Genomic DNA, 71,033 nt, shown 5'->3' on the forward strand with positions numbered 1-71,033 from the left:
ATGTAATAATTATTTACATTTAGGCTTTTTTAGTGGCTTGTCATAAATATCAGGTGGGTGTGGTTGTACTGGATAATCTGAACTTAGAATTGCATTATTTTTCTCTTTTAAAAACATCTGTTAATGAGCAACACAAGTGTTAACACACAGAATACACATAAAGACAGAGAGAAGACTAGATCCCTCCTTACAGGTTATAAGTGCTATACGTTCACACTATAGGGATTCCTTATATTTAACTGATGGAAACGTGTGTGACTGGGCTGTGGGAAAGACACTGATGCTGAATAGTGACAGTGAACATTTTAAATTGGTTTTGAATTGAGTGAGAATCAGTAATATTTAGAGTCCAGCCATGAGCAGCTCCTTAAACGGCCACTCAGCGATATTCTGACACACTGGATCCTACATTTGCCATAATTCAGTGTGTTAGTATCTTTCAACAGCAGTGGTGAAATTTAACTAAGTACATTTATTGTACTTAAGTACAAATTTGAGTTACTTGTGGTTTTCTTTTCATACTACTTTCTACTTCTACTCCCGGCATTTTAGGGATAGGGAAATATTGTACTTTTTATTTCACTACAATTAAGTGACAGCTGTACTATTTTGTTTTTTTGCATACAAAACACATCATCAAGAGCTTATAAAATATTATGCTTTCGTATAGATGAAACTATTGGTTGAAAAAAAAAAAACAAGCATTGTGGAGGTTTCACTTTGGGCTCTGGGTAAATGTGACCACATTTTTTATCTAACCAATCAATCGATCAGTCCATAATGGAAATAATCATTAGTTGCACATAAAATAGTTAAAAATTAGTGTCACCTCAATTACAATAGTAAAATGCATATATGAGTAATAATATTCAAATTACATAATAGTGAAAATGCACAGGCTCATTTTTCTGCATTGAGTGCTTTTACTTTTAATACTTTAAGTACATTTTCATGATTATACTTACCTACTTACATAGCTTTTTCAATTCAGGCCTTCTACTTGTAAAGAATCGAATACCATGGCAAATATCAAGATATAGAGCGAATAATGACACAGCAAGGAATGTAAGGTGTGGGTTGGCAAACCACCTCTACAGTTGCTGCTATGAAGATACAACTCAGCTAACAGACCACGAGGAAGACATTTGCAGAATTTGACAAAAAGACATGTATTGGATTAGAATCACATACATATACTGTTCAATAGAACCTAGCTGCCACAAAGTCCCTGTCTTTGAACTTATGTGAAGTCTTCAAACCCAACCAGATAACCCTGATGACATCACTGGGTCATCATGGGGGGGTTATTGGTTTCAGACATGACAAAACTCTTCCAGATCCACAGAGGACAACAACTGTTTTCATGGGCTGAGTAGCACTGACAGTGACTAGTAGGTACTTTGACCTGAGTGCACCTTCAAATAGTGTTTCTTTAAAGACAATAATAAAATTCACATTATTTCATCAAACAGCCATGCATCTCCACCTACAGGTAGAACCAGGAACTGCAAGCACAGGAACAAATCGGCACAGATTTCCACAGCCATGAATCAGTCCCTCAGTAAATTATGTGGCAGCCTTCAGTGATGAAAAATAACCCTCGTCAACGAGTCGTGATGAGGTGAACCGGCGGCTGGAGCTCCAGCAAAGAGAGAGAGGGAAAGAGAGAGAGAGACCACCAACATCAACACCACCGCCGTGCAGGAAAAGCGGTTGCCTCCTGAGAGACCATCCCCGACGCCCACACTTCCGGACTGGAGCCTCTGGAGGAAGCTGGGTCGGGAATCATCCGTCTCCCGGTGCTGTTTGAGATGAGGATAAGACGACGACGTCTTCCCGGTGAAGCTGCGATGGCGTTACATTAGACCTGCCCGTTACAATCTGATCAGAACTGACCAAATCGCTGCTGTTATTCGCTCATCACTCAGAGGGGATTCAGGCTTTAGCCATTCTGTCTGTCTGCTGTCAACTGTTGCTTATTTCCACTGTAAATGAATCTTGTAAGGTAGGTGAAATCATTTCATGTCGTTTTATCACACAGATAAATTAGATATAGGTATTTATCATATTACTGCCGGACAGTGATTTAACTGATGAGGAGGAGGAGGATGGAAGGGTGGATGTAATAGTCCAGGGTTTATTTGCTTGACATGCATTAGCCTATTATTGTTAAAACACACACACACACACACACACACACACACACACACACACACACACACACACACACACACAGCAACCACATCCCACCTCCTCTTCATCATCATCTTGCTGCCTCTTCTGTCTTTTTCTCTTTCTGTCTTGAAACACACAGTATAGGCCACACAAACACATAGGCCTATTCTCTCCGGCTTATATTTGGACTTAAACATGAAATCCAGCTGGGTCTGGGTCCAGGCTGTCATGGGCGTTTTGAATGGGTTTCACATTATTAACAGGTCGGGCTGCAAGTGGCAATTCTTTTTATTACCATTTAATGTGCTGAGTGCTTTCTCGATGTATCACTTGTTTGGTCCGGAAAGTGTCAGAAAATAGTACATAATGGCCATCACAAGTCCACCATGAGCCCAGAACCCAAAGAGATTCAATTTACATTGTTATAAAACAGTGTATCCTTATATGGGAGAAGCTGGGACCTGCATATCTTTGCTTGAAAAAGACTGAAACGATTAATCAATTATGAAAATAGTTTCAACTCTAGAGCAGACCATACTGACCTTTTAAACAGAAAGTTTCCTGTTCACCAGTTAGGCTTATAGGCCTGTGGAGAATTACAGCATATAGAAAACCATTTTATGTGCATAAAGTCTGGGTTCAGTTTGTTGTCATAGATGAGGCTGAATTATCACATTGAAGTTTTATTTATTGGTTTATATAATATGAGTTGTCTTGCATGTGTAAACCTTTAAATTAGCCATTTTAACTGCTTTAAGAATAACATAGCATTCAGGAAGCTGGGAGGTGATTATGTTTATTATTTTGCTGAAAACTATGAAAATTCTTGCTTTGTTTGTCCTTTATTTCATCTATCTTTACATTAGCAATGACTGACGATTCCTTGGTTCAAGCTTTTCAAGGTTTGCTGCTTTTCTGTTGTATATACATTTTTTTTTATATATATTGGTGTTTTGAAATGTTGGTCGCACCAAACATGGCATTTGAAAAACTTGTGCCAGGTGTGTTTCACTATTTTATATTTACATTTTATACACGTAACAATCAATTGAAAATATTATTCACAGATTATTAAATAATGCAAAATGTAAAAATCATTTTTGCATAGGCTACCTGTTGGCCTGATCACTTCACACTCAAACATGCAATAAAGTCCACCAGACTATGTGCATATTTTTCACTATCGATTTTTTGTCAATAGACTAATCTGTTATTTAACTGTATTGTTTCAGCTCCACTGGAATGTTTTGTGTTTTCTTTTTAATTTTCCTTCCTTTTATTACTGTATGTTCTTGATGCTGTAGGCTATATGTAGATTAATTCATGTTCACCATTAACTGGACAGTCTTCAAGGTTCAATAAGACAACCGAAGCAGAGAGCGTTCCTTCTGTCCATCCTGCTGTCGTATGAGAAGAGTTATCATGATGTGTACGCAGCTCTGATCCTCTCTGTCCTGTTAGCGTGTCTCTCTGCCTGGCCTCTGGCCGGGTAATTATCAGCCAGCTTGATAAAGTCATTAATGACCCGGCCAAGCCTGCTGGGCCTGGCACTGACACAGAGAGTTAGTCCAACAGTGTGAGGCCAGTGTGTAAGGAAGTCTTTTTATTTGGGACAGGACGGTGTGTTTCTGGGCTGGATCAGTTAGTATTAATAACTCTGAATGAGTGTCACTCTAAAAGCAGCTGCTTAAGGAGCAATGTAGGAGAAGGAGAAAAGAAAGAATGAGGCATTTTTGTTAAGATATTTTTGCATAATTTAAGCCTTTTATTGCCAGTTTTATCTTTTCTATCTACAGAAGGATTGGGAGTGTCATGATTTAAAAAGGTTTGAGCTGACATGTGGAAGGAAAACATCATGTTTCGCGCTGTTGCAAAACAACGCAAAGGTATAAGATGGACAAATTTAAGGGTAATATCGCTCCACTCTTTTTCCCTGAGTAGATAAACACATAAATGCACAGCATAATGGCTGTAAATATATTTTAAGATGATGCTCTTCGGTGTGTGATCTTCTGCGTTTCTACCTTTGGCTGAAACATCTTTAGGTTTGAAAGAACAAATTGTCTTATGCACAAAAATCCATATATATGAATTTTTAATGTGAGTGGTATTCCCTTTTGATGCTGCCTGTTTCTACTTTTGAGTCTCACCAGTCTTAGAATAATGTGTGTGTGTGTGTGTGTGTGTGTGTGTGTATTTGTGTATTTGTGTGTGTGTGTGTGAGAGAGAGAGAAACAGAGACATCACTAAATCTAGGTCTCTTATGAAATCTGGCTCTGCGCGATGCAGCATAAAAATAGGGAGGGGTTGTCATTTGTGAGTGTGTGTCCGTGTGTGTGTGGGTATCTGCATGGACGTCTTTGTCCATTTGCGTTCCTGCATGTTAATTTAATCATCGGGAAGCAGAGAGGAGACGTGGTTGGGGAACAGGAGAGGGAGATGGAAGAGATATGAAAGAAACAAGGAGTTTTCTGGGTTTTCTGGGGGGGAAAAAAAGACAATCCCTGCTCGGTGGTTTCCATGACAACAGTGACATCACTGATGGTGTGCCTCCTCCTGTATTTGTTTGGGTTCCTGTGAAACGTGTTCGTGTTCAAAGGAACATATCTTTCTATATATCACATAGTATATGCATGGTTGTGTGTTTGTGTGTGCAGGCATATCTGCACATGTGGACTGTTTGTGGACGAGATCGTCAGGACAAACCTTTTGGTTCAGTCGGTCTGTGGTTACCCACTGTTGCCGGGCAACAGCAGTCATGACAACAAGTTGAAGCATGATCTAGCGTTGCTAAGCAAAAGGACGGGTGGGGTGAAAATTTTTTGAGCACCATTGAGATACAAATGGATGCAAATATTAAAGATGCTCCACATGGTTGTTGGACATTAAGAAGAAAAAAAGTATAGTTCATATGAAACCTTAAGATTCCCACAAATTCTGCTTTTAAAGGTTCAGTGTGTAATATTTAGGAGACTCTATTGACAGAAATGCAATATAACTATGTTTTCAGTGGTGTAGAAAGACCTTACATAATGGACCGTTATGTTTTATTACCTTAGAATGAGCCATTTCTGTCTACATACGCCGCAGGTCCCGCACAGACATATTTCTACAGTAGCCCAAACGGACAAACTGCTCTACAGAGTGCGTTTCGTTACTACATTGAATATGTATGAAAAACAAGCAGAAGAAGAATTAGTACTAATAGTATTATTAGTAGTAGTCGTTTGGTTTTTCAAGTAAGAAGAGATGTGAAATTGGACAAATAGAGGAACACACGTGTTATTTAGCACAAGAGCCGACAGAGCGTGTTGGCCACCACAGCTTCTTTTCCATGCTTGGAAAGGGAGGGTTGAGCGGTGACTGATGGTGCATTCATGTGGTATTTTTTTTAAACCTCTTTTAAATCTTTATTGCAAAAAGAGGAATAAAGTGTACATGGGACATAAGGAAGTCTACAAAACAGTATACAAATAAGAAGACACAAATTTTAAAAACTTTGTCAGGGGTAGTCTATATTATAGAAAGATATTAAAAGAGGACCATAGGTTGACAGTATTCACAGCCTTTTTGTTGTTGGATTCAGAAATTAAATTGATATAATGTACAACCTCATGGAGAAAAGGTAGAAACTTTGGTTTTTTACTGCTGAATTTACAGCTGCCATTAGAATTAATACATTCTTATAAAGTACTTAATTTGTCCGATGAGCAAGTGAATGCACGTGAGCCGTTGGTTGCAATTTGCAAACCTCACCACTAGATGCCACTAAAACGTACACACTGAACCTTTAACGACTGAAATCAATAATATTGTTATAAATGTTTGTTTTTGTTTGTTGTCATTTTTAAAATTGTTTTCAGCTCTGCTAGTGTGTGTCATTGTTGCCAAAACAATTTTTTCAATGCAGATTTTAGTTCAGATATTAAAAATGCATTGATGTGTATTAACTTAAATCTTCATTTGTGATGATTCCAGGTTTATGAACAACCGCGTTCCTTCCAACAAGAGATACCAGCCCACAGAATATGAGCATGCTGCCAACTGTGCCACACATGCGGTGAATGCTCACTCACCCACTCACTCACTCACTCACTCACTCACTCACTCACTCACAGACCACCAACAGCAATCATCAACCTCACACAGATGAAATGACACAACAAAACAGGAAAAACTATCCAGCAGTATTACACACAACATATCAACGAGAGACAGCATCAGATGAATTTTTTAACTACACCTGCATGAGTGCATGTTTGTCTAACTGTGTCTCTTGTTTAATTTATGTTATGAATTAATTTAGTTATGGATAATTCCCAGCCTGCTTGGCAGCTCGGTGTTGCATTTCCAGTCGGAGGACCAATGGGAGCGACTGTCGGCCTGGGTGTACGGGGCAGGGCTCAGCTCGCTCTTCATCATCTCCACCCTGTTCCATACTGTGGCCTGGAAGAAGAGCCACCTAAGGTACACACACACACACACACACACACACACACACACACAAACACACTTGCAGACATTTCAACACAATATAATATAATATTTGAACCTGAATGTAATAATGCAGATGATGAATATGGTTAAAGAAATAAGAAGACAGAAAAAAAACAGTCTGCCAGCTGAGCAGAATTTGTGCAAGTCCTTTCACAGATTCACACTGGAACAAATATATATCTCCACGCTCCAGATTTGTTTTTGTTATCTAAAACACACTGATGCTACATGTATAAACAGTGTCACTCAGTTGTCATGAGGCTTTTTGGTCTCTCTCTTCAGGTCTGTGGAGCACTGTTTCCACATGTGTGACAGGATGGTGATCTATTTCTTCATTGCTGCCTCCTACGCCCCGTGGTAAACAAACTAGCCTGCTATGTGTGTGTATGTATGTGTGGGTGTGTATATATGTGTGGAGAGTGTGTATATGCAGTGTTTGTAATTATTTGTTCATGTTCATGCCTTACCAGGCTGAACCTGCGGGAGCTGGGTCCCTGGGCGAGTCACATGCGCTGGCTAGTGTGGGTCATGGCCTCTTTTGGAACCACCTACGTCTTCTTCTTCCATGAGAGGTCAGTTCATATGTTTATACATCTACTTATATCAGTGTTGGAGTGTACCAAACTCTCTATTTGGTCATTTAATTCAATGTTCCTCCTGTGTGGCAAAATAATCTCAACTCAAAGGTCCATTGTTAATAAGATGTATCATCAGCCTTTGTTTCCTGAGCAACTCTACCTTATCAAGCTGTGTTAAGCATGTAAACAAAATGGATTTCATTGATGCAAAGTTTCAAAACAACCTCTGGACAAAAAGTGAAGAAAATGTCTAAATCAACATTTTTGGTTGTTAGCTGGTAAAAGTAATTTCCTGGTTCGACAGTTAAGGCATATCACTGCCTTTACATTAAAATGCATTTACTGTGAAGCACATGTAGGAAGTGGTAAGCGGTAGTTTAACACACATTATTTTAGTATGGCACATTAACCGCACTGTATTTAATGTGGATTGGTGGCGTTTGTCTGACACCCAATCCGCTTAAGATCAGTATCTGCATTGAAGAACTTTAGCCAAGTGTAAAAGTCAGTCCACAAATGTTTGTCGTCTTAAAGGTCCAGTGCGTAATATTTAGGAGGATCTATTGACAGAAATGCAATATAATCTATGTTTTCAGTTGTGCATAAAGACCCTACATATTGAACAGTTTTATTAGAATGAGCCATTTCTAACTACTTACACCATGGCAACATGTTGCCATGTTGCACCACCAAGTTTCTACAGTAGCCTAAACAGACAAACTGCTCTACAGAGCGTGTTTCATCACAACATTGAATATGTAAGAAGAAGAAGAAGTAGTAGTAGAAGTAGAAGTAGAAGTAGTCGTCAGGTTTGTAAGAAGTAAGAAGAGAAGTGAAATGGAGGACCACACGCATTATTTAGCACAAGAGCTGACAGAGCGCGTTGGCCACCATAGGTTCCCCAAAGCGCTTGCAAAGGGTTGACCGGTGACTGAGCCGTTGGTTGCAATTTGCAACCCTTACCACTAGATGCCACTAAAACTTACACACTGAACCTTTAAGCAAAAAGTGCGTTGTTCCCTCTGCAATAACCCTGCTTAATCTGCGTGTAACTTTTTATTAAAAGATTTTAGAGATTGTATTTTTATTTCTCTCTGTATCAGGTATAAGATCATGGAGTTGATCTGCTATACGGTGATGGGAGTTTTTCCTGCCTTGGTCATACTCTCAATGGTGAGCACACTCATTTAGTCTCACTTTTAGTCTTTAAGGTTTTGTCATTCAATTGTTGTAAAGTCTTTGAAATGTAAACATAATAAAATGTCTGCTTCTTCCCAGCCGGAGCAGTCGGGGTTGTGTGAGCTGCTGCTGGGCGGTGCCTGCTACTGTCTGGGAATGGTCTTTTTCAAAAGTGACGGCATTGTACCATTCGCTCATGCCATTTGGCACCTGTTTGTAGCTATGGGAGCAGCCATACACTACTACGCCATCTGGAAGTACCTTTATGCCCTGCCACCCAGTCAGGTCCAGACCTCCAGATGACATCATCGCTGACCTCATAGGAAGTAGCTCCTGTGATTTAGCTACTTCAAGGGGTTGATGCGAGCTGTGTCTCAATTCAGGGGCTGCCGCTTTTGGAAAGCAAGAGTGCTGAACCACCTCCCTAAATAAGTTGGTGTAGCCTCACAGTAACAAAAAACAATGGTGCATTTAGGTGATTCTCCTCAACTCAAAAAGTCTAACAAAATTATGTTCATCAACAGGGAAAGTTGTAACAAGACTAAGAATCAGCCATGCTAGCAGCTCTGTGAGGGTGTACTGCTTTGAGCTAACGCAGCATGCTAACATCCTCACAATTATAATGCTAACATGTGGATGTTTACAAGGTGTAAAGTTTCTTAATCACTAAACGCTAAGTGCAGCTGCTATTAGTTTTGCAGGGGATCATCAAAGTTACAGTTTATCCTGAGGGGGAAATTGATGTCTAATTAATGTACTGATATTATGGAAATCGAGTCCAGTTAGGATGTTTCAACTTACTCCATAATAAGGACAACTGCAAACAGTGTACTAGCGTAAAGGTACTTACTTTTGTCTTTATCCTGCTGCAATTATCATATCTAAGTGGTTAGTGTGAACAAACAGTGGAGTTTATGCCTCGCTGACGTTATTTACATCCTGCACTGGATTTTGTGTGACTCATGACAACCTGATCGCACATAACAAATACGGTGTGGTTATGTGATATTTTTTGACTTTATGGGTTGATGAGGATGCAACAATAAGCAATTGTCTGACATGCAATGAATTGCATGATACTGTAGTGGGTACTGGAAATAATCCACAAGTTGTTTTTGCCAAATGTGTCAAAAAACAAAGGCTGTATTTGGAGGACACTTTAACCCTTTCAGCCTGTTGTAATAACTCTGGACCTCAAAGGAGGCAGCCTCTTTTAAGGGACACAGCTTTTGTTTTTACCAGTTCTGTTTAGTTAAATTTCAAGTTAATTTTACAGGAATTTTCATTTCATTCCAATGATCAGGGGTTAAATTGCTATTCTCGGAGATTTCTCTCCATGTGGTGCACCAACAGATTCAGTGTTCAGAAGTAGAATTGAAGGCATTGTCTTATTGTCAAGAGGAAGGCAATGTTTACAATTAGCTGACTTGACCATTGATCATAATTACATTTAGGACATTAGTTAAATTACTATTATCATCATTAACAGAAAGTGTGGTTTCATTTGATTATGTTTAGGAGGTTGCAACATCAGTAATTTACTATTGCAATTCAGATCGCTAGATAGCATTATTGGTGTTCTTGTTATTAGTTGTGCTATCTACACTATAGGACACTATATGGTTTAGCAGTGGTTGCTTCAGTTGGTGATTTACTGTGATCTTTTTTATGTTAAACATACAGATATTCATGGTTTTGGAGACTTTACCTGTGTGCTTCCACGTTTACCAGGCTCTACTCAGTAGATTATCAAGCATAATTACTGAATTCTAATAGTTTACTGTTGTTAATTAGGTTTAGTAAGTGAAGATGTCATCAGTAAGATTTATACAGTATATATTTATCAATGACGTTCAGTATATGTTGACTTCATCTATATTTTCTTCTAATATACTTATAGAGTCAGCTGATTATCATCTTCAAACTTATGAATGGGATAGAGTTTGTCAAAGCTACTTGTATGAACCTCAGAAGAGAAAACCACTGTCTTATTCAGCACTGCCAGATGACTGACATACTGCCGTAACTGATAGCACACTACTACCATATACATCTCACACTTGAAAGGAAACTGAAGCTATAGTATTGTTGAACAATCTGGCCCAATATTAAGGCATCTCAGGTGTGTGTGTTTGTGTGTATGCTTGTGTGTCTGTGTGTGTGTGTGTGTGTGTGTGTGTGTTTGTACGTATCCTACACTATCTGACTCCCATGAATCCAAAGCCTGTAATCGGCTGAGTCTATGTTTACACGTAAACGCATGTACCTTGAACGCATAAAAAGTATATTTGAAATATGTATGTACTCTTAGTGTCAAGCTGTATGTGGTGGCACACGATATATTAGACGAGCTTGTATAGTATGATAAATGTGGCTAGGGGACCAAAAGGTCATGCCGTCTAGTATTCATAGGTATAAAAAATATTTTTTAAACCTCTGCTCCTGTTCAAAATCTTCTCACTGCTGTCCGTCTCTCAGGATTTGGATCATTTGGGCTTTAAAGCCTGTGAAGCCACTTTGAAGGACTGCTAAAGCTGCTCCGGTTGTTCAGGCGCCGTCTGCAGCAATGAAAATGATCAAATAGCTGTGTAGCTGCTTTCTTTAATGCTGGCACTACCCCATAAAGTTTCACTTGCTTACTCACCACCCCAAGTAGGGCAGCAGTCCCACAGGTTTTCTGCAAGCTTTACATATGGTTAATATTTACAAGCTAACCAAACGGGAGAAGGCTTTAAGGCAGATAGAAATTGACATACAGCCATTACAGATATTACAAAAGCATGTGTTCATAGATTCTACAATCATACCTTCAGCAAAGCTGCACAACCTTCTAAATTTGCAGTAAAATCCACAAAATTTGCATTTAGAATAGCATCAAAACACACTGTGACAAACACTTATGAGATGAATGTGCCACATTTCTTTAAATTCAAGTAATTACAGTATCTCCAGAGAAAACAAGGAAGGCAAAAATGGCCTTATAATACAATGTGAAGTGGTAAAAAAAAAAAAAAAAGACTGGATCCACACCAAAAACAAATCACTTGTTCCTTGCTTTTAATTTTTTTTTATGTACCCTGCTAACTAGTAGACAAACAAATCGTAATTTCACAAACAGGTGGGACTGACAACATAATCATGTTGGCAGAGGTAACAAATAATATTATCCAAGTGTAATAGAACAAATCTGTACTTTTTATAACCAAGGAGCAGCTCTGCAGGAACTCCTTTGCTGCCTAACTGCCCCTGACCAGGTCCTGGGATCTCAAATATACTGTCATGCTTTTATAGATTTTATAGATTTAACACAGTTCTTCATTATTATCATTGTTTATCATTTTGTTTTAGTCATTAGGAAGTGGTAATTTAATGTCAGAACAATTTTATTTTATTGTCACAGTGAACCGGGCATTGCATTTGTCACACCGTGTGTCTCACTGTGGAATGAAACTCTTCAGATGTATTCTCCTAATTTAAGAGTACCCTTTAGTACTTGTACTCTTAAGTGTTTACTTGAGCCTCTGAGAAACACCAAATGATTGAGCCTGTACTGGTTTGGAGTACTCTGTGGGTATTATAGACTTTCATAGTCAGTATTTTGACTCCTGCCACAGGCTGGTTTGGCGATAATGAGATGATGTATTTGAGAATTTGATGTTTGTCTGTCTTGTCTTGGTTATTATATATCTGTCTAATACAGACATACAGTGCCCACCTCTCCATGAAGCCGTCATGGACCCTCTGTACATTATTTATAGACGCTCTGTGATTGTGGAGATGCTGACTCTGTTCTCAGTGCTGGTGGTGTTTTCTTTCTGGTCGTATGAGACTGATTATATTATCTCATTCTTTCTCTCTCTTTAGTTTTCATATTGTTTTTTTGTGTCTGTGGTGCTTTTGTGCTGTGATAAGCCTAAATGATGCCAACAATGCTTTTATCTTTTCTATTTCTCTTGTAATAAAGAAGTTTTTTCATGCAGTATATTCTGGACTCAACATTTTAAAATGTTTAACCTCTTTGGAAAATCAACTTTTTGTCTACAGAGGACACTGAAGGTAAAACTACAGCAGTTTTTTCACACAGTGAAATATAAATATATATATTTGGTGCTGTCCATACTAAACTGATTTGAATTGAATGTTTTAACACCCTTTCAGCCTGTTTAGATTAAACCAAATTGTCAAGGATACTGAAGTTAAATGAGGTAGAAGATCTTAATTAGATAAGATTAAGGATCACATACCTCATATTTGAGAAGCTAGTGGTTGTTAGATATCAGAAAAAAGCTAAACACATTACTGTTATTAATATAAAATAGTAATGTGGAGACAGTGGAATTTATAATTTAAGGTAGTCATTCTTGTACATTTACATATGTACATTTACCAATTTCACATTTAGTAACTGAAACAGTGACAACTGAAAAGAATATAAGTAATGAGTAATTCAGTGCATATATTCATGTTGACTTCCTCTGTACAACACAAAAGAGAATGCTTTTTTAAAAGATATATTGATTTATTTATTTAACTGCAGTTTGCACACTTAAGTGTTTCAAAATTACAAATGCACTGGTTTAGACACATGAGGGCTCAACTAAATGTATAAATGAGACATTATGAACTGAATATAGATTAAAAAAAAAAATAGTTGTAGGCCTATAATCATGAAATTGTGAAATGAAATGCAATACATTTCAGCTCATTATTATGAAACGTTTTTGATTTTGAAATAAAAACGTAAAACATAAAAATAGCCTGTAATAAACAGTTTATTTCACAATGTCATAGTTATACTTCATACTTAGTCTGAATTTATTCATGAGTAATAATGCCTTCATTTATATAAACAATTTGGATCCCCATGAAGACACCGCCTCCATGTTGTGGTCGTACCGCCGGTGTCCGCCAGGCGGCGGCATCTCGCTCAGCACACTCGGGTGCCAGAGCAGGTGCGCCGAGGTGAGGCAACGCGGAGAGCTCGGGTGTTTCCGTTGCGGCTCGGCAGTATGGATGTGGGAATGCGGTTGCCGGAGCCATCGGGCATTGCTGGACACTCGGTGGAGATGTGCGCACAGAAACAGGAGCCCTCAGCGGTTGGCTGTCGTCCACGTTAACGGGCTGTTTTGGGGATGTGGTTTGGATCCCCGGACGGCTGGGTGTCGCTAGGAACAGGGCAGCTGGGGTTTATTTCCCCCATTTTCCCGGGGATTTTCTATCTTGTAGGGGAGACGGAATGAGAGAGAAGCCAAGAAGGATTCCCCAGCACTATGGAGCCACGCATTGCAGGCAGCGTGAGTACTAACGCAACAGACACCCAGGAGAGCCCTCAGGGGACTGGGCTTGTCACTGCTGAAATCACACCTCAACTTTTCCAGGACCTATTTTATTCACGGTCAGACGCGCCACAGCTTTTTTAAAACCTCCTTCACAGTTAAAAACAGCGATTTTATTTAAAATTTTGTTGAGCGTCGTTCACGCGTTTACGATAATTGATTGCTGATTGTTTGTGATGAGCTCGACTACAATAATTAGACACACCTGCTGACCGTTAGAGGCCGGGCTGTTAGCTGTTAGTGCCGCGCCTGACTAAATTAACGTTACTCATCAGCGGATTAATTTGTGAGGATTTTCTCCTGCCTTTTGTTGCTCCGGCGGTTGCTACTGGCGACCACGGAGCCCAAAGTCGTAAACAGACGGACGGACACCAAGGAAAGGGCAGACCTTTAGTTATCACAAGTTCTGTCCAACATTATCCAGCCTGTTATAGGTGTCATGTGTTTCTTCTCGCAGTCTTTATTTCTGACCTTCTCGTTGTCCAGCCAAGGACAGACGAGTCAAGTCAAAAAGGGCTGGAGAAGTTGGACTCTGTGTGATATGATGAACAAATGTAACACAACCTCCTGGGTCACAAAACGCAACCTACCAATGCAAAATTTAGGCCTGTCTCTCATTTCCGTGTGTGTGTGTGTGTGTGTTAGGAAGCAGGAAGGGTGTGTTGGTCCCAGGATTGAGTTAACTGCGGCCAAGTAGCCGGATTACTGTGGATTAGCAGGCATTTAAAATAGTCACGTTATCCCACCAGTGCTTGCAGAGTCAGCTACAACAACAGCTTTTAGGCTACCTGCCAGATATTTGCTGAAAAGAAATGATATACTGTTAGACTGCACAAGTAGTCAAAACAGACTGCATGAGGTGCTGCTTTAATCTGCTGACACTTCTGCTGCCACACTGGCTGTGAAATGTTCTTTGGGTGCCTGATGTAACCTGCATGTAAGGTCTTCATCAGTCAAAAGACGGCGTAGTGCTTTATCCATTTTTCATTTATGCTTTATTGAATCAGTTGCATCAAGTTCAAGGTTACACAGACAGCTGGGAGGAAGAACACAGTCAGTTCACTGGCGAGGGAAACGATGCACACACACAGTTAGAAGCTGGAAAAAGCAAAAATGAAAACAAATGGATTAGTGGATTGACAGAAAATTAATTGACAATTATTCATCATTTATCAGCCAAAAATGCTAATATTATTTGGTTCCGGCTGATGGTTTGTGCTTTTCTTTGTTTTATGTGAGAAAACGTGGTAGTTTTGGACTATTGGTCAGACAAAACAAGCAATCTGGAGACGTCACCTTGGGCTCTGGGAACTTTAAACAGGCATTTTCAACTACTTTCTGTCATTTTATAAACAAAATAATGTTTAAATATGTGCACAAAAACATCAGCTCAGTGGCATGACAAACAACCTTTTTAAAAACAAAACTATATATTTGACAGTGCAAAGAAGTCAGACAGCATTGAGAGATGGTCTTGTGGTTCGTGGGTTTTGGAATTTTTATGGGATTTGTTGACTATATAGAATAACAACAAATGTACCCTTTTTCATGGATTTCATAGGTTGGTCAATATTGCACTGTCCAAAACATGTACAACAACTGTACAGTGTTCATAAGAAAATTCTCCAAATTTGTGCATTGTACAAAGTAGCTTTACACTTTCTATAGAATTTTAAATGAAGCAATCCTGTTATGTGGTATATTAAACACTGGACTTGAATGTCATAATTCCTATTGTTGGTGATGATCAACCAATTTTTTGATTTAAATCTGTGTCGGTGAGTATCGAATTTCTAAAAGATGAGATGAGCAACTGTGGTTAAATGCATCCAGTAAACTCAAAGTCTGTATTTGAAGGTCACTATATTAATATCCATGTTTCAGTAATCAACTACAGACACAACTAGATCTTTGAAAAGAGCAACACTGGTGGTTTCTATACATAAATCCTCTTTTTTTAATCTCTAGATTTTCCCTGCAAATCGTTACGAAGTCGACAGGCAGTAATGTGATGCATATTTGTAATTTTGATTCTGGTGTGAAAAGTTTTTTCAATAAATTGCTAAAAAGCTAAAAGCCACAGCAATATTTACTCAGCAGGAACTAAATTTTTCTGTAAATGGACATTAACATCGTAATTTTTTGTTTCTCTATGAAAGGTGACAATGAAATAAAATGCAAAGCATCTGACACTCAACTGTAAACCTTTACCTGGTGCTGCTGCAGGACTGACGATACGTGACAGCATCAAGGTACTTGCCAGAACAACACACACACACACACAGTTTTTGTTATTTATCATGGTCTGTTTATGGTGGATTCATTTTACATAGTGGATTTAGAGTAGATTTTCTTTACCTTCCAGATCTACTAATGTCCCACAAGTAAGTGTAATATGCAGCTGTGTGTCCATCATCATCATCTTTTATGCATGCCAATTAGTGTGTGTGGAACCACTGTAAAAATGAAGCATTCAAAATGTATTTCCTCGTTCACCAGTTGTGGAGTTTGTGAAGCCAACAGCAGCATCATGTTCTACGGTTCTTCCTCTGGGGCCAGTATGTCCCTACCATCCAAGAGCCGCCTGAAACGCCAGAGCAGGACCTTCACACAGGTACACACACAAACATACACACTTCCGTTTTGGTCCAAACTCTGTCAATCTTAAGAGACCATCTTAGTTAAATAAATGTCCAGTTAAGTGATGAAAATAAACGCACTCTAGCAAATATTAATAGTTTTGTCATTGAAGAGTTTGGCTCTGCAATACAAGGTATTGAATTACATATTGTGGACAGTTCATCCAAATAACAACAAAACTAAACACATTTTCTCTCTTTCTCTAGTGGTACCTTGCCATATAGATAGTTTTGTTTTATTTGCTGAGATTTTGTGAGTTATTCAGCGTAACGGTACTGTTTTTGGAAGGACACGTTGTTGTTCAATTCCGTCCACCACTTTGGTCCTGACTGAAATATCTCAACAAGTACTGGATGGATTGGCATTGGCAACATTTTATACAGAGATTCAAGAGCATCTAATCATGCTGATGTTAGTATTTAGCACATTTAAGTCTAAATGTCTTGATTACAGTTTTTCTCAATTGCAAAAACACTATAAGCAGGCTTTTGAACTAAAATTTTGAAACCATAACTCCATTTATCAAAACTCTATACACACAACTCCCTTGTGGCATGTGGTCATTGAGAAAGCACTAATATTCAATATTGTTCAGTCAATCAGCACAGATTGAGCTCAGTTAGCACCCAGCTAACCAGGTGGAAACACAAACAGTCAAAATTGATAACACACCAGTCAGAACATTCAATAGATGGATAAAAGGGCCGGAGTCAGTTCATTCAGGTTTGGAACAATGGAGAGAAATCTGAAGGAAGAGGTAGAGGAGGAAGAGGTAATGGAAGAGGAACTGGATAGGAGGAAGATGAGGAGGTGGAGGAGGAGGGAGGAAGAGTAGGTAGAAGGAAGAGAAGTAGGGAGGAGGTGGAGAAGGAGGTTGAGGATGAGAATCTCCGGCCTGTCCCAGACCAAAGACGGGATGCTGGGGCAGAATAATTAGCTGTTTGGTTTGTTGAACTGTACAGCACTAAGGGGAAAAAATGTTATTTCTTTTGTTGTGTTCATCATGTGAAAAGGCTTTTGAGGGGGAGAACCACAAGCAACATTACTAATAAGCAGTTTTTGTGGTATTGTTTTGAATTTTTCTCACCAGTGTGTAAGACTGTGTTGTAGTGTGTGTGTGTGTGTGTGTTTTTGAGGGCTTGTGTGTTATGTCTGAGGGCAAAGTTTGGTTTTTCAGCGAGATTGAATGGTTTTGAGTGGAGAGCTTCATTTTGACCTGAAAATAGGATGTTTGGGGAATTGGGTGAGAAGTTGTGGATTTGTGTTTACAGTTTTGAGAAAAAGAGGCATAATTTCAAGAGATGTGTTTAAGCAATTGAAAAACACTGTAAATATAATTTCCCATACCATCACAGCCCGGCTCTTAGGCTGCGACAAAGATGGGAGACAAGACAAGCTTGCATGGAAAAAGTAACAATTTATTTTACAAAATAAGATTTAGCAAAGATAATGTGTGAATCAGTGTCATGTCAGTGTGTGAAACGTCAGTAAGAACAGAAAAGTAATCAACAGCTGCACCCGCGATGAGAGAGAGAGAGCAAAGACAAAAAGGTGGTGAGCTTTATAGCTCCCAACCACTCAGGTGCAGGTGTAACTCATGCCGCTGATGACGACCTACCAGAACCGCATCCTGCAAGACAAACAGACAGGACAGACACAGGACAACTAGTGCCTAGGAGGGACTGTCACAATACTTTGAGCACCACACCCAAAAGCCTGTTCACCTCCATTGGTAGTGGCAGAAATCTCAAAGATGGATAGCTCTAAACCTTGGAAAACAATTTGTTTAGTTTTTTTTTGTGATTTTAGTGAACCCGACCCTTTAATCTACAAACATGAACTGTACATAATGTCTGTGATCAAGTGGCCTACAGTACAGTATTGTTTGTCTGTTCACCAGGTCCTGTACCGCACTCTGAGTTACAGAGACCGTGTCCCAGTAGAAACTGGAACAAACACTCGTGGGGACAGGCGCTCCACGAACGATCCCCCAGAGCGACCGGCGGACGACCCAGCTGAACTCTCCACACAGAGCTCGGCCCCTGGGGTGCTGAAGATTTTTGGAGATGAAATTTGTGCTGGTGCCAACTACAAGAGCGTCCTGGCCACGCCACACTCCAGTGCTCAGGAACTGGTCAAAGAGGCACTCGAGCGTTACTCGCTCAACAAGAACGCTGCCCACTCGTACGTCCTGTGCGACGTGATCGGGCATTTTGAGGGGGGAGGCGGGATAGGAGGTGGCGGGTGGCGAACTGAATGCTTGCGTGCGCTGGGGGACAATGAAAAGCCACTGTTGCTCCAAGAGCTGTGGAAACCCAGAGAAGGACACGCTCGCAGATTTGAGCTGCGCAGGAGAGCAGAGGTGGAGGAACTCAACGCCAAGGAGAAGGACACCATCACTGCTGGTGAGGAAACGCACACACACTCACGCATATAGATAGACAGGTACACACATAGACACGCACACACAGCAGCTGGTCTAATTCCCTTCCTTTCTTGACATGTCAAACTCAGCAGAAAAGCACAGCTCGTTACCTCCTCTGCTGTGTGTGTGTGTGTGTGTGTGTGTGTGTGTGTGTGTGTGTGTGGAAATGCAGAATAAGAGCCTTCGTCAGTTATTATCCTGTGGAGAAGACAATGTTCCTGTATAAATACTATTGTTTTTTTTTTATGTGGAAATGTTTCATTTGGTGTTTTATTCTTAGAGACACACACTTGCATGTACAATTGAGTACATAAAGAAATACACACACACACAAGTGCACACTCACAAAGCAGTTGAAATGCATGGACAGCCAATCGAATGATTGAGTGAAAGCTGAATCCTTTGCAACCGGAGGTGTGGGTGGGTGTTTTTATGAATGACTCATTTCTATTACAGTGAGGTAATATCATTTTTCTACTAAAGTACAGACTGTAGTCAGTCACACCTGAACTGTGTACACTCAAGTCATATTACAGTTTACGGATTTCCGGATATTACAGATTCACTCCATTCTGTAGGTACATTTCAATAGATAATGTGTAAACAAATGGCGCAAACTCATTAAAAGTACTATTGTGACTTTACATCTGCAGTGCAGTATTATTAATCTACGTCTGTGTAAATGTCTTTTGGAACCATGAGGTGACCTTTACGTAGATTGGTGTACTGATTGATGAAACGTTTGCCATTTACACACACATGCACACACTCACCCCTGTGCATCCTATTGAAGACACCCAGTTAGTGTTCAGAGAGGCAGAGCAAGTATTTTCAGCCTCACTTAGATTTCTCATGAAGCACGCCAGGGTTTACTGGTTGCTATGTCAACGTCTGTGGTAGCCAGAGAGTCAGTCAACAATGTTTTATTTTTTTATTGATGCACAGTACAGTTGCTTAATATAGTCTTGTGTACACACTTTGGACTGAACACAAGACAATTTTAACCAACCTTTTAAAAACCTTTAAAAAGGAGACATTTGGTGTTACTCTGTATTTTTCTTATGCGCAACAAATCCCATGAAAAGAACAAAACCAATCTCTTAGTGCTTTCTGACTTCCCTACACTGTCTGTGTCATAAATATTTAGTTTTGTTTCTAAAACAGTTGTTCTTAATGCCATTGAGTTCCTGTATTTGTGCACATATTTTTATTTGTATTATCATTGGGTAGCATCTCCACAGTTTCCCATTTATTTAAAAAAAATGGCTCTATAAATTTCTACAACTGCTGGTTACTGTTGTTCTTAGCAAACACTCAATCAGTAAATTGTGCATTTGGTGGGGACTAATTTCAAACACAAATTAATAATATTTTGAGTGCTAGTGAGTATTTAGGGCAGGACTATGGATGGTGGATTTACTCAAAATGAACCGCAGTGTTTATTGTAATAAAGTGACTTGTTACACAGTGCAGTGGTGTGGCTCACTCATGTGTTAACAGTATGTGGACAACAATAGAGGTCTTTGCTATAAAAAAGCTATATCAGCCTTTGGCAAGACAGAAAACACTTGTTTGTAGGATTAATTTATTGTTGGTTTTGGTCTTTTCATTGGATTTGTTTACAGTTAAAAAAAATTAGCACCAGCATTTCTTACTGTGCTTGGAGATGTTACAGTTACACAACTGCAGCATGAACCTCTTATATAAACAAAAATATCACATCACAGATTACCTTCTGGGGGTAAAAGGGTTTTAACTAATACACATTTTCATTTTCACACTAACCTTTTCTCTTTTGTGTTATAGTGTTCACAAAATTCACATTCTCTGGAGTCTCTTCTTCCTCCTTTACTTCTGTCTTTCACTTACTGTCTTTTTTCTCTCCCCCTGGTATATGTGTGAGCGTGCATGCACATGTCTGAAATGTGTGTACTATTACACACACTTTTTTACAATGAGATGGCACTTGAAAGGTACGGTAGGATTTTTACTACATATCACAGCCAAATTAATTACATTATCGACACTCAATGATACAATCTGCATTCCCAACTCTGCATGGTTTTAATCTCACCTGCCAACAAACTGGGGAAATAAATTGGATTTTTTTTGTGAAATCAAATATAAAAACACCCAAATTGACTCACAATTAAGCACTAAGCATATTGTATAGTTTGCAATGAAAAATTTGATATTTGTGATATCTTACTAATTTGACAGTGGTATTTTAGAGGGGGAAATCCTGTACCTCACATCTTTTAACTGTGCATCACTTTTTTTTGCTCCACAGTGCATGTGTTTTTGTGGTGTGCTGTTGGTATATGTGTGTGGGGGTGTTATTCTGTGCTCAGTGTTTTGGTGAGGGGGTATTTTCTCAGCCTCCCCCCCCCCTCCCATTCCTAATCCCTCCTGTAGGGCCCAAAACGTCCCAATTCCTGGCGGCTCTAATGGGTCGGTCTGGGCTGGGCAAACACAGGAGCTCCCCCATGCGGTCTGGTCGAGTGGTACAGTCCAGCTCTAAAGGTGGGGACTGGCATCAGGTAGGGTGGCTGTCAGTCATTGCCATGGAGACCACCTCTACCTGTGTTGTCACCAGCGCCACCCCCATTGCCAGTGATTCAGCCAGTGTGTGTGTGTGTGTGTGTGTGTGTGTGTGTGTGTGTGTGTTTAAATCAGTGTGAGCCATCGCATGGCCTCAAATTCAAGTCATGAGGAGCTGCCCAGTTCACCTTTCATCAAGGTTACTGTTGTCAGCTACATGTGCTGCTCCATCCAGCACCATTTGTCATCTCACTGGTTTTGTTGTACTTAGTTTTCACTTAGCTCACACATGACTGCTATGCACTTGTGTCACTACAGTATAAGAAGTTGCTTTATCCAGACTCATGAGTCTTACATGTCAACAATGCACGTCACATTTGAGTGCACTTTCTTCTTAGTTTCCACTCATTACCTTTCTTTTCTTGTGTGTGTCCTCAACTTCTCTCTCTACGCTGCCTCTTCCTTTTGCTCCTTTTTGTCATTCTCCTGTTCTCCCTCTCGCCCTTCTTTCTCCCTCCCTGTTCTCGGTCTTGCTCCTCCATACCGCCTTCCTGTAGATATTAATGCTCAGGCTCGTAAGCTCCAGAGGAACAGGGCGAAGGGGACGCTGACCCTGCCACGGTCAAGCAACTCATCCTTCTGCCGCAGCCTCAGCGAGACCAGCCTCAACCAGGTGGGGCCACCACACTGAAGCCCAGTCAAAATAATTGATTATTATTACCTTAAATCCCAAATGTGTGTGTGTGTGTGTGTGTGTGTGTGTGTGTGTGTGTGCGCGCACACATGTGTCTGCAGCTGGGAGTGGGAGAGGAGCCCAAACGTTATTACTCCACCCTGCCAGGGCCCTTAAGGTGTCGAGAACGTGAGGCGGCCTCCAGCAGCCGGAGGAAAGAAGAGGGGAGTCAGGGGGGAGGAGGGGTGAGGCACTCGCTTTACCAGTCCCCTCACATCCTGCTGCTACAGGGATACAATCAGCAGGTAAGGATAGGGAAGAAGTTCACATGTTATATTAGAGACTTCCAGTATATCTGGTGATGTGCTATTTATTGGCTGTGTGTTGCAGGACTGTTTGGTGTACCTGCTGAACAGAGAGCAGCACACAGTCGGTCAGGAGACTCCGTCAGCTCGCCCCAACATCTGCCTCTTTTCTCCTGACATCCTGCCCCTCCACTGCCGCCTGCGCAGAGTCCCCGCACCCCGTCGTCATGCCAATAACAACAACAAGGGTGAAAAGCTGGTTGAGAGTCAGCGGTTCTCCGTTGCTGTGGAGCCAGTACTCCACGCCACAGTTCTGGTGAACTTTTCCCGCTGCGAGCGCTCCACCACGCTGCGTCACGGTGACCTCCTCTCCTTTGGAGCACATTACATCTTCCTGTACAAAGACCCCACGGGCGCTAAGCCTTTGCCGGCTCAGACCTTGGCACGCCTTCGCTCTCTGGGGCAGCTTTACGATACAGGGGTGGAGGAGGGAGACAGTCAGACATGTAAGATGTGTGGTTCTGTGCTGAAGGACAAAGCAGCACAGGTGTCAAGTGCTCCGGCAGTCAGACGCAGCTTCAAACCTCACCTGATAAAATCCCGCAGTGGAGCGCCTGCGGTGGGAGGGCCCCTTAGTTTGTCAGGAGGGGAAGGAGGAGGAGGAGGAGGAGGAGGAAGAGGAGGTCAGAAAAGAAGGCTACAGCTGGATTTTGACCAGGCTCATGAAGACCAGCTGTTAAACAGGATTGTGTCTCTTATAGAACCTGGAGGTCTGTGCTCTGACTTACAATATAGTACAGAATATAAGATGTCTGTTGCACTTATACAATGTTTTGATCTTTGATCATTTGGATGTATGGTGTTGCAATTAAATGGTTATTTCACCAAAACAACAAAAACAAGCTCACTCACCTTTACTGGTATCTATAGACTGCATAAAAAGGTGGTATCGAGTCATGCAGATAGTTAGGTTATTTTGTCCAGGTTTTTAAAATTATATTTTTATTATTGTGCCATTTTAAATTTTGCATGGAAAATGAGATGCATACATACAAATACAAAACAACAAAGGCTGGAATGAGGTCGTCAGTAAACACAGACAGATACACAGTTCATTACACAGGGATTTGGGTCAGTCAGCCTTTTAGTATTGAAATAAAAAGGAAATAAGGAAAACATTAGACAAGAAGAGAAACTGTCTCATTTCATCCAGTATTTTTCACTCTTTACGCAACAGGTATATCGTAAGAAGTGTCTATGAAAAGCAACATCTCTCCAGAATCAGTGTCGAGATAATCCATAGACTTCACTGTTAGCTGTTTCATAGTGACTGTTTCCTTGGCTGAAAGTAGAGGAGCTAAACTTTTTTGAGAAATATGTTTTTTCATAACTTAGGTAAACTAACCCTTTAAACTCCCTCACAGGAGATGACCATAAGCTGACACCTGCCTACCTGCTGTGTCTGTGCATACAACACTCTGCATCAACCTTCCCACCCGGGAGTTTTGGAAAACTGTTGCTGAAGATTGTACGACGAATCCAGACCATTGCATGGGTCAGTGTCTGCCTGTCTAAGTGTCTCTGTGTCTTTCTGTGTCTGTGGTACCTTGGTCTCTCCTTAAGATATCACGTGTTTTGTACTCTGTTTGACACAGTATACTGTTCTGTCTATACTATGAATTGTCTCCAAAGCAACCTCTGCCACCACAGAAAGAGTTTATGGATTTAGATGAAAATATATCGTGTCTACACCTGAAAAATGTTAAATGGAAATAATTCTAATATTCAAGTAACCAATGAAGTCCTTTAACGAAGCAATATGTGTTCGCTCCAGATTGTCGAATGTAATTTTTCTGTGGGGTGTGTGTATATATATATATATATATATATATATATATCTTGAATATCAAAACGAGACATATGAAGATGTCACTTTAGTTCTTAAAAGTTGTGATTGGCATTTTAAAGTTTTTAACATTTTATAAACTTACAGACAGGGCTGAGTGTCTTCTGAAAATGTTTGAGATAGGTTAGGTAGATACAATACCTGAGACTTGGTGTGAATACCAAAACAATGTTTTTCAGAATACTTTAGGGAATATTAAAAAATTATGAACTGTTCAGCGCAGTTAACATGAAGAAATTTGCCTGAGTTTCCTGATTTAGATATATAGAAAAGAAAAGAAAGAAATAAGAAATATCTAATCAAATGAAGAATCTCACCAATCTTTCGCTGCCAGTTTAGATACTGCACAGTTTTTAATACTCAGATCTGACACATTTTAGTCAGTATTGAGGTTTGAGCCCTTCTAACTTATGAGTTTGGCAAATGGATCTCGAACTTTGAAATAGATACATTTGAACATTGTTAATATCAAGGTCTCCCCCAGGAAATAGTTTTGGGGAGGTAAAAAGAAACCCTGATTCTGACACATCTTGTGTTGCATTCAATTTAGTCAGGAAATGAACAGTCTAAACAGTAGCTACACCTGTTGCATGCAGTGGCATCTCTTCTCTTTTCTTCTGAAGGTTTATGTTGTTGTTCTTGTACAAGTGCATAAAGTTTTTATATTAGCAGAGGTGGTTTCACTAGAGGTGGTCCGCCTCTGCTATAAAACGCTGCGGGAAACCCTGAATATGGTTCCGGTTACCTCGTTTTATTCATAGGGTTTATATCTTTTATCTAAAAATGGGTGGTGTTATAATTGGAGTAAGTTTATAATCAGTCCAGTTGGGCTCAAAGTTATCAACCTGCATTGAGTGTGTTAGTTTTTGTAAATATGATGATTGTGGTATTTCTTTCTGCAGGTTAGTGATACCGCCATGTAGTGTGGTTCTCCTATGCACATCCTAAAAGTTTAATGAGTTTAACTTAATTGCTGTGTGTGTGTTGCAGGAGAAGACAAAGGAGCTGGCTCAGAAGCAAGCTCAGCAGTGAGTATCGCTTTCAACAAGAGAGCTTGCGCTTATGTACTGCTTTTGAGTTTGCATGACAGTGTGTTCAGTGTGTCAGTATGTCTATGTAACTGTTATAACCTCCACATGGGGTGGGTGTGTGTGTGTGTGTCTGTCCGTCCGTCCGTCCTTCCGTCCATGTAGCCAGGACCCGGCCTCCCTGTCTCTGCTCAGTATCTCAGACTTGGTACCAGACCTGCAGACCATATTCTTCTGGATGTCTAACTCCATCGAGATCCTCTACTTTATACAGCAAAGAGCACCAGCATACACACACAGCATAGAGACACTGCAAGGTACACACACTCACTCACACACTCACTCACTCAACAAGTCTGAATGATGAGTGTGGAAACAACTTGGCTCAGTCATTACTCACACTGACATACAGTAGATCCTGATACAGCTTTATATCTCTTAAGGATGCCTCTATCTCTGCCATCTGTGTCTAGGGTCAAAGGAGTCGTTGCTATCGGCAACCATATCCGCCAATGAGGAGGCAATGACTATCTTGGAAGAAGTGATCATGTACACTTTCCAGCAATGTGTCTACTATATCACCAAGGTAATCTTGGCACTGCGACAATCGTGCCATCTTACTGAACAAGACATTTTTTTTTATCTTGTTTTTTTTTAAACCGGACTAGATGAATACACACACACACACACACACACACACACACACACACACACAAAATGATTAAAATGTTAGACGTTATTCTGTAATTTCAGATTACTTCCATCATTGTGTGTCTGTCTGTCTGTCTGTCTGTCTGTCTGTCTGTCTGTCTGTCTGTCTGTCTGTCTGTCTCCAGGCTCTTTATGTAGTGTTACCAGGGTTGTTAGACTGTAATCCATTCCCGGTCGACAGCTCTGAGCCCTGTTGGAAAGGAGGTGTAGGGTTTCCAGAACCCATACGCAGGGTCCTGCAGGTAAGCACATGCCTTATATTGTATTGTAGTAGGTTGTTAGGATCATGCAAATGTAATTCATTATTAATTGTCATAACTAATTTGATTCTCTTTGGTTTCACATCTCACTATGTTGCACACGTTGTTTTAAATAGCTTGTTTTCATGTTATTGTTTAAAGAAACATTTTAGGACATAAAATACGTTTTTTTCTACAAAAAGTTCAATTAACTAGGTAAACGTCTGTACAATTGCGTTTACTCCTTCTCATTGAAAAATGGATATTGGGACCAGGATTGGCTTTCAAACAAAAATATGCTCATTCATACACATCTCATATTTAAAGTTACCCTGTAGAATTTTCTTGTGAAAAAACAAAGTGTTTCTTACCAAAACATATTGTGTGTATCTAAAGTATTTTAAATCCAGCATTGTTTACATCCATGTTTACTAGCTCTTCTTTTTGACTGATGTGTATCTGCTGTAATATCTTGGCACATTACTGCCACCTGTATATCAGTGGAATAGTGGGAAACTATTGGCAGGAATGTGTGTTGTGTACACATACACGAGACAAACGAATAACAAGTGCTCCATAATGCCTCTAGAAGTCAAAAACTCAGTGAGGGTCAAACATTCAAGTAAAGGAACACTAAACAAAATAAATTTTTGAGTGGAGGGGGTCTTGTGAAGTGGAGAAACCAAAAGTCTTATCTAAGTATAAAAGAGAATTAGGGACATTATTTCAAAATAAACCAGAAATATTCTGACATGATATACATGACATGAGAGAAGCACTTAAAACCGCTTCTGTGGTAGTTCCTGCTACTGTAGGTGTCTCCAGGACCACATTTTGCCATGATGACGCACACATAAGCCGCTTTCACATAGAGATCCCGCCAATATGCCGCTTTCGCTCATTCATACTGAACAAAATAAGCCTGCAGTCGTGTGTGCTTTCACATAGCGATCCGGTTTTCCGGGTAGGCCCTGGAAAAAAAAGAAAAAAGGTTGTGACTTGAAACGGCACACCTGTTCCAGCATGCCGGCTTGGCTTTTCACAGAAATATCGTCCCTCCTCTCCTCTACCATCATTCCCGGCTCAGAGGTGGATCAAATCAGACCCCCCTTTCTGTCACCGTACCTTTCATACCGCTCAGCAAGCCGGCATATTGGAATAATAATACCAGGCACGAGCTGTTGCGACTAGTAAAAATTACAAAGAGTTTATGGAACAAATAAAAAGATGACATCCTGTTTCTAAATGGGGTTACAATAATTACACACAATTAATTAGCAAATTATCAGCAGCTTGTCTAGAAATTAGCTGTCAAACACTCGCATGCACCTGAAGGGGAGACTTTCTGCTAAGAATGTGATACACTGTTCCACAGGTCAGTGTTAACTGACCTGCCAGTGGGTCATCAATTAATACAAAGTCATGCTGTGCAGCCAAACTGTGTTCAAACCCACAGAAATTTATTTTAAATTCAAGTGATGATTGCAAAGACACTGAATATATCGGGATGAATTTTGGTGAACTATATAAAATGAGACACTAGAATATATTAATTTGATGGAAAAGTGCAGCCATAAAGTCTAAATATTTTACTCTGTGTAAACATAATATACATTCAATGAAGAGATGGAAAGTGTTGATACAGAATATGTATGATTATATAGCTTTTGTCCATATTTGATAGATATAAGAAATAAGTCATAAGTAAATCAGTATTTCTATACTCATCCTTGTGTTTGTGTATGTGTGTGTCTGCAGGTGTTTCAGAATACCCAGGAGCTCTTGCAGGGCTACCAGGTCCACCCGGAGATCCAGGCTCAGATGTTTGCATACCTCTTCTTCTTCTCCAACGTGTCGCTATTTAACCAGATGATGGACAAAGGTAGGACAAAGAGCATGCACACTCAAACTCTCTCTTCCATTTGACCTCCCTCAGGATTTGTATAGTTGTTAGTGTGCCCGTGTGTGAGAGAGAGTGAGTGTCCTTTTGTCCTTGTCAGCATTTTGACAGACTAACCCAGATTTGTCCTCAATGCCCTTCTCCTATCTGCATTCTGTTTCTCCCTCACCCCTCCTCCTCCTTCTTGCCTTCCTTCCTTCCTTCCTTCCTTCCATCTGGCCATCAGGAGGGGAGACAAAGAAGAGTAGAGGTGGAAGAGGATGTAGGCGAGAGATAGAGGAGGGGAGGGGAGGGGGAATAGGGGAAAATGGCAGAGTGAAGGGTAAAGGACAGAAAGGTCTCAGTTGTTCTGATGACCTTGCTAATCGTCAATTACCTTTTCTAAATACAGAAAATAGTCCTTTGCCTCCAGCTATATCCATGTTTCCAACTACCTATCACTTCCAACCTCTCCACACCCTCTCTTTGTATCTTTAGCCACACATATACACACTCACGCACACGCCATATGTCTTCATTAGACTGTGGAGACAGGAGAGATCACATGTCTGGCAAAGGGAGAAGGAGAAATACCTTTATATTCATGCAGAGGCTCCCCTGTCCCCCACCTCATCTCCACCTCCCTCTCTCATTCTGTCTGGCTTTCTCTCTCTGTCTCTCTCCCCTTTTTGTCGCTCATTTATATTTCTCCACTGATGGTGTCCATGGTAACAGTGAAGTGAGTTTATAGCAGGTAACGCTGTCGTTTGCACCAGGCGCTCTGCAACTCACACACATAGACACTCTGTGTGTTAGCCTGATATTATGGCAACTCGGGAAGAAAACCTGATTGGGGGAATTCCAGATTAACAGATGTAAAATGGTGCAGACGCTCTGCTTTAAGTGTGTTGTCATATCTTTCACCCTGCAAATAGATTACTTGTTCAGTCTCTTCGTTTGAGATGGTACGATGCCTTTTTGGGTTTAAAGGTGTATTTGTAAACCAGCTGCTATGAAGCATTACGACACATTTGCTTAAGTGATGTCTCGTCTCTTTGCGATAGACATAAGCCTATTACAGAAGGGAATATATGTGCATGTGCGTGTGTGTGTGTGTGTGTGTGCATCCAAAACATATGGCAGAATATTTGAAGGTGGGTGGGTGTGTGTGGGTGTGTGTGCTCTCTGGACACAATGCTGCCAGTTTATTGTCTGCCTGAAGCTTCTTGTCATGTCTAACTTGTAGAGAGAGAAATTTTGTGGGGGCACATTCAGTTTTTGGTTTAAAGTATTGTAAAGTCTCAAGTGCCAAAAACCGGCATTGATTGTCTGATCAGATTCATAATCTTGTTTATTTATTCTGTGAGCAGATTACGCATGATTTTAATAAATCTTTTGTTGTGCTGACGACAGTCATTTGACCGAAACATTGACTTTACTGTCAAAATGTTTTCCCATTGTGTCACCTTTTGCACATGGAACAAATTATTTTCTTTTCTCATGTGAAGAGCTTCTTCTGCTTTTTTTGTCAGTGTGTGTGAAATTGTTCTATGAAATAGGACTGTTGATTTTGGTTCCAGGCACCTGACACTATCTTTTGAAAAACCTGGATTGAAGAGTGCAAACCCTTTCGTAATTCTTTAACTAAAATTAATATCTTACCAGTTTTACACTATTTTATTTAGACAAAGTTCTTGTACCGCTGCTTATATTTTGACAGTTAACATTAAGAAAACATTGGCTTCTTCTGTTAAATGAAAAATAATTTGACACTATATTTACATTTTTACACATCCGCCTTACCTTGATTCTAAGTTTTGTTCTACTGTATGTCTATTGACTATAACACGAAGGTGCAATAATTAGACCATTAATTGTTTAAGGCGGTTTTTAAGCAAAAATACAAAAATTTTCTGGCATAAGAAGGACAGTTTAAAATCAATAAATAGAGAAACTATTTGGCATATATGAATAATGAAAACAATTGCAGCATGAAGGTGACAGTTATTGTGTGGGTAGGGTGGAAAGACTAGTCATATTGCATAGGCTTGGATGTATAATTGAAATGTAAATAGGGCTAATTAAACATAGCAGTTTGTATTTACCATATTTGGAAATTTTTATTAAATGCATTTCATGGTGTTCAGAAACTCGGGTATCTATAGCATTGAAAAATCTCAAATGATACCCAGCTCTAGTCCAGTTGTTTGTCATTGTTTGTACCAACAGGCCTGAGCTCACATTGGGGGGTATTTCAGAAAGCTTAAATAGGAATTATAGCTATGAGGGGTGTGTGTGTGTGTGTGTGTGTGTGTGTGTGTGTGTGTGTGTGAGCGAGCAGTGAGGTAATGGAACGACAGATTGACAAACTATGGGATGCCAGCTTGACAATTGCCAGATTTAAAGTTGTCGCCTGCTTAACTTGCCCTAAAACTTCCTTTCAGTTCTTTGATGTGACACAAAGAAAGAAAGGATTAAGCAGAGTGAAGAATGCGGGGTGCAGTAAAACACAAACCCAGTCAGCTGAGCCCCTCTGCAGAGGTCGATTTGTATTCTGCGAGGAGCAGGCGACTGGTGGCTGTTGCTATTGTTTCACTCGCATCAATATCAAATAAGTTAAAAATGTATGTATGTGTTGATGTACAACAAATGCATAGAAAAACACAGTCTCTCTTTTAGTCTCCCTTTCTTTTAGACATGCAAACACCGTAGAATAAAAATCTACTGCAGTGTCTCCGATGAAATATCCAAACGTGTGTGTGTGTGTGTGTGTGTGTGTGTGCGCGCGCAGGTCCATCTCGGGGTTGGTTCCAGCGCTCCAAGGTGTTGCAGATTCAGGCGTGTTTGCGGATGGTGATGGAGTGGGCGAGCAGGTCGGGTCTGGGACATCTGGCTGACAAATTCTTCACCAAGCTCAACAGCACTGTGTCCATTCTTGCCACACCCCCTCAACAGCTCACACAGGTAACACACACACACACACACACACACACACACACACACACACACACACACACACACACACACACACACACACACACACACACACACACACACAATCTTACACAGGATTAGCACTAGCTAGCACTAATTAGGTGGCAAAACTTGAAAATAACCAGAGCAGCTTACCGTATTAAAATATGTTTCAAGTTCAACATGAACTCAAACAATGGAAGATCAGTTACAAAGTATTGCCATTGAGATGCTTAATCCAGTACATCAGACAGAACTGTTGTTCATGAAACAAGTCTCTCTGATCAGCTATTGACTGATAATGTCTCTGAAAAGGTTTAGCCAGGATCAACTTGTGACGGCCCACACATCTCCTGGGATTGCTTGGCTGTATTTAAAAAAAAAAAAAAAAAGAAAAAAAAGACCTCCCAGAACTAATTTCTCCTCTCCTTTTCTTCTGCTCTGTGTCCAGTTGAGTTGGCGAGCTTTGTCCAGTGAGCACCCGACTCTGAAACCTGTCCAGCTGCACAGGATTCTCACCCAGTACCAGCTCACAGCAGAGATAGGCCCAGTCCCAACGTGGCAAGCCAGCAGCGAGGACGAGGCATATATATACAGAACAGGTACGTGTGTGAATTTGTGAGATGAGTTTATTTTCGTGGCCAGTAGAAATGACAAAATTATGGCAACACAAAGTCCTCATGTGATAAGAGTGCAATATATACTGGCCTGTATCTCTTACACTCAATGTTGGAAGTCATATAAAGTCCCCCTCCAGCTAGAAATGTGTTTTTCTTAGAATTACTTCATGGTGCAGAATGATGTATGTGCAGAGTTTGACACAAAAGGTGGAAAGTGTATCTCTGCTCACCTTAAACCTGAGTTTAGGAAATGTACCTACAATGATAATTTTTTGTGACATCACAATTAGTTTGTCAGCCAATCAAGGTCCAGTATGCAATTCACTAAAGTGTGATGTAGAAACTTCATATACACTGCACAAACACTGAGAATGGAGTTTTGACCAGCAGTGAAACTTTTGAAAAATATTTACATATTCAAGTATTGTACACAAATTATTCAAAGCAGAGCATTCTTATGTCTTGAAACGCAAGGTCTGAGGATGTAGGAACACAAACAAATACAAATGAAAGAGGACATTGACATTTGCTGCTGTGAGTGTCAGCCTCCATTAGTTTACATTCTGAAGGGAGATCATCTACAGGATCAGTATGGTAGCATTCACCTGCGATTGATTCATGTCCTGATTTTCATCTTATGATTGAAATATATCCATGATTCATCTTTTGCAGATTCTGATCATCTGTCACATCTCTCATTTCTGTATCGACTGAGTTTCCTCATGGACCTACTTTTGTTTTTGACTCTTTGCTGAATAAACTGAATGCATTTGGAATTGTCTTCTCCATCTGTCTTCCACATAACCAATGTCAATGTGTTCACTTTAGCATATATGGTAGGTCATCAGTACATCCTTTTATATTTGTTTTTGTTTAACTAACTACTAATGTGAGTTGAGTGTGCACCTGGCAGAGAGTGATCAGAAGCCTGGATGAGGTGTTTAACTGTCACGGTATCCTGGTTTTTAACAAAAAAAAATGGGAGAAAACTTCACTAGAATCTGGGTCCATGTCTATAATGTTATGTCCCAAACTTCTGTAACAGTTATCAGCTCTAGTTAGCTTTAAATTAAGTTTTTGGCGTGAACACCGTAAAACAGAAAGAGTGACGTGCTGATGGGGGCCTTTTAATGAAGTATGTGTGTAGATGATGTAACATCACTTTGTGTGTGTGTTTAGTGGACCTCCTGGAGAGCTTTGAGAACCACCCTCCCATTGTGCTGCCCAGCGCCGGCTTTAGAGTGGACCTGGACAACGAGTGTGTAGAAGACAGTATCTACAGACAGCTGCTTTACATCCGCCACTACCTGTGGGGGCTACGCACCAAGACGCAAACACACACCAACACTCCCAGTGTGCATACACACTCCAACGGAACCAACACAGCTGATTGGCCGGACGTTCAGGTTAGAAAGAGCCGCTCACACACAAACGCACAATGTCAGATACACACACCTAGCAGTAATCCAGGCCATGTGCCTCAGCAGCTGTGGTTGTTGAGGAGTTCCTCATAATCCCATAAATGAAAGACAAAAACCCTCTACTTCAGCCAGCCCATACACACTCACTCACAGAAACCTAGACATGGTTAAATCATGGCTAATCTGATTAGTCTTTAGGCTGTCTAATTAGTGGGAACGGCTGACTAGACCATAATCCCTAGTGTTACTGCACCCTCATATGTACACAAACACACAGAAACATATACACAAATATGTCAAATGGTGAATCTTAATTCTCTATAAAATAATTATGCATCTCTTTAATCTTCTTTAATTATACCGTTGTCTAGGGACACAGCTTTTTTGTGTACTGCAACAAGAAAGCTTTTTCTTAGATCAAAGATAACAGGAACATTCTTCCATTTTCTAATCATCATCATCATCTTTACAACTCAGTGTCTTCTCAAGTCTTTCTGTTGAATCCCGACACAGAGAGAGTTATTGCCTCCGGCCCACAGCAGTCCCCGCTCTGGGGGTCCTGGGGACGAGGTGACGGCAGAGACAGGAGAGGAGAGAGGACGGGACAGACCCTCAGGCCAGTCACACACACACAGCCTCAGAAGGAATGGCACTATCCACCACCCTCGAACTGCAAATCCAGACCCGTCCTGCCTCTTGACCCCTCCCCACACCCCGCTGTACCCGGACGGAGGAGGAGGAGGAGGAGGAGGAGGAGGAGGAGGAGGGGGAGGGGGAGGGCCCGGGCCGATCATAGGCCCCAACACCCAGACAAACGGCTGCACCAGCAGAACTGTGGCAGAAAGTAAAAAGACAAATGGACTCATCACTAATGGACTGGAGGGTAGGCTGAATAACATACAGGAGGTGGACAAAATAACAGGAATACAGAAACACCACAATCTATGGCCTTAAAATGTATCACTGTGTAATTAACACCTCTGACAGAGTGAAAACATAAATGAAAAGACTTAACATATTAAGATTCACACAAATAGTATTTTTTTTGTAGGGCTATTGCACTAATTAACATATTGTATGGTGTTCTTGTTATTTTGTCCACCACTAATGTGGAGTTTACATTTTTAACCTTGTAGTCAATCATATACAATATCAGGGATTCGCTGATCCAACTTTTTCTCTCCCAATACCAATTTGGATCCCTTTTTTCCCAAATTCGTAATGTATATCTGTAGGGAATTAATCAGAAGTCCTCATTGGAATATTACTAAAACATGAGTCCAGATTTTACTGTGGAAACAGAGTTTTATAACAACATTATATGCCATGGCCATCCGCTTAATAATTGTTACAATTCATTTTTAAAGTGTTTAGGATCTGTACATACCTACACAAAATACTATTAGTACACAATATACACTATATTACACTGCATACAAAAACAGTGTTGCACATTATACAGCATATGCATGCTATCATGAAGATCAAGTTGCTAGTGTCATGCATCAAATTTCCACTGGAATTGACCTGTGTGAAAAATGTTTACACTCTACTAGAAGAAACGTTACGTTGAACATTTCTATTATTTGGCTTGATCCGTTTCTCTGTTGTGCTTCTTCACTCAGTGGTTTTCAAAGACAACAGGACATAATGTTAATAACTGCACAAAATGAGTGCCACTCAATTAATTTAAAGCTGTATTCATCAATATTGTTTATATTAATGTATTAAATGACTATAAGTGATGATAAAGAGATCACTTGTAGCTACGAACCCTCAAAGAATGATCACCAACTCTGCACCAACAAAGATGTTTAGCTTCTTTTAGCTCATATATTTGGTTTAGCAACAAAATTACTGTTTGATTCAGCAAAAAGTTGTGATAAACCTATTGTACGCTACCTGCTGAGCACCAAATGGCAGAAAAACAAATATAGCAAGTAGCTGGTGAAGAATGTTGAACATGTGTTAAACACACAGATAAATTCCAGCCAGAGCCAAAATGAGCGCTTTTGTTAAGACTTTCTTCACATGATGTTGCTCTCTGTCCACTGGACATGTTAGTAGGCAATTGTTTGCCAACATGTTAATTATAACAGCTTTATAAGGTGATCGTACTGCATCAGAGTTGTGTCCCTCTGGTTGTATTATTGAGTTCTTCTATCCCCCAGTGGTCAAAAATCGATGAATGCAGCTTTAAATTTGTGCTTGTTTGTGCAGTTCTGTAGCTAAAATGCTGGAGCTAGTTGCTCTGTTCCTCACATGACGCCAGTAACTCTCCCCCTGTGCCGTCTTTACGTTGTAGTGAGTGTGACATCTGCAGACTCTTGTCAGAAGCACCTGTTTGTCACATCAGTTCTGCAGCTGCACCCCTGCATGTGTCTCAGTATCTTTGTTTGTGTGTCTTCTGCACAGCAAGACCTCTTATGTTTGTCCAACCCCATAGCGAGACCCTGTGTTTGTTTGTGTGTGTGTGTTTGTGTGAATTTGGGTGTCCGTGTCTTCTGCAGGGTGTATTAGTGGGTGTGAGTTTCCTTTCCCTGTATCCTCCCCTGGCGCCCCTCCCCTTCCTGATGACTTGTGTGTGGTGTTTGTAGTGGAACTGGACAAGGGACCCTACGGACTAGGCATGGGACTCATAGACGGCCTGGTGAGTACAGAAAAGATTAAAAACACATCTTACACGTTATCTTAACCGTCAGTCAGATTACAACAGTGAGTTTTTTTTCTTTTTGATTCAGCTTGTTTACTACTTCTGCTAGAAGTAGTTTAAAAAACACAAAAATAAGCTTCTTTGACACTGAAGTCCGATTCTAGAGCTGCGTATTCACAAAATGATATTGTCAAATACCTTAATATTGATATAATGTGACAGTATTTTGGAACTACTTAGTTATGTGGGTGTAATGACCAAACATTGGAGGTATTTATTTATTATATTCATTAAATTTTCTATAAACATGTTCTAATGTCGATGAACAAGAGTGTCCTTAAATACAGCACATTAATACATGGAGAAACTTTAAATATACAGTGCGTTGAAACACTTTAACCCCTACAATTTATTATTTAGGGGCAGTATATAAACATGTAATAAATTCTTTATAATACACTACCAATGTAGTTGTTGTGTAGTATATTTCAAGTGTTCTAACAATTTAAGGAGATCTTATATATGTTTTCTTTGATATAATTAGTGTTAAACTGTCATCCAGTTCACAGGAGCATTAGCCTTATTGTATTAAACCATTCATTCGATTTTTAATATAATAGTTTCACCCCTTGGCCATTTAATGTTACCCTCCTTAAACAATAATTTACTTAAATGTGTTTGAAAATGTGTTCATATTGGTATGTTCTAAAAAGTTACTAAATTTTAGTTAATTAGTTGATTGCTTACAATTTTGATAATCAATTGGCAGCAGTTAATTAAAATGTCAAAGGTCAAAATGTCTTGTTAGCATTTGGTTTAATAAAAAATAAAAAAAAACACTCGAAGGAGCTGGCTTTTTCCGGTATGTAAATTTATTTTTAGCCTTTTTTTCACTAGCCAAAATGAGCATCCCAATATCACAGTTTAGGTGAATTACGGATGCACTTGACTAACCAAACTAGCTAGCGCCACCCTCTTGTCCAAATATTGTCACATTTGGTTTCCAAAAACCAAGATGGCAGCAGTCAAAATGCTAAACTCAAGGATTCATAACGGTGGTCCACAAACCAATGACGTCACGTTGGCTACGTTCACTTTTATTGTCTATGGTTTTACCAAACACCTGCCAGCTATTGAGAAACAAAAGTAGTGTAATAGCTAAGTATTTTCATTGGACGAGATATAAACTAAAAATTCACCAGCTTGACCAGATGCTTACCTAAATAATGGACACATACATGTACACTCGTAACACTTCTCCCTCCTGCAGCACACTCCTCTCAACGCTCCAGGCATTTACATCCGGACTCTAATCCCTGATGGACCTGCGGCCTCCGATGGCAGACTGAGGATCGGTGATCGTATCCTGGCTGTTAACGGGACCAGTCTGATAGGAGCAGACTATCAGAGGTACAGAGGATGTTCCAGTAGTGCTGTTTGTGACCATAACAATAGGCTGGTGGAGATTAATGATGCTACTGCGTGATATTGACATTGATGACAGTGAGCAGTCTTCTCTACACAATGTTAGCCATAACCGTAGCTGTCTGCCTCTTAACCCAATTGATTACTTTGATTGATTAGTGCAAGACCCCGACAGTGATGCCTCTTCATCCTTACTCTGTCTCTGCTGAGCTTCATGTAACTGGACCCTGTCTTTCTCTCTCTACTTCCACGTGTATGCTGACTGCAGCGCGGTGGATCTGATACGCCTGGGAGGAGGCCGCCTACGTTTCCTGGTGGCCAAGTCCGACCCCGACGTCTCAGAGAAGATCAGCGCCTCCTCCTGCTGACCACCTCTGAGCAACCGCTGCCCAACTAAGACGAGCACAACACACTACACGGGACTGGAGAGGTAGGACAGCAAGATGACGACGACGACTGATGGAACATGGTACACACAAACACACACCCATGCGTACATACGCGGCATGAAATAGGAGTGTGAAACCCAGCGTCAGCACAGAACAAAGCCAAGAAATCCAACTGGCGGTAACGCTCCATGACTCCACTCCACAGCTGCCAGACCTGCTTCCCTCATGCCAACTTCTACTGGGTTTGTGTGACAGACAGAATCTGTAACCCACCTTGTCATCAAAGGAATATCCTGTGAGGAAAGTTGCCTAATTATTCAGTGCTTGTGGAGGGCAAAGTCTAAAAAGCCAGTGTGCAGTCTGATGTGGCTTAAAGCACAACAGATTGTAGGGTTTTAATTTCTCCCCTATCAGCCCTTGGAAAAAGTCCAGGGTATGCACATGCTCCATCTGTTTTTAGAATAATTTGTATTAGTAATTCAGACATTAAGTAGCATGGTAAAAATAGCTACCCAGATCTCAGACAAAAGGACTCTGAAACTATAAAATGTACTTTAGAATTCTACTTACACAGTACTTTTAGAGTGGAATGTTTTATAAACCTGTTTGTTAGCAACTCCCAAAGCACTCTCACCGTCTGCTCAACAGACTAAAGGATTGTGCATGAATGTTAACTTTTGTACCGGAGAGTGGGGTGAAAGAGGACGACAAGACATACAGCCCAGCTCTCCTATTTCACATTTTATCTCATTTAACCTCATCACTGGACTTTACCTCTACTGCAAAAGAGATGAACTGTCGTGGTTGGACATGCACAGAGCATGTGCAGCTGCTGCGGGACATTGTTTATTAATTACTGGATTGTCGTCATGTTTCTGATGCATAATCCTGGGGTGTATAAACCACATGTGTTGTGAATATATGCTGCATGTATTTGGTTAAGAGGTGTAAATAGTCATTTGTAAATATTTAACACTTGGTCACATTGTTTGGACATTCAAAAGAGAAAATGCATTTGGGAAACTCATTTTCTTCGGATATATTCAGTATATACTGAAACCTGCTGGGGGGGTATTTTCTGGAATGAGTCCTTTTGAGCAGGAATACAACTTGTGCACTGCAGAATTGGATTTCACTTTTAACACAGGTCGTTAGCTGCACTTTTGTTGAAAGGGTATCTAACAAATTACAATAAAAGTTTATAGTTTTCTTCTAGTGGTCTCCAGCCATGAAGATAGATACTTGTTTCTGCCTTTCCAGCGTCCCAGTTGCTCTGGATAATCTTCTGACCTCACGATAGGTTTCATAAGAAAGTAGTTCCAAGGAAGACTGTTCATTATGAGGTCTGTAGACATTTTTTCTGGAAGATGATGCTTTTAAGTCACTGTTTAACGCTGTGAGCACAAAACAAAATTCCATTCACCTTAATTGTATAACCAAAAACTTATCAGCACGGCTAGATACCAGACAGAAAATGTTTTTGTTATTTGGCTTTAAAAAGGAAGTCCAACTAGTTCACCTTTTATAAAGTCCTCAATTCAAAGCCTAGGTCACAACAAGAGGGGGAAAAAGCCATGCTTAGTCAGTACTATGCTGCCTGGCCTGCTGTTCTGACCTCAGCTCCAGAGAGCTCCCCCGAGACATCCTGGATCCCTGTATCAGGAGCACTGACCCTCTGCTAGCCTGTGACCAGTTCCTCTGCAGAAAGAAGAAAACATTGCACAGGTGCAGATCGAGATGTGCACTGCCTCTCTAAATAAGGAGTCAAGACGTCTCTTCTTAAACTACGGAAGGATTATAGGACTGTTTTTAATGTTTACTAGGGCTGCAGCTGCGATTATTTTCATTGTTAATGATCATTTAGTCTGTAAAATGTCAGAAATTTAAAGAAATGCGCAGCTTGTTTGTCCAACCAAAGGTCCAAATCCCAAAAAGATAAAATTCTGAAGTACATACAAAGAAAAGTGTCAAACCCACATTAGGTACTTAAGAAAGCTGAACTAGCAAATATTTTGACCTGATAAATGACCAAAACGATTTACCAGCATTAACAAATTGTTGGCGTTTTCCTGTTATTGATATACAAAATGTCCCCCCCATCACCTTTTTGTTGTCCATTTTTGATTATTTTTGTGCATATCAATTTGTATGACGTTGATCTGATGCATGACTATTCTTCTGTTCATTATTTATACTGTTAAAATTATGGTACTTATAATAAAGATTGTTGGATACTTCCATTTTTCTGCTTAGAAACCCAAAGTCACCAAATGTAAATAACTTTTCTTCTCCAACATGGCTGACAGCTGGTCGCATGAGATAAGACAACAAATTTTTTTAAGTCAATGAGGAATTTTAATTTGTGCTACACATCTTAACAAATCACAGAACAGGAACATTTAAAAATACATATACTTCTCTATTTCCAGAATGTTTACGTATTGATGACAGCTGTTTTTACACATAGCAAAATATTTTTTTTTTCCAAAATAAGAAAAAAATACCTTCTAAATAGCTTTGTCATTTAGCAGATAGAGCAGCATACAATCATTATGCATTTTTTTTGTTTTTTTCAAATGTGCAACAATCATCACTGAAATCTTGCGCAAACTGTGCCGGCTAAAAATGAGGCCTGTGCGAGAGAAAGAATGAGAGTGGGGGGGCAAAGTGCTGAAGAATATCTAATTAAGGCAGTGTCTGTGACAGGAATTGCCAACAGCTCGATGTCTCTGTAGAGACAGCAAAGATGGAGACTGCTCACTGAAAAGAGTGGGAGAGGTAGATTAGGAGAGAGGGTGGGAAAAGGTTAATATATAAGGGGAAATTGAAAGCAGAAACGTGGGAAGCCAAGATTAGAAAAGATGTCAAAAGTACCATGCAGAAAGAAAGAAGAGACAAGAGCAGTTGAAATGTGGTCATTTGTTGGTCCCGCCCTTCCCCTGATACAAGTCTACTGGTGCAACATAACTGTCACCATTGTAGTGTGGCCGAGCACGTACTGTTAAAGAAGCGCTGTGTTAAACAATCTAAAAAGGTAAAGCTGTCTAAAGGTTAAAATAAATTGACAACAACAAAATGTAGAAATATTTAAGGCTTTAAAGGATTATTACAATAATGCTTTTCTGTGCTAAGACAAACAAAACTGTACGCACAGGCTGTTCCATTTCTCCTTTTACCTCTACTGAAACAAGAAAGAAAAATTATAACAATCAGTTTGTCTACATTAGGTTAGCTCCACTTCAATCAACTCCGAATAGTTGCCTCTTTTTTGCCTTTCCCTGGCCCAACTCTGCTGTCCAATCAACCAGACCATCTTGAATCCGAGCAGCTTCACACCGATAAACCAAATTGAGCTGAAGTGAAGCGAAAACTGCAAAGTCCTGGTTTGTTATTCCTGGATATCCTCCTATCTCTTCTTCCAAAGCAATACACCTTTCTTTTTGTGCTTTACAGAGAAGGCAAGAAGAAGAGAGACCTCACGTTCTGCGATAGGCCTTAATAATAACAACATCTTTCATTTCTAAGAGAGACAATCTGTTTTTGTCTTTTTGCAAGGATTGCCTTATGAAGAATTCATACAGTCTCCCAAGTCTCATTAACCTGGCCTGGGTATATGCAGCTAAGTCCTCGCTATCCTTCTGTCCAGGACTGTGTGAAACAACAAAATAGATCAACTCTGATCATCAGTTTCTTCTGTCATTGACAGCCATTTCAAATCTCTGATCAAACTGGTTTAAAAATCAGGCAGTGACTCTAATCAGAAGTGCAGGAGACGTGAGTTCTTTGGCCTGAGAGTGACTGATGCATCTGATCCATCAACTACAGGAAACGTTGTGCTCAAGAAATTATCCAACATTCACGTAGTAAAAGTAGTGCTGAAATAATTTTTACATGCATAATGCTCTGACATAAGCTTAATGTCCTTACTTGTTTGTGTTGTCAGTGAATGATGGATTGTATTAAAAAGACTGTAAAGCTGAAAAAGTCCAGAAAGATTTACTTGCTTTTCACATTCAGAATGTATTTGAATGTTTTTATCTATTTTTGACCAAAATATATGTTCCCTGCAATTGAATTCCCTTCGGTTGAGAGAGGCTGCCTGTACATTTTTTGGCCATGTCGGCTGCAGTCATATCAAATGAGTATAAAAAGGTGAAGCAGTTTGGGGTCGATAAGGAGGCTGTCCGCTGGGTACCTGGAAAGAGGCCCTGGGTTTTACTTCCTAGGGTCATGGGTTTGTGATGTCATGGCAACGATGACTGGCTGCTGGGCAGGTGTGACGTGATGTTGAGCAGATTCAGTCAAACCCTCGTCCTCCATTCTTGGCCGCTTGGTCTGGGGCTCGCCTGGCTGCTCAGCTAAAGTTTCTGCACTTGGCTGTCTGCTAACCAGCACTGGAGGGGAGCTGGAGGCCTGGGCAGCCAAGATCTGGAGAGGACTACTCAGGCCTGGAAGGGAGATTCAGAGAAAACAAAAGCACGTCTCTATACGCCTTAATCTACTGTATGTAAATAAACATGCATGCACCTCGCTGTTACTCGGCCTATTACAAGTACTGTCTAAGAACGATATAATCTGTGTGATTAATCAATGGTGATAAATGATTTGAACGTCCCGCAAAGTTCACGCACAATTTTGCACATCACCGGCAATCTGTCTCTCTCCTCTTCTACCACACACGCAAGCTACACCACACATTTGCCCTGATCCCCCCCTTACCAGATGCATTGGCAAGGCTGGTTGCTGTGGCAACAGCGCCAGTGGTGTGTTTGCCGTTCTGGGTAACAGGACGAACAGGAAGTTGATGTAAACCTGGGGTGAAGTTCCTCCCATCCCCGCCCTGCACCGCACTGTCCACAGTGTGGATCACTCGCTCTCTGTTCAGCTGGGCTTCTGAGAGAAACACAAACACAAAATTTAAACATAAAAGTAAAACTAACTGTAAATACTTGACTTTTTGTCCAGTTCTGCCTCACATAAGGCTCAACAGTCCAGTTGTTTTTCATGAAATCAAATGTTCATAATTTAAGTTACACATTCGACATTTGTGACTTGTCCCATGAATCCAAACTCAAAAAAGGTGTGAGTGCCAGACAGAAGCACTGATCCAAATGTTAACTGGTCAAAGGTTTCGTGTTGGACTGCAGAACAATGAATTAATTGTGTTCATTATTCTTTGTATTCTCTGCTCTCTTGATCAATATTCATTTTATTCTTCAAACTTGGAGAACGACCTGTTGTTCCTGCATGAGGGAAAATTCTAATCGATGACGGACAGTAACAGCTTGTTTGTAGGTATGTGGGCATGTTCAAAAAACTAGTCACTTTTAAAACACACAGAAAATATATTCCTATGTAATCAAACAAGTGACACACAGTCCAGTCAGTATTGATCTGCAGTTCAATTTGGATCTTGACCTTGGTCTGGGCTTCGAGAAGCCCCGGTTTAGATCCATTATTGATAATACAAAGTGACAGACATCTGGTCAGATAGTTTGCCTTGGTCCCTCCAGAGCTCAATCATGTATTTCACAGAGATGAAAAACTTTCAATCACCCCAAGCCTTTGAAAAGTTCAAAATAAACGTGTGAATGCAAAATGTCCAACACACTGATGTATATAATGTGTGGGAGCTAAAAGTAAACATACTCAAATGTCTTCACAAAACTGCAGAAAATCCCAGAAAATAATAATAATAATAAAGCATTATGACCCTCCTAAAAGAAATGGCTGTACCTCTGAGCTCACTGTTGCCCTCTGCTCCTCCAACAGAGGGGGCACTGTACCCATTTGGAGGGTTGGAAGTTAGAGGGCCGCTGGTAACCACCCGCACCATGGTGACAGAGGACTGAGGGGGGTTCTGGAGCACGTGGATGGGCTGGATTTGGCCACCACCTGGAACTAAAGCAAGAGCTTTCCCCGGGCCTGAGGACATGACAGTCGGGTGAGGGGGTGCAGCCATGATGACATGCTGAGCACTGACTGGAGATCCTACGTAGAGACAGACACATACAACAATTTACCTGTTTCACAATGTAAATGAAAGCCTTCTTGTGTGTGTCTTTGAATGTATTTTATGTGTATATATCTGTGTCTGAGTGCAGGCTCACCTGGGGCACTCTGAGAGTACCTATACTCAGGTACAGATGCCAGTTTGTTAGCCAGCTGTTCATGGTGGTCATGGGAGATAGGAGAGCCTTCCCTGCTCAGACATTCAGGAGTCTGCAGCCCGCTGGATGGAGGAGAAAGTAGTCCCTGGTGGGTCGGGGATGCAGGGGCACTCCTGAAAAAGAATGTAAGAAGGCAGAAGGAAAAGGCGAGAGAGAAAAGACATCCATCAATACATCAAGAGACTTTATACAGAGCTCCATCACTGCCAGTAGCTTCTGCTGAACACATTTACCTAGAAATTAGACTTACTTTGTTCTATCCAATCAAATGATAGCCAGGAGCAAAAGCACAGAGAAGGGAGCAAAGGTTAACTGAGTTACATCAGAAGCGACAGAGCATGACCGAGTGTGCCTGACTAGTCTTGTATGTGTGTGTGTGTGTTTACCTAGAAGAGAGAGGTCCAAATGGCGTCCTAAAGCATGCCACCCCTCTTTGCCGTCTTTTCCTGAAGGCTTGCTCTACTAGCTTGCTCTCAGAAGCAGAATCCACACGCCAAAAACTCCCTTTCCCAGGCTCATCCTGAGAGCGGGCCACTTTCAGAAAGTAGCGGTTGAGAGACAGGTTGTGTCTGATCGAGTTCTGGAGGAAGGCAAAATAAATAGAAGTATTTTACCAGTGGAGACAGAAATTTCAATTTGAAAGATGTCAAAGAACTTATATTTTATGGCCTATGACCCTAAACAGGACATTTCAGGTCACAATTTATGTCTCTTCTTATGAAAAGACAGTAGCTGTCCAATATAACTGTTATAGTAAGTCTTCCAAAGTCATCAAATAACCTTAATCTTCTAAATTATACTAGGATAACCTTCACATACTCTGTGGCTGTGAATAGCCGCGCCATTGGGGGTGGGTCAAAGGGTACAGATGACCCCGGCCCAAAGGCCCAGGGGGTGCCCATGCAAAGGTCTATGGTTGACCCTTAAATGGGATCAAGTACAACAATTTAGTTACCAACCTATATCAATGCCATTCCAATGTCTTTCAATATAGTTATTGTTATAATTAAAACACATGGTGCAGTTGAAACACATGATGACATAAGATGTGCTGAATACACACACATGTACCGTTAATGTGAAGTGAACTGACTACCTAGACAAAAAATACCTCAACTAAAAATCAGGGGGCTGAAAAAAGAAGAAAGCCAGAGAGAACAAGAAAGTGAAAGAATCAGAGACAATGGCAAAATTTCTGGCCAAAAAATAAATAAAACATGAAGAAGCACCAGGTATGACAGGGGAAGCTGAACGTGACAAAGGTGAGGAGCTAGGCAGACCAGCGGATGGCCTGCTTAACCTTTAAGTAATGTCAGCACATTTACTTAACTACATTTTAAAAGAGCACTGTTGCACTGCCCTTAGAAGGCAACCTGTTGGTTTTACTAATGCTTGCAATTTTTAGGCCTAAAGTCAGCAAGAAAATAAACAGGCTGTTCCTGTGATATGAGGAATCCCAAATGATTTGATTTCATGATTTAATGCCTTTCAGTAATTTCTGAAATCAATGTTTCATTTTACTTTTCTCTAATCACTCATTTCATTCATTGGAGGGCATTTTATTTCTCTCGTTTTGTTAAGCTAGAAAGGAGGAATATAACTGTCACAGTCTAATTTGAAAGATAATTTTTCTGTGTTTGGTGAGGAGCCCAATTTGGAAAGTTGTGTCCCTCTGTCCATAATTCCTAATGGCTGTCCTGGTTGTGAAGATTGGATTGTCATGGCAAACCATGGAAAGCCATTACAATGCAGTTAAAAACAGAAGGAACCTACCTGCCAGCCCTTGTCTGCAGTGCGATAGTAAGGGTAGTGTTTGGTGATGTGGGCATAGATGCCACTGAGAGTCAGCTGTTTGTCTGGGGCAGACGAGATGGCCTGGACAATCAGCTGTGCATAGGAATAAGGTGGCTTGGACTCATCCTGTACGAACGAGAGATAAGTATTAACACCCAAAAGCACATATTGTACACGCAACCTTTTTGAATCTTGAAAATGATGTGTTCTTTGGGGCAATTAACAGATTTTGATGTTACTTTACCTTGGGGCTGTCTCCACCAGCCGACTCCCCCCGCTGCTCACTTCCCCCACCTCTCTGCTCAGCAATGCTTCGTCTCTGCTCAGAAACAGCCTTGGCAGCATATTCAGCTGCTAACTGCAGGTCAGAGGTCACATTACGCCCATAGCGATACCCTGATGACCCTGCCCCTCGTGGACTAGCCGGACAGGAGTTAGGAACACTGGAGAAGAGAGGAACGAGTCTGTGTTAATGGCTTAAAGTGTCAGTTTAAGAGCCACTTCTAAAAGCAATACAGCTGCCAGTGTAAAAATAACATAAGCAAGACTAATTTAATCCCCTTCTCAGTGAATTGAGTTTTTAACTCCTGGGACAACAGGTCTAGAGTGTGTCACTGGGGTAGACTACAACCTAGAATTGATGCGATAATGTGTACATAAACATGTTCTAGGTAAGGTTAACATAACAAGTTAACTGGAGAGGAGTTGAGATTAAATTCTGTTTTATTCAAGCAGATGTGTATTATAAATGTCAACAAAATCCTATAAATGCATTAAAAAACAAATCACATTCTTAAATGTCAAACGGTCACTTTGTCACCACAAACAGAGCCCAAATTTGTCATAAAAACGTTCTGGAATTAATAAACCTTTAAACAAGCATCCAGAAAACTAAAGTTGATTGAGGTTACTGACTGGTGACTAATATTTAGTATGAAGGCCTAATAATGGTGCAGGAAAACAAGGAGCATGTAAAGCTATTTATTTTCCACATTTTACTAAATACTGTATGTAAGAAACAGAAGATATTACAAAAACATAATAATTTTCAGAAAAGATGACTCAAGAAAAAAACAGAAATACATATTCTTTATGCCTTTCTTATGATTTAATTATGTTCTAATTTGAATCTTGCGCAACAATCATATATAATCCTAATTGATATTTTTAATATGATCCTTCAGCACATTTGTGACAAATTTAGTGCAACAGTATAGAGACAATTTGCTCTTATAGACACAATATCAAGAAGTTTGGAAAAATTATTACACCCCAGATCCAGGGTGTTATTACAGAGAGTGATCATCATACAACAATGAACAAAAATACTCAAAAGTATGTTAATTATTAACTAGGTTTAATCTGGTACAGAACACAGGGAAAGCCCAGTAAGTTATACAACACACACCTGCTTCTGTTAGTAAAGCAAACACTGGTTTCTAGGAGAGTCAGTGTGCTTTGATTTGCCTTTAGCAACAGAGAGACACAGATATAAAGAGAGTAACACACATACACGCGCACGCACGCAGGGAGAGAGAGAATATGTTTGTATTTCTTGGCTGGGGAAATACAAACATATTCATACTTAGGCTGCAGGCTCTGTTTTGAAAGCAGCTTTGTAAGCTCAGCGTTGAAAAATGAATGAAGATGAACAAAAACTTATAATGTTGCTCAGGGACATCTTAAGTATGAAAACATCTGTAACGCTACACACTTAAAACTTTAAATTGAATATGTTATGTATACCTCAATGAGGGAGCAAGGGTTGTCTTCAACAACCATTTCAACCTCTCTGCTTCTGTACATGGGCCAGCAGTACAAATGCTGGTAGGGGCAGATGAATGGTATTATATACAGTTCATGTAAGTTGCCAAACAAGAAAAGTGACTCTTAGCACCCTGTAAAGAGACGCTGCTGGTGTTTTAAGTGGGAGCATGTGCTTTTACACAATACTCTTGCGTTGTATGTCCTGTATGGTACTGTTGAGGAAGGTGGCACAACGATCTACCCGAAAAAGGCCACAGTGAAAGTGTTGGAGAGATGTTTGAGCAAGCGTCTTTACTCTGTGTGAGTGTTGTGTGTGTCCACGTGTGAGAGAACAGGAGCTGAGGGCTGAGAGGGAGGGGTACGGGGGCTTTGAAAAAAGGAAACCACGAATGGACGGAAAAACGTCCTACAGGCAAAACAATCTGCCCGATAGCCAATCACGCACCTCGAAGCTGCAGCCATTCCATATAAGGAAGGCACACACAAGCTGACATTGGTGGGGATGTTTGATGTAAGACCCAACACACCCCAGCAGAGGGCACACTCAGCACCACCACACTTGCCAGTCGCACATGCTGTATACATTTATAGAGCAGTGATTTTCAAACATGTGCTATAGCAGCTCATTAGAGTGCAGGTTTCCAACTCAACAAAAACACTGCAACGGTTGATGAGTACAACTTCAACCAGAAAGGATATTATCAGTGAAATGAGCGGAGACAAAATGTGGTTGAAAAAAAAAAAAAATTTAAACACACTGCAGGCCTTTGGATCACAATTGGTTACGCATAAAACCAAAGGAAATTAAACATCACGTTTGCAAATCCACACAGATGACTGCATAAACATGAGTAAACATGCATAGACCCAAGACAAGGTGAGATGGTAAACAGCTCGTATACTCAGTCACAGAACATTTACTGTACAATCTATCATACAACATGCACAAACACAACTGAGATTTAAAGTGCTGTTTTATAGACAGGTTTTCTGACTGGGTGAATGTCTCCATTACTGAAACACGTTTTGTTTAATTGATAGTGCAAATATTTATAAACAGCATAATTGAATTTATATTAGGGGATGCAACAAACAATTACTTTCATAATTGCTTTATCTGCTTTATCTACTTCTTTATCTTTTTAATTAATCATTCGGTCTATGTACCAGAAAATCGCAGGAAATGCTGATCACGTAAGACAAAGAAAATCCTGAAATTGAAGACGCTAGAATCAGGAAGGGTTTGGCGTTTTTGCTTATAAAATGTAATTGAAATTAAACATAAATTTGGCAATTCATTTTCTGTCTGTAGCTTAATCAATCTATTGACTTGTAGTAACAAATTATTTAAACTCACAGCTAGAGATTAAAGCTCAGAACTGAGTTTAAATAGTCACAACAATTAAGTGAAAATGTGTTTACAAGAAACAGCCTCCAAAAACTTTAAGTAAAACCACTGACTCCTGCTTAATCGGGACAGTCTTTATATAGTGTGTATATTTTGGTACAGGCTTTCCATTTATAAATGTACACCTTCTGATGTTCAGATCATTGTGTATGTCTGTGGGTCTCTCCTTACCTGATAGTGCCTGTGGGCGAGGGCAGCGGGGAGCCAAATGCCCTGATGTGCTCTTCGTGCTGCTGCATTGTGGGAATGCTGATTTTGAGGGGAGAAATGTGGGGCAGAAGTGGCCGAGGGGGAAGAGAGGGCTGCTCCCTCTCTCTGTGATCCTCGGGCTCCAGGAGTGACATAAACTGGATCTTGATAACCGTACTGGGAAAACGAAACACACATCTGGAGAGCAGGACAGTAGGAGAGATGGTGGAAGCCATAGGCCAGAAGAAAAGAGCCACAGAGAAGTCTGATTAGTGCCTCCTCTCCTATACAATGCTCAACAGCTAAGCATTGTAACATATTACTCTATAGTGACTGTTCAGGAGCTTTTAATGATATCACATGACCTTCCTTAGCAGGTGTAGTTTGCCCAGTTGTCAATGAAATGCAGATATTTAAATGTCCATTATTCCAGACACACATCTTGTCTTAAATTGCTCAGGAAAACATTTACTGTACCACGACAACTGTACAAACGCCATCTGCTGAGGAAGATCATGTGATACGATTGAAAACTAGAGAACAGAATGGAACTAAAATGTTTTGTCAACTGTTGTTTCCAAGGTCAAGAATTAACTTGAAATCGTGTTACTATGTGTGTTAAGTTAAACATAGTCAGTAAACAAAACTGCCACAAGTGAGAAAATGCAAACACTTGTTCAGTATGGATCTTCTTTTATATTACATCATATCATTCAGCAATGACACGTTAACTATAGGGGTTTGTTTAGAATATAAACAACATATTCAGTCAACACCTTCCGTTGACAAAAACACTAGGGTGGAGCAAACTTAACACAACACCCGCTAACTTCCATTTCCTCTTCTTTTAGCAGGTCTGGACTTCCTTCAGTAAAAATCAAGGATCAGTCCAGGACCAAGTTCAAGCCTAAACAAAACCTTTAAAAGTAATTATGTGTGTGAGGGATTGAGTAAATATTTTACAATGTAACCTTAATGACTAATGTAAGTTTTATTTATTCCTAGCAGGTACAGGCAGCAAAGTTGTACATTCAGCGTAGTTAAGTTCTTTGTAACTGCAACCACCCTATCAGCCAAAATATGATGATTCTGTCTTTGAGCAGGAAACTGAATCCCTACTAATTCTAAGGGTGCTGAGCTCAGACTCGGACCTCCCTATGGAGACCAAAAAAAAAAAAAAAAAGTGTTGTAGGCAGTTACACCAGTCTATGATAAAATTATGCAAGAAATGTTCCATCTTTTCTCTATAATTTGTCTCCTGAAAACATGCAGCTTGCCAATCCAATACTGGATCCATGAACAGTCTGCTCACAGCTGTCTCTGCCTAGAGCACCGCAACAACTGAGTGTCCATGCAAGAAGAGCACTAGTGCGGAGGAAAGACTCTGAAAGAGCTTCAGAAATCCAGAGCTGAGATCACCAGTGCCAGTTGTATACCAGAGTAGCAAAAAGAAAGCCACTGTTCAAAATAACTCACATGATGACATTCTGAGTAGTGTTTTGCTAGAAGGTATGTGAGAGACTCCGAGATGAAGAGGAAGAAGGCTCGAGGATCTAATGGGACCAAAACAAAGCTTCTTTGCCATCACTGAGTCCTGCACATCACACCCAACATTACTGACCATTGATGGTTTGAGAAGGTAGAGAGTAAAAAAATGCAACAAAATACCAGTCATAAAAAAAATATCTGCTGCAACCAGCAAGAGAACCATGACATGGGAGACGATGTATTTTACAGCAAGACAATAAACCCTAACATTAAGATAAACCTCCACCAGAATAACAACAATGTTAAGGTCCTGAAGTGGCCAAGTCAGAGTCCAGACCTCAGTTCAATCTGAAATTTGGGACTTTAAAACTGCTTCTCACTCAGACTCCCAGTGAAACTTGAGAAAGAAAACTGGGAAAATTGGCAGTCGCTAGATGAATCAAGATGACACAGACTAAACCACACAGATTCAAAACTGTACAGGCAAATGAGCCTTTATTAAAGGCACTGTGCTGCATCTTCACTCAACTTAGATAAATCTGTATATATTTGCTGATATTAAAGTGTTTTTCTGCCAAGCAGTGCTAAAGAAACAGAAGAAAGAAAATTTATACAATGTATAAGTACTGTAAGTGTACCAGTATAACTAAAATTACTAATTAAATGCACTCTTCCACATTCGAAGAGGTTCCCATCTTAACTACACACAGCTTTCCAGCCAACTGTGTAATCCTGAGACAGGCCCCAGGGCTGAAACAACACATGCGAACATGCCTGTGTTGCATATGGCCTTGGTTTGTAAGTCCTGTGTTTACTCCATGTGCTCCTGCAAGGAGGATGTCATTTCACCCTGCATTTCCTGTTCAATGCCCGACACACCCCCAAACGATCTTGACAGCCAATCAGAGAGGATAAGGGCACAACACCCCCCCACCCCCAACCCAGCACCTCCTCCTACCGCTCCACCCTGTGACTGACTGACACACACACAGTCAACGCTTTCAATTTTCAGAGATTGCTACTGTATTAAACGAACCAGCAAAGGCAAAATGTGTAACCTTGGCAATGGTGCAGTAAAGCTAAAACCATATTTAAACGTCCTTTACACAAAAATACAATAGAAACAAAACACACCTCTTGCCACAAAACATGTGAACGGAGCTGTCAGGGGTGCGTTTGTTTACATTAATGTTTACGTGACGGCGACACGTTTGCTAACACCCTCACAACAAGCCAACCCCGCTAACATAATCGCACTAAAAAAAACTGTTGAGACATGACTTTTACTAACGGACAAAAGACTTTCGTGGGGGGAGGGGGGGAGTTTAACTTTCGCATATTTTAGAAAGCCAGATCTACCACAATATGTCTGTGTGCGAAATATAAGCAAATTGCACTTTATTTTAAACATTTGCTAACTAGTTTGCGCTGTAGGCCAAATGAAGCTAGGTTTGCTAACGGCTAAAACTAGCTAGGTTTATTCTCCGACTCAAAGTGGGGTGAAGTTAAGACAAATTAATAACAATTATAATTGCACAGCTAAAGTGGAGAGACTTGTTGGTTTCTTGTGTCACGGCTTCACTTTCTAAACCAAGTTTACAGGACACTTAACACAGACCAAATCAAACCGCTCTGATTACGGTGTCATGACAAACCTTGTATCCCAGTCACCTTGTGTCTCCGGTTTGAATATGGAGGTCTGTGATTAATTCGCTCCCCATGAAAATGTTAATCAAGCTAGTATATTCACCAAAACTAGCACGAGTTATCCCACATGTAAGTTTGTAAGTGTTATTTTTACAGTTTGATTCAATAAGCGGGGTAGAGGAGCAGACTTTAAAAGGGATACAACATATATCATGACACTGGCTGGTCGGCCATCAATGTTTTAAATTAACGCTGAAGTTTTAGTCGTCCTGCAACAGCCAGTCAGTCATCATTACCTTGTCGGTAGCTGCTATGCTAACTGACGGTACTCACTCTCGGGGCAGCTGAAGTGGCGGCGCCCCCCTCCGCTGGAACACCCCGTCAACGAACACGCCGTTCTTGCCCAAGCACCGGAGGGAGAAACCGTTCGCCTCGTCGTAGGTGATCTGCAGGTGCCGCCGTGAAATGAAGCTCGAGTGACCCATGTTGATGTCCACGGAGCCGTGAGACGAGTTCCGGCCTATGGTGACCGTCCTCTGGCGCATGACAAACTCAAAGTCCCGGCCTTCGAGTCTGGCCAGGGCCTGCGGAGGAGGACAAGCGAGGCGTACGGGAAGAATCCCGGCGTCGGCGCGGGCTTCCATCACCGGAGGACCCAAGAGGGCGAGCGAGGGCTGGTGATAGGCGTGCGAGGTCACCGCGACGCGCACGGGACTGCACGGTGCCGACTGTAAAGCAAGCAGGGCTCGAGCTCCGGTGTCGTCCCGGTAGTCTGCCATCTTCTTTCGGAGGGTCAACACACTCGCAGGCGCACACACACACACTTTACTTCTCGCACACACAGAGTTGCAACGTGAGAGTTTTCGGCTAGGACACTTGTTAGCTCCGTGGCTGTCTGAACAACATGGAGTCCGGGTCGGCGCAAGAACGGGTCCGGAGTCTCCGCAGGAACGGGACCGGTGCTGCTTTCAGGGCCTGCTCGTAAGCCGCTAGTTTACAGCGCTCCCAGTGCAGATAAAGTGGCATATATCTCTCTTCGTGTAATGTCAATTCAATAAAATCACGTTTAAATTTTGCAGTCAGGGCCCCGAGACTCTGGAACAGCCTGCCCGAGGAAACCATGACGGCTGAGTCAGTGAACTCTTTTAAGTCCCTTCTTACTTAACATACTTTTATAGGAGAGCCTTTCCCGATTTAAGTTTCCTCCTGCTTTTACCGTGTATCTTGTTATCTGTTTTATTCTATTTGCTCTTGTGAAAGCACCACACTATTTGCAATAAAGTGGATAATTTTTAATGTAGTGGAGTTCACAGAAAAGACCACTGCATATATATATACACACATCACCTATTCATGTAGGCTAGTACAATAGTATGTACATTTATCTGTAGGAGTTATGTCAGTTCCCATGTCATCAACAGCTCACTGTCAACATTGATTGATTTTTATTTATTTATTTATTATTTCATTGCATCATTGCCTGAAGTGGCCCGCAATCGTTTATGTGGGCTTTGTAACATCATTTTGAAAAGTGCTCTATAAATAAAGATCAATATTACTATATTAAATGTCTTCTCAGCTTTCTAACTACAAGTTTACATTTGGTATAGGAAGAGCGTCTATTTTTCATTAAACATAAATGGTTTTTAGGTCTGTTTAATCCCAGGTGTACCCCTTTTTTGTTCTGGTTACAGACTAGATTGAGTGTATGATCATAAACGTGTACTTTTGGTTCGTTAAAATAACATGAGCAGCAAGGCAAAGCAAATTTTTTTCACATACTTTTTTACATGTATTTATCATGTACTTTTACCTGTATTTGTTCAGCTTTGTTGTCCTTGTTTTAAGCTGTTATGTCTTATTCCTGTGTAAGTAGCTACACTGAGAGTAATGAAGTCAACCAGAGTCAAATTCCTTGTTTGTGCACACATTTGGCCAATAAAGCTGATTCTTATTCTGATACCAGTAACTGATAACAAACCAAACAGCAAACAAGTAGTCCACAACGTGGTTGCAGGCTCTTCCCTGAACGCCACATCTGGGCACTTCGGTGATAGGCTACAGTTCATGTCGTCACACCAGGAAACAGGAGGCTGGGTTCAGAAGTATCTCCAGATTTATGATCTGCTCTGGTATCATTACTCAGAAGTGATCATTTATTACTATCTTTCCTGGATGGCGGATCTGAATATGAAGTTTAAATCAGTGCATTTAGTTCAGTGAATTATACAAAAAAAAATACAGGGCCTTTATAAAAAAAACTAAATTGATAAATCGCACATGTTACAGCCACTCAAAAAATATCAATGAGGATTACAGTCCATTATGTTGTTCTCAATGCTACGTGCCTAATCAAGAGAAATGAAAACGATGCATTGAATTCACAGGTTTGGTGTAATATCACAGATTGCATCTATTTTCAGCAGATAACCTGTACATTTATATCTCAGTCACAGCCTTAAGAATATGTGGCGTCTGCAGTGTGGCTGGTTTGCCCACCTCAGATTTTTTTTCTGCCTCTTTTTTTTTAATCTTTACCCTCTGTTTATAAACATAGAAAGAACAAGATGGTTGAAAAACTCGGATAATGGATCTGTGAAGGAGCAGGAGCAATAACTGAAGACAGACCATCCACACGAGTGCACTGTTGTGATGTGGAATATTCAGGGGGACAGAATAGACACAGGCGCACACAGACCAATCACAACGTAACTAAATGCACTATTACCGAAATATCTGGGCAAAAATCAACTGGATGTCTGACTGATATCTAAATAAACTCTCTTCACATTTTTCAGTAATGGAATGTAACCAACTCAAGTACTGTACTTAAATACCAATATGAGGTATTTTTATTTTACTTGAGTGCCACTTTCTGCATCTATACCACTACAATTCTACTACATTATATTCACTACATTCAAAAAACAGATATATTGTACATACGTTTGTAATATTTTCTATTTTCTTTTTGTATTTCTTGACTTCTGTAATAGTTTTGTTCTCTTCTTATTTTATCTTACCATGTTTGTTAGTGCAGAGGGAAATGTTCAACTTTATACTACTACTACAGTAATTTTACAGCTTTAGTAACTATACAAATTCAGATTTTACATACACAACAAAGAGCTTTAAAAATATGATACTTTGTTATAACTTAAAATAAACAACAATATTTACATGTAGAGCTGAAACAAGTAGTCAATTGACGGAAGAAGTTTTTCATGCAAATACATTTTTCATGCAAATACATTTCATGGTTCCAGCTTCTAAAATGTGAGGATTTGCTGCTTTTTCTTTTAATAATTATAATAATAATGCATTACATATATAGCACTTTAGATACTCATCTCAATTCCCACCTACTTTTAACTATTTCAATAATTTTAGTTTATTTGTAACAATTATACATATTATAATAAAGCATTGTGAAGGTATCACTTTGGGATATGGGTAATTGTGATGGCATTTCTTACTATTTTCAGACTTTTTACAAACCAAACATTCAATCAATTAATGGAGAAAATAATCAGTAGATGACTCCATAATGAAAATAATCATTAGTTGCAATTAGGTACAAAATAATCCAAAAATTAGCTCCACTTCAACCAACTACAATAGAAAACCCTGCTTTTACATGAATGCATGAGTGATAATAACCTGATCATCACAGGAGCCAGTTTTGTAAAATCTTTTGTTATCAGAGAAGTGTTGATTTAATTGTATGTTTGAGACAATAGTAGGTAGTGCAGTTGTGTGGCATTGCAGTATATTGTAAGATGTTTTTGTTATTTTGTTCTTCTGACCACATGTTCTATTATATTTGACTCAAAGAGAAAGAAATGTCCCTCATATTTTTGAAACTCCTTTGTAAGTATATACATGTCTCTGTAAAGCTGCTATTGTACAGCCACATTTCTAGCATGTTGTTATAACTGTGATCAAATCACAGATAAGAATGACCGTATGATTGAGAAACGTCCAAACTACCCTTTACTGTTAATGCAGGCTTTACAAATCAGTTTGTCACTCAGTTAAAAATTAATATTAACATATGCTTTGAGAAGAACAAAAAAAGAGAAGTAACTGATATAGATGTACGCACAACTGTACAATTACTATGATAGAAATGGATGATAAATGGACATGATGTTTCTTCACAATAGGTCTGTACACATCAACGATGATCTTTTATTTTGTTGTTATTTTTTAGTTTGAAGGTTCAGACCGTGGCACCAGCTTCAGTTTGATTGGTCGTTTTGGACTTATCAGGCCCTGGATATCCAGCTCAATGGGGATCTAGCAGGAAATTACATGTGAAGAGAAAATAAGTGTAAACAGTCCAAAAGTCCATCAAAGAATACAAATCTTCTAACAAGTGGCAGTATCACAGAGGGTAGAAAGGTAGTAATGAATGCACTACTTGAAATTGTCACATCCAGTATCTACTGTATTCTGTTCAAAGTCTCAGGTAGTGCCTTTTTATCTTTGAACAGGCATACTGTATCTTTATTGGCTACATTTGGTATTATGTAACCCTCAATAAACAGGATTACTCATGTGCAATAAAAAAAAGAGAAGCAGTGTAAAGATGAACATCTGTGGTCTCACCTCAGTCTCCTTACACACAGAGAAGCTGTACGTCTGGAGGATCTCCACCACTGCTAGTTTCATCAGCACCAAAGCAAATCGCATCCCAATGCAATTCCTTGGCCCTGCCCCGAAAGGCATGTACGTGTACGGGTCAATAGTCTCCTTGTTTTCCTTGCTGAACCTGAAGGTACACACGCACACACAACAGAAATTAGACTGTTGACCTGCAGAGCCCAGGTCCTTTCTGTGGCTGTTTTGGTAAACCTAAACATATTAATCCTTTCTATACCTCTCAGGTTTGAACTCCTCCGGCTCGGGCCACAGATCAGGGTCCCGGTGCAGGGGCCACGTGGGTACCATGACGACCATACCTTTGGGAATCACAAGGCCATTTATCTCCACAGTCGCCTTGGCCACGCGCTCCAGACGTGGAGCAATGGGGTACAATCGGAGAGACTCGTTGACAACACTATCTAGATACTCCATCTGCATCAGAGCCTGGTACTCAACTGGAGCCTACACAAACGCACAGGCACACATATACATGACTGCTATATTCTTAATCATGACACTCAGGAGAAGATCACAGCCAAAGTTAGGAGCCACAACAAGTGCTAAAGGGATACAGTGATGGTCGACATATGTAGTGAGGTTAAAAAAACTGTTACTGACATACTCTTTAAGATTATAATATCCAACAATCACAATGGTAAGACTACAAATTACACTATACCTTAATCTTTAAAGCTTTTGTAATTTGCTCTTGTTGTACACGTTCTATCTTGTTTGTTTAATCCACGCAACAAAACAGCTGTTTCTGTTTGTTATGCTAAGCTTGAGACACAAAATATTATCATCTAAATCTGCACTTTTTAGGCTCTTTTAGGTCATTGTTTTGGTTTTGTGGCCTGTAAATTCCATCCTTGTTTACACTACCAGTACCTTTTTCAGCAAATAAATTCTGTATGCAACCTGCCCAGCATCAAATAGGAGACAGACAATCTTAGCAAATAGCTGGTGATCTTAAATTGAAATTATGCATTTCCGAAGATTCATGTAAATGTCTCTGTGGGTCTACGCAGAGAAGGGTGTTCTGGGTAACGCAGAGAAGCCGATGTGCACTCCTTGCAAATCTCAACTGTGCGTTGTGCAGACCTGCGCGTCAAAAAGTTGATTGGTTGATTCAAACAAAGAGGAAAACGTAAAAAAAGAAGCATAATTTCTGCTAAAGCAGCTAAAGACTCAGATACTTCTCTCAAAAGTTGGTAGAAACCAATGCACAGCTGAAAGAATATATATTGAATATTTGACTTAAATCATCAGGTGACCACAAACACAAGTCCTGATGATTGTTAATGTTGTATAAATATATGTTAGCCAAGTTTATGCAAGTTTGTAATGTGATGGCGCAATGGGTAAGACACATCCCTTTGGTGTTAGAGACCCGGGTTCAATCCCCCACTGTTACTCATCCACCATTGTGTCTCTGAGCAAGACACTTAACCCCTCGTTGCTCCAGAGGCGTGCGACCTCTGACATAAAACAGCAATTGTAAGTCGATTTGGAGAAAAGCGTCAGCTAAATGAATAAATGTAATAATGTATCAGATCAATGTGATTTTTAGCTTGTTACGCAATTCCTCTGCTCATATAAAATCAATGAAAGCAGCATTAAATTAATCATCTTGAGACCTTTCTGCTACCTCAAACGTTGTACTCTCCTCACTCCCAACATACCTTGTTAGGGAAGGTGGCATCGACCTCTTCCTGCAGCCGTTTCATGACATGAGGGTTTCTCGCCAGATTGTAAGCCAAGAAAGTGAGAGAGCTACTAGTTGTTTCATAGCCAGCAAAGAGGAAAATCATTGCCTGAGAAAGGATCTCATGATCATTTAAACCTGGGAAGAGAGCAAGTAGATATGATTTAGAATTGCTTTCACTTGTGCTTTTATGTGTATGTGTACACATGTGTCACCTTTATCATTTTCCACTTTACTGAGGTCATTGTTTTTCTGGGAATTAATCATCAGCTGAAGAAAATCCACTCGATTCTAAAAGTAGACATATATGAGAATAGCTTTGATTACATTTCAAAATCTGCTGTACATATGTACACACACACGTGCAAAGACAGCCATACCTTTAGCTTGGTGGTCTCTCGATTAGCTTTGATCTTCTTCAGTGCAGCGTAAAAGAAGTCCAAGACAGATTTTGGGAAAAAGGAAAACTCCAACTTCTCAAAAATAGGAGCCATAAAGGGGAAGAAAGCTGGAATTAAGCAGAAAGGCAGTGACTGTATCGACTGTAAACATCCACAGTAAGTCACCTAGAACAGATATTTTAGGTTTACCAGCCAAGTAAAAGGACAAAATTTTAAATAGCTAAATTTTACAGAAATAAATTGAATACCGTACCAATAAAGAGGAAGATAGGGTTGAAAAGGTCAAACTTCAGCATCTTCTTGATGTTAGCGACAAAGGGGTCTGTAGGGTTGTTGAGTGAGTCTATGTCTACACTGAAGGCTGTGCTCGTTACTACATCCATACTGTAAGGTCCAAAGAACCTGAAGCACCCACAAACACATCAGAGATGTCCTCATCCTTTTAATGCCTAAAAAGAGTTTACTTGCATTTTCTGGAGTAACTTTAAATGAACGGAATATGTATAAAGTGTTCTTACTCCTTCAGCTCTAAGGGTTCATCCTTGTCTGCCGTCTTTTTCATGCTGCTGATCAGGTTAGCAGAGTGGTGCTTCATTATGTCAAACATCTGAGGCACAGACAGGGACAGACAGATGAAAACTGCTATACACAGGCTTAGTGGAAAATAGAATACACAGTACAGTACACTGGCACTGAGTTCCTGCTGTCTCTGTTTGTGCTTCCTCCTGATCAATGGTTCCCAACCCAGGGATCGAGACCAAATTACAAAACAGACCTGGATTGAAAAGTTTTCTGTTCAACATGCAATAAAGGGCAGAGGAGGTACAGAGCAAGAGAGGGCTGTACCTCTTTCAGTCTTCCTGAGGTAAAGGAGGGAGAGAGGACACTGCGGATCCTCCTCCACTGGTCATCCTCAGCGATGGACACAGCATCGTACAGTTCCCCGTTCAGACGGAAGTTCTGTAACAGAGTTAGGAAACATCTGGTGATGATGAGGACAGTTCAATTAAAATGCAGCAACCTAATGAGTGAGTGAATGTGCTACACTGGAAGTTTGCATACTCTGCGATTGGTGAAGAGAGAGTAACACTCCTTTATCAGAACCGTTTTTATCATGGCAGGATCTGTGATACACAGCACTGGCTGACGGCCATCAAAAATGCTGAATATGATAAGAAAAGCACAGAATATGAATATAAAAACACCAGGCGAGATTTGTATGCAGTCACACAAAAATGTACCCTTGTAAAACAGGTAACACTATAAACAGAAATGCTTTAAGTAGACTGACAACCAGGACAACAATCAGATATAAATTATATGCATGCAGAAACACACACTCACACACACACACACAGTACAACATGCAGACTTACCCCCATGTTTTCCCATATTTCTTGAAGCACTCCGAATCAAAGTGCATGAATCCCTGTGTACAAGGATAATAAAATATATATATTTATATATAATATATAGATTATGAATTGGACAATTTTTTTCAGTCCACTTTAACATAGTGGAGATACTTGTAACAGAACAACTATATTTATTTTAATCATTAACAATAACAAATTCTGAAGGATATATGAACTGGACATTAACTTGATAAATCTTTTGTTTTACAAAACAGTTAACGCAATCATCTAAACATCTTCACTTCAAAGTTGATTGCATTCTATTAAATAGCAACATTTTAAAACACTGACAGCTCTTACCACAAATACTGTAAAACTAAAGGTTCAGTGTGTAAGTTTTAGTGGCATCTAGTGGTGAGGGTTGTAACTTGCAACCAGCGGCTCATGGTACATTCACGTGCTCCTTGGATGGTCCCATTTCCTGAGTTGTGAAGACATTCTTCTAACTTCAGTGTGTGTTCATGTGTATGTTGGATTAGCACGATTAGACCATATAAACAACATGCAGACATCTAGTTCACTCTGTATTACAAATTACATTTGCAAAATGATTTTGCACAAACCTAAGCCTAAACCTGTATACTTCTTTATGTCCAATGTACACTTTATTTCTCTTTTTGCAATAAAGTTTTAAGGAGGAAAAAAGGATTCTGATTATTGCGACACCACATGAATGCACCGCTCACCCTCTTTTTCCAAGCACGCAGGAGAAGCTATGGTGTCCAACAAGCTCTATCGGCTCTTAACACCAAATAATACGTGTGGGCCTCCATTTGTCCACATTTATCTTCTTTTCTTAATTCTAAAAAAAACAGAGAACTAACACCACTACTAACTTTTCTTCTCTTTTTCTTCTACGTATTCAATTTAGTGACGAAACACGCTCTGTAGAGCGCAAAGAGACCTTTGTGTGTGTATAATAACAGTAATAACTAAGAACAGAGTGAAAAAACATTGAATTTACCATTGTGGGATTAATAAGTCATAAGACATTAAGTATGTCTTCTTCTTCTTCTTGTCCATTTAGGCTACTGTAGAAACATGCCGTGCAACATGGCAAAGTTCATGTACAGGGACCCGCGATATGTAGATAGAAATGACTCATTCTAAGGTAATAAAAACATATTGGTTCAATATGCAAGGTCTTTATACACCACTGAAAACTTAGTCATGTATATTATATTGCATTTCTGTCAGTAGATCCTCCTAAATATTACACACTGTATCTTTAAATGCGTAGTTCCAAAAAGGGACAGGCGTCTCAATTAAAAGCCTGGTCTGGTTTTTATATAAGTCTTTGGATGTACAAAACCTCTGAAAGCTTTAAGAATTAAAGGCCCGTCCCAAATCTAGGTAGGGTGAGTTCAGTGATTGAAGCAAATGAAAGCACGGACTAATAATTGAAGTTTTACGGTAAATTGTTTTGAGACCACCTTTTTTAGCCACTATTGGTAAAATGGAAACTTTCATTGTAATAAAAAAATGTAATAACAAAACTGAGATATACTTAAAGGAGATCTATTATGCTTTTCCATATGTTATGACTTATCTACAATGTTACAATATTGGATGTTCATGTTAAACATGGCCAAAGCTTCAAATAATGAGGCTAAAGTATTTAAAAGAAATCCCTGTGAGCAAAACCCTTAGATTTCCTCCTGTTCTGAACACTCTGTTTTCAACAGCTTTTTCTACCAACAGCTCGGTTCTACAACATACTGAGCTAGACGGAGTAGTGTTCCATATATGGTCATTTGCTCCGCACAGCAACGGCACAGCTACGCTCAGCCTGTCTGTACCACTCAGCGACAACAACAGCCTGGTAACATGCATCAGGTCTTGGCCAATCAGAAGACAGTGGGCTTTGAGGTTGAGGGCCTTAAAGCTTGTAAGACTGAAAATAATTTTTTTGAACTTTGAATCATGCAAAGCTTCCATACAGGAGTCACAGAACTACAATATAGGACTGGAAAAGAAGTATAATAGGTCTCCTTTAAACTTTAATTTTACTGCAAAAAGTCTAGCACTTCCCCCTTTCCTGTGAACTTTAAACATGGGAAATTAATTCACTAGAAACTATTTTCTACCAAATATATTTTTAAGGTTTTTTCACCCCTTTCATCATCTGCCAATTTACATAGGTAAGGAAGAGACTGTTGAAACAACGCTTAAAAGCTGTGATAACTCTACAACTACACCTCCTGTGATATATGTACAAAACCCATGGGAGATTTAATGATTGATTGTATTATTGAACTTTGTCATAAATAGCTAGGGCCATTCCATACTGTCAGCAAGCATAGTTTAGACACCAATAGAGCAGAAATGACTAGTTTTGCTCAAAATTATGCCTCAACTTTTCATTAAGACAGACTATTTTAGAAGTCTACAAGAAAACACTGTTCACATTCATGTAACAACACACCTTTATAGACTCACTATAACTATTCATTATCAATTTTAATGTTCCCACTTTGTCAGGTGATCCAGTATTTACCTTGATAAGCTTGTACACTCAGGCTAAATTTATGTTGTATTGCTTGTGAAAAGTCATATCCACCAACCTTTTTATATGCCAGCATAGTGCCGAAAAAAGGAATTGGTCTGGGACCAGGGACGCCCATTTTCTTAAATGTTCCAAATGGCCAGCAGACATACCTGTGTAAAACAAAATACATTTTTGTCATATACACAGGTAAACACACATAATCACAATACAAATACTTGGGACATGTATTCTTAAACACTTACACAAAGATCAGTGTTATGAGAGCAACCAGGAGGGTCCATGTCTCAGCGGAGAAAAAGAAAAAGTAGCCCATCTCTGCACCTTTTCTCTCGTCTATCAATGGCAGCTCAAGTTCCACTGTAGCTCCAATTCCCGACCAAAGGCTTTTATGTCCTGCTGAACAGACTTGTTGCGTGAGTAAGGGAAGTGTGTGAGAGTTGAACCAATAGCAGGCGGCAATGTCATGTGAATCATTGACAGGAAGAGACCAAGCAGCATTTATAATTTTCATGTTTCATCAGCCCTGTCATCTGAGGCAGAAATCTTGATACAAACATCATTATATTGCTTGTCTTCAGTACTAAAAAACACATACAAAGTTTATGAAAACAGCTATAATAGTACATAATTTATTTCCTCCTAAATGCATATAGAGACATGTACTGATGTGTGTGGTTGTAAAAGTGTTTTATTTAGACATGTCCAGGCTTATTCTCTTTGCGTGAGTGGCAGAAACTTGTGCACTTCTGTTTTTTGTCATTCCTGGTGTTATGCAACTGCACAGGAAGAGGGAGGGGACTTTCTGGGCATGCATTTCAGTGTTCAGTGCAAAACAGAGATCACCACAATTTGTTCAAGCAAGAGAGAGCTATGGGCTATCTTCCCTTCCTCTCTTCAGAAACATGGATTCTACTGTTCACATTTATCTGCATATTTGTTACGTAAGGATACGAGTGATTTTGATCAAAGCAGATTATTTGTACTTCATCTGAAAGTGGTAACCTACAGTAAAGGAATGCACCAAAGCACCAAAGTTTTCCCTTTTCCTTTCAAGTTAACAATAAACAGTGTTTGACTGACTGACACTGTAACTGATATGCTTTAATGCTTTTCTATTCTCCACAGGTATGGCTACTGGACTTTCGGAACATTTGAGAAGTTGGGGATCCCTGGTCCCAAGCCTTTGATGTACTTCGGCACAATTGGCAGGCACAATCCTGTATGTAAATCTTTATAAATATTATTTTTGAATTTAAATGACTTATTTACATTGTTTTTGTCGTTTGAGTCTAAAGATGTAGACTGAGTTGGTAAGGATAAAGACAATGATGTGATTTGTGATATATGATGAAAATATATTCTCTCTTGCAAGGTTTACTACTTAGCTGACAACGAGTGTGCTCAAAAGTATGGAAGAGTATGGGGGTGAGTCTAAAAAGCTTTGTAAAGTGGAAATATAAGAATTAAGACTAACATCAATAATAATAACAAAAAAATTTATTTGTAGTGCACTTTACATTTGAAGCAAATCTCAAAGTGCTACAGTTAAGATCATAAAAGCAAGGGAAAAACATCAATATAAAATACAAAAAGATAATGCAACAGCTTGCAGGGTTAATTAAAACTCATACGTTCTGCTAAAAAGAGCTACCCATTATTATTGTGAAACGGCGTGTTAGCATGATTTTGAACCTTGAACCTCTCACTTGGTTGTTTGTGTCAGCACTACTGTTTGAAATGCAGCGAATATTCTCCTACTACACTAACAAGTGTTTTACACTAAATGCCCCAAAAAGTAAATTTGTGATTGTGTAAATGTCCAGCATGTACGAGCTCAGGAGGCCCATGCTGGCTGTGATGGACCCTGACATGTTGAAAACCATCCTGGTGAAGGAGTGCTTCACCTACTTTACCAACCGGAGGGTGAGAACACAAATAAAAATAAATATGGCCCTTTTTCTTTTTCAGCACTGCTGAATGATCAAGCTGTGAACCATAAATCTACAGGTGCTGGTCATATAATTAGAATATAATCAAAAAGTTGATTTATTTCAGTAATTCCATTCAAAAAGTGAAACTTGGATATTATATTCATTCATTACACACAGACTGATATATTTCAAATGTTTATTTCATTTAATTGTGATGATTAAAACTGACAACTAATGAAAATCCCAAATTCAGTATCTCTGAAAATTAGAATATTACTTAATACCAATACAAAGAAAGGATTTTTAGAAATGTTGGCCAACTGAAAAGTATGAACATGAAAAGTATGAGCATGTACAGCACTCAATACTTAGTTGGGGCTCCTTTTGCCTGAATTCCTGCAGCAATGCGGCGTGGCATGGAGTCGATCAGTCTGTGGCACTGCTCAGGTGTTATGAGAGCCCAGGTTGCTCTGATAGTGGCCTTCAGCTCTTCTGCATTGTTGGGTCTATCGTATCACATCTTCCTCTTCACAATACCCCAAAGATTTTGAATAGGGTTAAGGTCAGGCGAGTTTGCTGGCCAATTAAGAACAGGGATACCATGGTCCTTAAACCAGGTACTGGTTGCTTTGGCACTGTGTGCAGGTGCCAAGTCCTGTTGGAAAATGAAATCTGCATCTCCATAAAGTTGGTCAGCAGCAGGAAGCATGAAGTGCTCTAAAACTTCCTGGTAGACGACCGCGTTGACCTTGGACCTCAGAAAACACAGTGGACCAACACCAGCAGATGACATGGCACCCCAAACCATCACTGACTGTGGAAACTTTACACTGGACTTCAAGCAACGTGGATTCTGTGCCTCTCCTCTCTTCCTCCAGACTCCGGGACCTTGATTTCCAAAGGAAATGCAAAATTTACTTTCATCAGAGAACATAACTTTGGACCACTCAGCAGAAGTCCAGTCCTTTTTGTCTTTAGCCCAAGCGAGACGCTTCTGACGCTGTGTCTTGTTCAAGAGTGGCTTGACACAAGGAATGCGACAGCTGAAACCCATGTCTTGCATACGTCTGTGCGTGGTGGTTCTTGAAGCACCGACTCCAGCTGCAGTCCACTCTTTGTGAGTCTCTCTACTAATGTGCTTGGACACAGAGCTCTGTGAACAGCCAGCCTCTTTAGCAATGACCTTTTGTGTCTTGCCCTCCTTGTTCAAGGTGTCAATGGTCGTCTTTTGGACAGCTGTCAAGTCAGCAGTCTTCCCCATGATTGTGTAGCCTACAGGACTAGACTGAGAGACCATTTAAAGGCCTTTGCAGGTGTGTTCTAATTTTTTGAGATACTGATTTTGGGGTTTTCATTAGTTGTCAGTTATAATCATCAAAATTAAAAGGAATGAACACTTGAAATATATCAGTCTGTGTGGAATGAATGTATACATTATACAAGTTTCACTTTCTGAATGGAATTACTGAAATAAATAAACTTTTTGCTGATATTCTAATTATATGACCAGCACCTGTAAATAAAACAAATAAATAAAAAAGTTAAAAAGCAATTTCCATGAAAACACAATTGGTTAACTCTGAGCTCAGAACATTTCCATTCAAACTGTGATTACCACAGTAATGCACAGTTCAAATTACATCTTTTCATGAACATGGTGAACATGACCCAATTTCAGTAGAAAAGATTGTAGCCATTATAAAGGCCCCATGAGGCTTTAATAATCAGATTACAACCACAATAAACTTGGAAAGAAGTTTGGAATAAGGTAAATCAAAAGAGGTTATTCTCTAACATGCTAATATTAGCGTGCATAACTAGCCAACAGTCCAGCAGGGTGACTACGCCACACAGGGAGCCACTGCTAGTTCAGCTAACACATACATTTAAAAGGACTGGTATTATTCTATATTTTTCTTATGGTCAACAAATCCAATGAAAAGACCAAAACCAAATTTTTTTTAATTCTACCTAACCTGTCTGTGGCATTCAGTACCATAGCAAATGTTACTCAAATAGGAATAAATAGCTGCAAATTAATACATAATTTGGTGTTTGGTGCTCTAGTGAGTAATAACAACAACAGCAGGACAGGGTATGTGAGATTGATAAAAAATATGTTTATCCCTACGTCCATGTTCATCGTAATGAAGGAACATGTCACCCAGTGCAACAGTTAGGCTCATTTATGCATTTATAATAGTTTTTGGACAACAGTGGCACAGAGAAAATCATTATTTTTAATTAAATATTTAAATAAATAAATAAATAATTATTTTGTTATTAATTATATAAAGCCGTGGCTACACTATACTTGTTAGTAGGATCAATTCATTGTGGGTTTTGGTCTTTTTATGGAATTAGTAGACAATAAAAAAACAAAACAAATAATAAAAGCAATGTTGTTGACACACCGCATGATCTTAGTTTGTTTACTGTTTAATGTCATTAAAAGTGCAATAAGCTGCAGTTGCAGATTCTTTGTCCAGAGTAGTACTGTTAACAGCTATTTCACAAATACTTCTGAACCCACACACGCACCAACACAAAGCGTGCTGACCAGTATTTCCGTTTAGAACATACGTCTGAATGGGGACCTCTATGATGCAGTGTCTACTGTTGAGGATGATCACTGGAAACGGATTCGTAACATCCTCTCTCCCTTCTTCACCTCTGGCCATATAAAGGAGGTAAATTGTCAATTTACTTAATTTCCTCAGCACATACTTGTGTAGACTGAAGACAGTCATCTTCATTCTTCATGTACTTCTGCTGTTTTTGCATTTTTTCTTTCATCTAAGATGTTTAGCATCATGAAACATCATTCACACAAACTGACAGCCAGCCTACAGTCCAAGGTGCACGATGATGAAGTTATTACTATAAAAGAGTGAGTAATACCACCATATACATTTAAATGTTACTTGAATCAAACCTAGTATTCCTTTTTATCCTTGATCCCCAAGGATCTATGCATTTAAATGACAGACCACCACCCAAGATGGCCACACAAATAAACCAAACATGTTCATTAGTGAGCTTAAGAGGTGTTGGTAGGTGGATCGTGTTACCTTTGAATGGAGACAGGCTAGCTGTTTTCCTCTGTTTGCAGTCTTTGTGCTAAGCTAAGCTAACCAACAGCCGCCTGTAGTTCCATATTTACAGAACACACGAGAATAGTTTCAATCTTCTAAGCAAGAAAGTGTATTTCCAAAAAAGTTGAACTATTCCTTCATTTGATTTTAAATATTTGACTGAAAATCTATCCTAATGGTGGTTTCTAAACATCCATAAGTAAAACCTCATTTTCTGAAGCTAAGTTAGCATCTAAGATCACAGTTGACTAAAGTGAAACCAAGAAGTGCATTACTGTATTTCATTAACTTTTCATCATATTGTCATGTATGCCTTTTGCCACCCTCATTCTAGGTTTTTTCTAGGCAGACTGACAATTAGATTAGCAACAAACCTTCATTGGATTAGTTGCAGACATTCATTGCTCTATAATATAAAACATGTCGTCTCTGGAAATTGCTGTACAGATGAATTAGACAACATTGTTTAAAAATACAAAACATGTCCATAAAGGTTGACTATTCAGAGCTAGACATTAATCATCTAGTCTCCACTATCAAGGCATATGCTATAAATCCTATATTTATTTTAAGTACATAATTACAGTACATTTTGTGATATCTGCAAAATTAAAATGACAATATACACAAAGGCTAATTTGTATTTCAGATTTACAATTTTATGTTTGTCATACAGCTTGTATGGCTTCCTCGATGGGTGTAATTTCCTCTGACAGGAGAGGAAATTACACCCATATATACATATATATGATTAAGAAATTATTTTTGTAAATATGAACATATGTGCTCAATAACTTGAAATACCATGATGAAAGCACTTTTACACCAAGCTGACATAATGACTAATTAAGGACTGGGGAGCAAACATGATGAAATCTAATGTGTGTATTTCAGCATCTTTGGACCCTACAGTATAGATGTGATGGCGAGCTGTGCATTCAGTGTGGATATGGATACGATCAACAACCCCTCAAGTCCACTCATCACCCACGCTTCAAAGTTGTTTAAGTTCTCCAAAAGTCTTTTCCTTTTCCAGGGTACATCACTGCTTTCCCATGACAGAATTGTTTCTTTTTATTGATGTAAACAGCTTTGTTTAGCAAATAAAAGTATAATTGTTAACCCCCTTTTCCTTCCCAGGGTGTTTTCCCTTCTTTCTTCCTCTGTTGGAACTGCTGGGTGTCTCTTTCTTCCCTAAGACATCTACTGGTTTCTTTAAAACAGTGGTGGAGAAGATCCGAGCAGAACGGAATAAGAGCTCACAACAGGTCTGGAGAAAACACACAACTAGGGGTGGGCAATATGGATAAAATCGCAGTATTGCAGTAGGCCTATGTATAATCTTATACTAAGATGGATATATACACTGTACATTACAATAAAGTAACATTTCCAGAAAAACAATGGAGAAAGAAAGATAGCTGACTAAACACTCTCACTTCAAGAATCATTTTGTAACTGGAGCATTCAATCATATCACACAATCTCCATCAGCCAATGGAGTCTACCCAGTTGTCATGGAAACTTTCCAACAAAAGAGAAACAAATTTTCATATTTTTCTGAGCTTTTTAAGGACTTCTTGTCTATGTTGTTTTCAAGGTTCATTCTTGACATCAGCAGTTGAAAAAACAATCTCACCTAAAGGTCCATTTTGTAACTTTTCTGGAGCTTACACGTCATTTCACATAATCTTCAATACCAGACAAACATTTGTTCAATGAAATTTCTAAATTCAAGAATTAACATTTAAATTCAACTTTTAAGCCAACATGGATGAGAAGTCCTCAACGGGCTCAGAAAGAAAGGACATTTGAATATCTACACTGCCGTGACAACTGGGCAGACTCCATTTACTGATGAAGATCATGTGATACGATCAAACGCTCCAGATCAGGCGCTAAATCGACCTTGAGGAGAGAATGTTTTGTCAACTGCTGTTACAGCTGTAAAATTGTGTACAAATAAAAGTACACAAAATTCTGTGAATCCAAATATTCACACAGCACATAAAACACGAGAACATGCAAAGTAATTATCTGACCTGTTTTCAGAATTCGGGAGATGTCCTTCAACATATGATGAACTCTCAGCAAGCCAATGAACCCAATAAAGAAAAGCAGAATAAGGGTAATTACCCAGTGACATCACACACATACAGAAGCACAAACGTACTCTCACATTTATTGACACCAAAGGTTTTAGGCCTGCTTTCATCTCCTTCCCTGTTCATGGATCCTGTGTCCTGATAGGTCTTACTGATCACGAGATCACTTCTCAAGCGACAATGTTTGTGTTTGCTGGTTACGAGACGAGTGCCACCACTCTCGTTTTCTTGGCCTACAATTTGGCAAGAAATCCTGAAGTCATGAAACACCTGCAAGAGGAGATAGAATCCACGTTTCCTAATAAGGTAGTGAGGTTTCTGCTACAGGAGTCGTCCTCTCCATTTCATTTCATTGATGAAACTACAGTATTCAAAGTGTGAATTGTGTTCAATCAAATTGTGTAGGGTCCAGTCCAATATGAAGCTCTGATGCAGATGGAGTACCTAGACAGTGTGGTCCATGAGAGTCTGAGGTAATGAGCGTCTTCTTTTGCTACTTGATGGCTGAACAGGCTGATGAGGTGACGTCAGGTCAAGATGTTTTCACAGTAAATATGATAAAGTTTAAGAAGAAAAACAAAGTATATTTTCTAAAACATTAAACCTTTATCAAGCACTCTTTTTAACGTTAACATTAATTTAAATTATCTGTGAATGTGTAATGTGAAAAAATAATTTGTAGTACCAAACCCACTGACAATGAACACCTTTATATGCAGCTTTTAGCTATTAAAGTCACATTCACCCGTTTTATTAATCCCACATAGAAAACTGTAGGCAGATATTTCCAGGAAACAGGGCTTGTGGTAAATATTCTTGAAAATTGCTTAATGCTGTTTTAATAGTTAAAGTGAAGCTTTGACGTCAGAGCAGAAGCTTCTTTCATCGCAGGTCTACACTCGGGATATAAATTTGAGCAAAATTAGTTTTGCTGTTGATCATAAACTACTGTACTGGATAAATCAGACATTTGTCCTTATGGTAGTTCTAGAGGAAAAGTCAGCGGATCACTGACGTTAATGCATGATTCTCTTAAACAAATTTCACGATAATCCATACAATATTTGTCAAGATATTTTAGACTAGACCAAAAAATTGCCATCAGCAAGGAGCCTTGCCACTAAGATTTTCTAAAAGAAAGTTTTAAAAATGCAAACAGTACAAAAACG

The 71,033-nt window shown here is 39.8% G+C and overlaps 5 protein-coding genes across 9 annotated transcripts in view; 3 read left to right on the forward strand and 2 right to left on the reverse strand.

Annotated features, from left to right (window-relative positions):
• Positions 1–1,316: 1,316 nt before the first annotated feature.
• Positions 1,317–12,413, forward strand: LOC119898740 (monocyte to macrophage differentiation factor 2-like). Of its 3 annotated transcripts, none has more exons than XM_038712943.1 (7): positions 1,317–2,005; positions 6,154–6,235; positions 6,482–6,642; positions 6,955–7,029; positions 7,143–7,244; positions 8,354–8,423; positions 8,529–12,413. In XM_038712943.1, exons 1-7 carry the CDS (start codon positions 1,992–1,994, stop codon positions 8,730–8,732), a joined length of 708 nt encoding a protein of 235 aa, XP_038568871.1. In that variant the 5' UTR covers positions 1,317–1,991; the 3' UTR covers positions 8,733–12,413. The 3 variants fall into 3 exon arrangements, with proteins under 3 accessions (XP_038568871.1, XP_038568873.1, XP_038568872.1); XM_038712945.1 differs by having other exon boundaries at positions 6,499–6,642; XM_038712944.1 differs by lacking the exon at positions 6,955–7,029.
• A 535-nt stretch (positions 12,414–12,948) lies between these two features.
• Positions 12,949–39,833, forward strand: radil (Ras association and DIL domains). 3 transcript variants are annotated; one of them, XM_038712949.1, is made up of 21 exons: positions 12,949–13,723; positions 15,925–16,017; positions 16,131–16,149; positions 16,265–16,379; positions 18,306–18,810; positions 21,929–22,044; positions 22,167–22,349; positions 22,435–23,119; positions 23,774–23,904; positions 25,246–25,283; positions 25,449–25,600; positions 25,757–25,869; positions 26,120–26,236; positions 27,992–28,115; positions 30,904–31,076; positions 31,537–31,687; positions 32,885–33,111; positions 33,640–34,009; positions 35,637–35,776; positions 37,050–37,189; positions 37,473–39,833. In XM_038712949.1, exons 3-21 carry the CDS (start codon positions 16,139–16,141, stop codon positions 37,570–37,572), a joined length of 3,591 nt encoding a protein of 1,196 aa, XP_038568877.1. In that variant the 5' UTR covers positions 12,949–13,723; positions 15,925–16,017; positions 16,131–16,138; the 3' UTR covers positions 37,573–39,833. The 3 variants fall into 3 exon arrangements, with proteins under 3 accessions (XP_038568877.1, XP_038568879.1, XP_038568878.1); XM_038712951.1 differs by having other exon boundaries at positions 35,724–35,776; XM_038712950.1 differs by lacking the exon at positions 16,131–16,149.
• A 100-nt stretch (positions 39,834–39,933) lies between these two features.
• On the reverse strand, positions 39,934–53,016 carry foxk1 (forkhead box K1). The gene is made up of 9 exons (XM_038712954.1): positions 52,390–53,016; positions 48,904–49,119; positions 45,802–46,000; positions 45,537–45,683; positions 44,150–44,343; positions 43,704–43,876; positions 43,330–43,584; positions 42,313–42,486; positions 39,934–42,041 (listed from the first exon to the last, which is right to left on the reverse strand). Exons 1-9 carry the CDS (start codon positions 52,833–52,835, stop codon positions 41,809–41,811), a joined length of 2,037 nt encoding a protein of 678 aa, XP_038568882.1. The 5' UTR covers positions 52,836–53,016; the 3' UTR covers positions 39,934–41,808.
• Positions 53,017–56,031: 3,015 nt separating this feature from the next.
• Positions 56,032–63,131, reverse strand: LOC119898745 (cytochrome P450 3A40-like). Its single transcript, XM_038712956.1, has 13 exons — positions 62,976–63,131; positions 62,789–62,882; positions 60,186–60,238; positions 59,872–59,971; positions 59,656–59,769; positions 59,328–59,416; positions 59,063–59,211; positions 58,789–58,916; positions 58,624–58,699; positions 58,386–58,546; positions 56,939–57,165; positions 56,668–56,830; positions 56,032–56,355 (listed from the first exon to the last, which is right to left on the reverse strand). Exons 1-13 carry the CDS (start codon positions 63,044–63,046, stop codon positions 56,266–56,268), a joined length of 1,515 nt encoding a protein of 504 aa, XP_038568884.1. The 5' UTR covers positions 63,047–63,131; the 3' UTR covers positions 56,032–56,265.
• Positions 63,132–63,547: 416 nt separating this feature from the next.
• The window catches only part of LOC119898746 (cytochrome P450 3A30-like), a 9,267-nt gene continuing 1,781 nt past the window's right edge, over positions 63,548–71,033 (forward strand). The window contains exons 1-11 of the mRNA XM_038712957.1: positions 63,548–63,674; positions 63,859–63,952; positions 64,106–64,158; positions 64,557–64,656; positions 67,241–67,354; positions 67,466–67,554; positions 68,654–68,796; positions 68,900–69,027; positions 69,812–69,887; positions 70,010–70,170; positions 70,270–70,337. Coding sequence (XP_038568885.1) covers positions 63,604–63,674; positions 63,859–63,952; positions 64,106–64,158; positions 64,557–64,656; positions 67,241–67,354; positions 67,466–67,554; positions 68,654–68,796; positions 68,900–69,027; positions 69,812–69,887; positions 70,010–70,170; positions 70,270–70,337 — 1,097 coding nt within the window. The 5' untranslated portion in view covers positions 63,548–63,603. The remainder of the gene's footprint in view (positions 63,675–63,858; positions 63,953–64,105; positions 64,159–64,556; positions 64,657–67,240; positions 67,355–67,465; positions 67,555–68,653; positions 68,797–68,899; positions 69,028–69,811; positions 69,888–70,009; positions 70,171–70,269; positions 70,338–71,033) is intronic.

This window comes from Micropterus salmoides, unplaced genomic scaffold (assembly GCF_014851395.1).
Source record: "Micropterus salmoides isolate LMB-PRFRI ecotype aquatic unplaced genomic scaffold, ASM1485139v1 Ms_hic_scaffold_12, whole genome shotgun sequence".
Lineage (NCBI taxonomy): Eukaryota > Metazoa > Chordata > Actinopteri > Centrarchiformes > Centrarchidae > Micropterus > Micropterus salmoides.

Excerpts from the sequence above, each read along its gene's own strand:
- LOC119898740 (XM_038712943.1), top strand. Across the intron at positions 6,643-6,954 it reads TGGAAGAAGAGCCACCTAAG|GTCTGTGGAGCACTGTTTCC; the intron begins GTACACACACAC and ends CTCTCTCTTCAG. Across the intron at positions 7,030-7,142 it reads GCTGCCTCCTACGCCCCGTG|GCTGAACCTGCGGGAGCTGG; the intron begins GTAAACAAACTA and ends ATGCCTTACCAG.
- foxk1 (XM_038712954.1), bottom strand. The coding sequence starts at position 52,835 with ATGGCAGACTACCGGGACGACACCGGAGCTCGAGCCCTGCTTGCTTTA. Across the intron at positions 46,001-48,903 it reads TCGCCCACAGGCACTATCAG|TGTTCCTAACTCCTGTCCGG; the intron begins GTAAGGAGAGAC and ends TCTCTTCTCCAG. Across the intron at positions 43,877-44,149 it reads TTTGGACCTCTCTCTTCTAG|GAGTGCCCCTGCATCCCCGA; the intron begins GTAAACACACAC and ends ATTCTTTTTCAG.
- LOC119898745 (XM_038712956.1), bottom strand. The coding sequence starts at position 63,046 with ATGGGCTACTTTTTCTTTTTCTCCGCTGAGACATGGACCCTCCTGGTT. Across the intron at positions 59,417-59,655 it reads CCTCAGGAAGACTGAAAGAG|ATGTTTGACATAATGAAGCA; the intron begins GTACAGCCCTCT and ends TCTGTGCCTCAG. Across the intron at positions 58,547-58,623 it reads TAAAGTGGAAAATGATAAAG|GTTTAAATGATCATGAGATC; the intron begins GTGACACATGTG and ends CTCTCTTCCCAG.
- radil (XM_038712949.1), top strand. Across the intron at positions 23,905-25,245 it reads GAATCCAGACCATTGCATGG|GAGAAGACAAAGGAGCTGGC; the intron begins GTCAGTGTCTGC and ends TGTGTGTTGCAG. Across the intron at positions 33,112-33,639 it reads CTGATTGGCCGGACGTTCAG|AGAGAGTTATTGCCTCCGGC; the intron begins GTTAGAAAGAGC and ends ATCCCGACACAG.